The sequence below is a fragment of the Tenrec ecaudatus genome, chromosome 7 (assembly GCF_050624435.1).
Source record: "Tenrec ecaudatus isolate mTenEca1 chromosome 7, mTenEca1.hap1, whole genome shotgun sequence".
Classification (NCBI taxonomy): Eukaryota; Metazoa; Chordata; class Mammalia; order Afrosoricida; family Tenrecidae; genus Tenrec; species Tenrec ecaudatus.
The window spans coordinates 117,871,124-117,931,615 of NC_134536.1; the positions used below are offsets into that span (position 1 = coordinate 117,871,124).

At 49.2% G+C, this 60,492-nt stretch overlaps 1 protein-coding gene across 2 annotated transcripts; it reads left to right on the top strand.

The window, feature by feature from the left end:
- Nucleotides 1–9,337: 9,337 nt before the first annotated feature.
- GCLC (glutamate-cysteine ligase catalytic subunit) lies at nt 9,338–56,563 on the top strand. 2 transcript variants are annotated; one of them, XM_075554967.1, is made up of 16 exons: nt 9,338–9,907; nt 32,463–32,575; nt 33,547–33,729; nt 38,080–38,193; nt 40,311–40,369; nt 40,458–40,591; nt 46,958–47,032; nt 47,486–47,602; nt 49,111–49,249; nt 49,707–49,819; nt 50,277–50,369; nt 50,617–50,721; nt 53,281–53,362; nt 53,442–53,548; nt 53,643–53,763; nt 54,963–56,563. In XM_075554967.1, the coding sequence occupies exons 1-16, from the start codon at nt 9,758–9,760 to the stop codon at nt 55,175–55,177; spliced, it is 1,920 nt and encodes a 639-aa protein (XP_075411082.1). In that variant the 5' UTR covers nt 9,338–9,757; the 3' UTR covers nt 55,178–56,563. The 2 variants fall into 2 exon arrangements, with proteins under 2 accessions (XP_075411082.1, XP_075411083.1); XM_075554968.1 differs by having other exon boundaries at nt 53,445–53,548.
- Nucleotides 56,564–60,492: the final 3,929 nt, after the last annotated feature.

Genomic DNA, 60,492 nt, shown 5'->3' on the forward strand with positions numbered 1-60,492 from the left:
ATCTGCACTCCCCTAATTCACAATGATATGATTTTTTGTTCTTTGATGCCTGGTACCTGATCCCTTTGACACCTCGTGATCACATAGGCTGGTGTACTTCTTCCATGTGGGCTTTGTTGCTTCTCAGCTGGATGACCACTTGTTTACCTTTAAGCCTTTAAGACCCTAGACGCTATATCTTTTGATAGCCAGGCACCACATTTGCTTATGTTCACATTTGTCTTCAGCAATGGTGTTGGGAAGGTAAGCACCATGTAAAACCAGTTTAAAAGAACAAAGCATTTTTGCATTGAGGGAGTACTTGAATGGAGGCCCAATGTCCATGTGCTACCTTAATACTAAACCTATAGATATATGCATATAGATCTATTTCCCCATCCTCATATATAAATATATTTACATATGTACATGCCTGTCTTTAGACCTGTATAAATGCTCTTTGCCTCCTAGTTCTTTCCTCTATTTCTTTTTACTTTCTTCTTGTCCCACTATGACGCTCAGCCTTCATTTGGGTTTCGGTAATTCCTCTCGGTTACATTGCCCTTGATCAATCCCTACTAGGCCTCTTATACTCTCCATGCCACTGATTTTGGATCACTTGTGGTTCCCTTGACACTGGTTTGGTTAACACCACTTCCTTTCCCCACTTCCCCCTCTCTCACGTCCCCCCGAACCATCGGTCCCATTGTTTTCTCCTCCAGATTGTTTGTCCAGACTATCTTATCTAGTTAGACCTACAGAGATAATAATATGCACAGAAAACAAGACAGAGCAAAACAAAGTGACAATAAAACCCCAAAATTGTTGACAACAACAAAAAAACCAATGACACACACAAAAAAGTCTGTAAATAGTTCAAGTCTATTTGTTGACCTTTGGGAGTGTTTTCTGATGGGTGCCATGCCCTGGCCCCAAAGTCTATTTTGGGTACTCCATCAGGACTTCCTTGCTCTGTTCCCCGTGCTGTTCTGTTGCACCCCCTTATTGTTTTGCCATTGTGTGGTGGGGTCAGATTGGGTGCAATTCTCATACTGTGTCTCCTGTGTTGTCCCCTGTAGGGCTATGGGTCAGTGAGAGATGTTGTATCTCGTAGTGGGGCCGGCCCTATGGTCTTCTCTGTGCATTGCCTGCTTCGAGAGGGGATATCGTCCTCCAGGCTTGGTGGACCAAGATATGCTCCACTCTCTTCCTCCCCCTTCATTTGCTCTCATGTGCTCTGATTAGATATGTCCCTTTCCCTGAGCTGTAGCTTCAGTGCTGTCCTCTGATGTAAATTCTTGTGGGGGGAGGGGCGGCTGTCCATGTAGTTAGGATTGGGGTCGGCCCTTTAGACCTCTTTACTGGTTTCCTGCTTTATGCCGGCATGTTGCATTCACGTCTTGGAGCACTGGGTTGAAGTCTGGTCCCTCTTTCCCTGAGGTGCTATAAACAATACCCTACCCTTGCGTGGGTTAGTGGCCTGTTCACCGGCTATCCATTTCTCTTTTCTTCCCCGCTCATGTACCCCTTGATTTGGACCTCACCCAGCAATGTTTGTATACAGTAGCTATGCCCTATGTCCCTTCTGCATTTTTTTTAAAGCTTACCTCAGCAGACTCGTGTGTACTTGTCCTTTTTGTGCTTGGCTTACTTTGGTTAGCATAATTTCCTCTAGTTTTTCCCATGCGGTGATATGCTTCATGCGTTCATTACTGCTTTTTAGCAACGCGTAGTACTCCATTGTGTGTGTGCACCACAGTTTTTTAATCCATTTGTCTGTTGATGGAAATCTGGGTTGCTTCCAACTCCTTGCGATTGTGAACTGTGCTGTGATGAACATTGGAGCACAGATGTTTCACTGTGGTTTGTTTCTCCACTCTCCTGGGTCTATGCCCAGTAGGGGGATTGCTGGGTCGTATGGTAGCTCAATTTCCATCTGTTTTAGATATCACCAGATCGATTTCCATAGTGACTGTACATACCAAGTAAGCTATTTTCTCCAGTTCACTTTTATCGATGAAAAATGTTTCAAACTGAGATCTTGCTTTCTGATGAAAAATGTTTTGAGTTCATCACAAAACTCAAAAACACATTTTAAAACTTTTCCTCTGGACAACCATCTCATTTCAATGTGAGATAGCAGAGCATTATTCTGCGCATCCAACTTGCACAGTTGTGAAAGCAGTCGACTGTTGAAAGGGCTCGCCTTTACAAAATTGACAGAACTTATGACGCTTTTCATTACTTCTTGTAACTCTTGCAGCAGCGTCTTTGTTGAAAATATTTGACAATAAATCAAACAGTGAGTTCCAATGACTTTTCGTGACTCATTCAGCACCAAACATTGAAATCCAGGTCCAGCATAGCTGGAGCATCATCTGTGCAAACACTACAAACCTTTTCCCAAGAGATCTTATGCTCTTTCAGAAATGAATCAACTGTGTCAAATACATCATGTGCAGTAGTTGTCGTTTCAAGAGGTTTGCTGAAAAGAAACTCATCTTTAAAGTCGCCATCATTAATATACCTCATGTAAACCAGTAACTGTGAACAGTTTGCAACGTCTGTAGATTCATCAAGCTGGATGCTTAATATTGGAAGTGCAGCGGATTTAATTTCCTGGATTACCTGATCAAGAATAGACATATCATCTATTCTTTTGCAGACAGTGTACTTAGATAAGAACATTTCACTCAATTTTGTAACAAATTAATCTCTGATCATAACTCAAGCAATGTCTTTGGCTGCTGGCAACAGTAAATCCTCTGCAATGGTGTGAGGTTTCATAGCTCTGGTGATTCTGAGTGTCACCAAATATGAAGCGTCAATGGCTGCTATGTTTTGTTTGTGGTTCTTGCCACCAGTGTCAAGTCTGGCTTTCTCGAGTCCATCAGCTTTGCTTCTAAAACAGATGGTATCCTTGCCGGCAAAGCTCAGATTCTTGCTATCAAAATGGCGTTTTAGTTTGTTTGGCTTCATAGATTGGACTGATAGGACTTCACAACAAATAACACATTGTGGTTTCTCAATTCCTGCTGTAATTATTGAGGCCAAACCATACTGTAAAAAATCCTCACTATATTTGCTTTTCTTCACTTTCTTTTCTACATGATCCATTGTCATGAGATGGTTTGCTAATGAAGATAATATATAACAATAGTTTTCATAATACAAAAGATGATACATGGCATAGTTCAGTCAATACTGTTCATTAAAGTTTCCTATGATTTACCATTCTGTTCGGTTTTTTTTTACATACCTGTTACTATCACAAGGGGGAAATATTCCCATCAAACACAGCTGAATATAAAAAGACTGATCAGCATCCCGATTAAGTTGCCACGGCACAGATTTTTTTTGCAGTAGTTGATGATTTTACAGTACATGATTTTACATTTACCCATAATTATAATTCATGAAATGTTGTTTTACCTCCAATACTGCTGCTTTCAACGCAGTAGCTGCTTTTTTAAAACAAAAGTTTTGTAATTAATTTTTTTCACAGTAGCTGCTTTTAACAGAGTAGCTTCTTTCAATACAGCAGCTGCTTTCTACACAGTAGTTGCTCTCTATACATGTGTGACTATCTGCATAAGTACATTATGGATCCAACCCTGACACATACACCTGTATTTGTATAGGGTGTATGTGATGGGGTTGGCGCGATGTCATCACACTGGGTATTTATATGTGGGCGTACCCAGTTCCTAAGACCACCATAAATGTGTTTTCCAATGGTCTTAGGCGACCCCTGTGAAAGGGTCGTTTGACCCCTGAATGGGTCATAACCCACAGATTGAGAACCACTGCCTTAGAACTTGCTCCCAAAGATATCATTTCTCTGCCACACCTCTTATCTTACTCCCATCTTCCATCAACACACTCAAGCTTCTCCATCTTTTAAAAAAGCCTTCACTGGACTGGACTGTCATTTTACAAGTCTACCTGAGAACACATGTATTTATCAGTAAAAAAGAAAAACAAACTCATGAGAACGAAATATGGAATTTTGAAAAACAAGTTTAAAAATGGATCTTTGCTTTTATGACTTGAAAAGACACTAGCATATTTAAAGACCATGTTAGAAATACTGCTGCTTAAGAAACAATTGCTAATTTTTGCAAAAGAAGTATAATTCTGTCATCAAAAGATGCTGTTGGGGTTTATCCTGAAAGATAAACTTCATTCTTCTGGGCTCTCATTTAGACAGGTGAAGAGACAGGAGCCCTGAATGATAAACACAACTTTGTTTTAATTGACCTACCAGGTTACCTTGGGAGCAGGGATGGGTAGGTCTTTGGAGCTCTAGTGGTGTAGTTAGTTGTGTGTATTCTGGATCCCATCAGATCACGTCTCCTTAGAGCTTGCTCCCAAAGGTATCATTTCTCTGCTACATCTCTTATTTTATCCCCATCTTCCATCAGCACGCTTTGAACCCACCAGCCTCTCTGAGAGAGACTTGGCTTTCCACTCCCGAAAAGAGTTAGTCTGGGAAACCCATGGGCAGGGCAGTTCCACTCTGCCCTGCAGGGTGACTATGAGTCAGAATTGGCAGTGAGTTTGAGTTTGGTTCTTAGTTCTGGTATTCTCTCCGAAGGGTTAGGAACCATAAAATCCCAAGTATAATTTGGATTACACTGATGCATCTTTCGATTGTTCCATAGAGATTGCAAAGATGTCACTGCATTTCTTCCTACCAGTTGCTGTTGAGTCACAGGTCACCAGGCCTTTCAGGGCACTCCTAAATGGATTCCAGCTGCCAAAATTTCACTTATTACTAGTGCTTAGCCAATTCAGCCAGGAGCTCCTGTATTTCTAGAAACTCTCCCTTTCCCTGACTTGAGACTGTTTTTCTTCCGTGCATTTCATGCATTCCACCACCATCCTGTCATGCTGTATAAGGCTGAAGGAGTTTCAGTGGAACTTCCAGACCAAACTAAAACGGACTAGACTGTACAATCCCGACTGCTGCCACTTGGGGTGGGCTCTGCAGCTGCGAATAAGGCAAACCGGAGAACACTGGGGACAGGGTGTGTCCCAGGAGGAGGAAGAGGGCTGAGTGGACGAAATGTCAAGTCCCAAGAAGCATTCCACAGAAGGTAGCCATCAGCTTCACCCAGAAAGGTGTGTAGAAATCACACGGCCAGTCAAATCTGACTACTTGTTATTCAGTTTACAGAAACCTCAGTTGCCTCATCGAGGAAACTTAGCAACCACCAGAACGGTGCTACAGATGGCAGATGACAGGAAGCACCTGACGGTCGTAAAGCGGGTGCACATGGAGTGCAGCTGTACGGAGACTTCCCCTACAGGCAGCCCAGGAAGGACTCAGGGAGCAACAATGGCGGGGCAGCGAAAAGGTCAAGTCTAGAGGTGCCCTCTTGAGGACCACTCCCACACCACCGCTCCATCCCGCCCCCCAGCCCTTCCTCATTTGACTGTTGCGAGGCCCGTCCTGGGTCTCCGCTGGGTCGCCCATTCCAGGAATAAAGAGGGCCGCGTGACCACTGGGACCTGGCTCCTTTTTCTTCTCCCTCCTGGGAGGCCCGAAAACCATCCTATCTGAAATGGCTGCTTCAACACCCGCTGAATGAGCCCAAGGTCCAGAGGGATGACGCAGACTTTGCCCCAAGGTAGATGGCCAGCGCTGACCTCCAGCGCGGAGCCCGCACAAAGTGCTGAGTCACGAGGAGGCGGCCCCGCCGGCCCGGGAGGCGGGCTCGACGCGGTCACGTGGTGGGGGCTGTATCACAACAACGGCGCGGCGTGCAGCGCCCCGGCCGGCGCGGCTTCCTCCCGCGGCCCGCTCAGCGAGCATGCTCAGCTCGGGCGCGCGAACTCGCGGCGACCCCAGCTGTCGCGCTCCTCTGTCCGGGTTTTCCGGGCGGCCCTGGAGGCGGGGCTTGAGGCGGGGCCTAGGGCGGTATTGAGTGCCCAGGTGCGAGGCTGCGGTCCCTGGACCCCCTCTGGGCCAGCGGGAATTGGGGCAGTTCATAGCGAGTCTTCAGCTGGATGCGGAAGAAATGACCGCCAGAGCATCCTTTATCCGTGACTTTAAGCAGAGCTCATTGTGCAAGATCTGAGCACCTTCTTACACCTTTGTTAATTATTTAGCCCTTATTGGGCTGCTTGCCAAAAGAAAAAAAAAACGCACTCCTGGGAGTCGACTCCCAGTCGGTGCAATTTTGCAGAATGAAATCCAGGAAATAGACGACAAATTCCAAACCCCTACAGCTGGAGAGGAAATGTCGGTTGCTGAAGGACTTGTGTTGCACCTTGTTACAGTTGTTATTTTCCTTGTGGCAAAAATTGCTGAGCCGAGACGCCATGGCTTAAATTTGGCGTGACTACTGGGAGAGTACACAATTTGGAGTTCACGGAATCCATGGCTGCTGGTTCGGAACTGAGGGGTCGAGAGGGAAAGGCTCTGTCTGTAATCTGGGGCAGAATCACTCCAAGTGTTATTTACTTGTTCACCAAGTTCAGTACCATGTAGGGCATAAATCTCCAAATGTATTTGGCTTATCACCCCGAAATTAAAAACTTGTGTACTATAGCCCACCATCCAGGATAAATTAAGTATCTGCTGCCTGCTTGGATCATACCTGGCGGTATCACCTACTTTTGGAAATATTCCTGGGGCCTGTCTCTTACAGAAACGCCCAAATGCTGAAGTCTCCTCAGTAAAATGAAGCTGAGATATTTTTAAGAGCCCAGACTTAAGGTATTGTTATGGAAATACTTACAGGTGTGCAAAGGGATGTGCACTTAGTAAAATATAAAATTCTACACTACCGACGCTGTTGAATAAGACAGCATTTGAGGACCTCAATGATGTTTAATTTCCCAGTAGCCACCTTCAAACACTAAAAACAATCAGATGGATTGGTTTAAATAACATATTACTTAACCCAATGTATTTTAAATATGCAGGCAACCAATGTCAAAATTATGCATTAGCTATTTACATTCTTTTGCATACTAAGGCTTCAAAATCTTTGTGTGTATACAATACTCACAGCGAGTCTCAATGTGGACATTAGGTTTTCCTTGATTTCATAAAATCGGCAGTTGTAAACGTGGATTCACATACCCAAATTGTTCCAGACTTGGCAGTTTTTCAGTATAACTGAATGAAATGCCAGTCTTTAAATTTATGAAAATGAAATAAAACATTCAGCTTCTCAGTCAAGTTAGCCACATCACATGTGCTCCATAGCTGTGCGTGGCTGCTAGCTATTATGTTAAAACGCTGCAGATCTATGTAAGCATGAAGCGCAATGACTGGAATAACAGAATTGTCCTTTGGGATGTTTCACTTGCTTGTCTAACAATGACTGTCACTGTTCCCCATGGGAAAGCTAGCATGTATTAAGCTCCTCCTGCATACCGTGCAGGACGTCTTGTTAGTGTAGTGGGTTACAAGCTGGGGTGTGAATCTCAAGCAGTTCAAAGCCACCAGCTTGCCCCCGGGAAAAAGATGAGGCTTTCTATTTCTGTAAAAACGTAATGGTCTTGGAAACCTACAGGGGCACATCAAGTGTGCCCTATGGGGTTGCTATGAGAAACAATCAGCTTGATGGCGGTGACTGGTTTGTTTTGGTTTACCGAGCAGTGCTCTAGAACTAAAGGCATCGCAGGCATAAATCATATCCACCCCAGAGAGAGTCACTATTTAGTTTGGAGATGGGCTTTAAATAATCCCATCACAGTATACAAAGCATGTCCATGCAAATGCGACAGGGGTACCACACACACACACACACACACACACACAGAGTCCATTCTGACTCATAAGGTAAATGAGACTTAAAGGAGGAAGGCAAACAAAATGGTGTGTGTCGAGGCAGAAAGCACAGCTTTGGTGAGACGGGTACAAAGTACTGGGGCAGTAGCTGAGGCTATTGAGGTCATCTGTGGGCAAATTAGAAAGGACTTCATGTGCCAGGCCGGGAGGCTTGACTTTGAGTCTGAGGACTGGGAAGTGAAATGTTTCCTGATCATCAAACTCCATTCCCATCTCACTGGGTGCACACACTTACATACCACTCCCCTCCCCCCGGCCCCCACCGTGGAAATCATAGCCAGTCACCCAAAGACCCCAAGCCCTGGGAAAGGCACACTCAAACACCTCTGAGAGTGGGGGAAGTGTGCTTCCATGTCAGACATTCATGCAGCGATTAGCATGTGCCTCTGAAAGGCCAAGCCTCTCTTGTGAGGAAACATCAGACACAGTGTCTAGCTCGGAGCGTGCAGGATCCAATGCCTGTCAGCATTCTGACACTTCTTACCTGACAATGATTTAGGGGCGAGGTACCACCTTCTTTCCTTTCTACACCAAGATAAGCCCAACACGAGTTATTCCACACCAAGATGAGCCCAACACTGTCTTACTCCCATGGTAAGATTGCACAAGTCATCCTATCATTTTCATCATCAAATGGGTGAAATTTTTGGTTTGAATGGTGGATACGATGTTGGGAATGACTGCTTCCATCCAGGTATGTTGACAAAGTCCCTTTTGTTTCAATGGTTGGTATAGGACAGCGGTTCTCAACCTGGGTGTGTGTGTGTGTGAATGACCCTTTCACAGGGGTCACCTAATACATCCTGCATTCCAGATATTTACATTACAGTCCATAACAGTAGCAAACTTACAGGTATGAAGTAGCAATGAAGATAATGTTGTGGGTGAGGGGTCCCCACAGCATGAGGAGCTGTGTGAAAGGGTCTCGGCATTAGGAAGGTTGAGCACCACTGGTCTGGGATATGTGCCATCCAGGAAGCACAATGCGTGAAATAATAAAACAAGACTCAAATCCCTTGAAGACAAATGGATACTGCTTAGTAATAACTGGATTCGTTCACTGAGTATCTAGTTCATGTGCATGCACATCATACACATCCTTCTGATATAAAGATATGATTAATCTATTTTCATAGAGGTGGGGAAACAACTTGCCCCAGGGCTTGAGTCAGGGCATCAGAGCCTAGAGTTCAGCAGGGGCATCATCAGACTCCCAAGGTAATATTTTTCTCATTATGCATTTGTAAATGTAAAGCCCTTCTCAGCTAAAAATTACCTTGGCTAATTCTGGATTAATTCAGATTATTCCTTTTCCCCCGATCCCGAGTTTTCACTTTGGGGACTTAGCAAAACCGGATTTCTAGATATCGAATTTGCTTCAATGGAGTCCGACCGCATCCTCGGACCACGCCCTCACCCCGTCTGCGCACGCCTTCTTCGAGGTCCCAGCGGCCTCTCAGCCACGCCTCCTCTCCTGCACCGCCTCCTTTCCCCGCCTCTTGCCCGTGGCCTATAAAACCCGGAGCTCCGGATCGCGCCGGGAGCGGAGCGTTCGCGGGCTGGAGGACTGGGCATGCTCCGCGGCGGCGCAGGTTTGGGTCACAAGTAGGAAGAAGGCAGTGCACAGCCCCCGGCCCCGAGGAGCCGGAGCCGACCCGTCCCCGTCGCCGCCGGGGCCGGCAGGGAGCGGGGGCGGACGAGGGGAGAGGCCGCCAGGCCCGGAGCCTCCCGACTGCGCTCGGGTCTTCCGCGCGGCGCGGCGCGCCGGGTCGCTAGGTCCGTCACCTGGGTGGCCGGGAGCCGGCGCGGACGGGACCGTGGGCGCCCGAGTGCGGCCCGAGGGCGCCCCCACGGGGCGGAGCGAAGCCTCTCCCGCAGCCTCCTGCGCGTGGCTGAGTGTCCGGCGAGCGGCGAGCGCCCCGCGCCCGCGTCCAGAACGAGCGGCCGCGGTCGGAGGCGGCGGGGGCGGCCATGGGGCTGCTGGCCCAAGGCTCGCCACTGAGCTGGGAGGAGACCAAGCGCCACGCGGACCACGTGCGGCGGCACGGGATCCTGCAGTTCCTGCACATCTACCACGCCGTCAAGGACCGGCACAAGGACGTGCTCAAATGGGGCGACGAGGTGAGCGCCCGCGGCCCCCGCCCCGCGCGGAGCCCCGCCAGCCCGGCCCGCGCCTCTTTGTTCGGCGAGGCGGGGCGCTGGGCCCGGCCCTGCCCGCGGCCCGCAGGGCTGCCCCGGGGGTCTCCCCGGCGTCGGGTCCGCCGCCCTGCCCTGGCCACTCCGCGGGGCGCGAGCGGGGGCCAGCGCTGGGCTTGGGCACGGAGCCGCCGGCCCGTTCATTCATGCGTCTGGGGCTGGGGCGCATGAGGGTTGGACGCTGGGCGGCGTGAGCAGGCGAAAGTGACATGGGGTTCTGGGCGTACTTCTCAGGCTGGTTCTTCCCCATCCACCTTCGTGTCCCCAAACTTGCCTTTGCCATGAATGCCGAAGGGACCGAAGGACCATTGCTATTTAGGAGTCAGATGCTCAGGACGTTCCCTTCTGCCCCCCTTTGTAAACCTCTTAAAGATTTTATATCCCTGCACACACACTTTATGAGGTAGACATTGAAGCCCCGTGGCGATTTGCCTGTAGGAGTGGGTAGAAGGAGGAACTTAACTGGTTCTAAATGGAAGAGCTTAAAAATCAAAAAAGCAAACCCACTGCCATCGAGGGAAGCCTGGCTTACGGTGGCCCTTTATAGATTATCAAGACAAAATCTTTATCCTAGCAAACAGCCCCCTCTGCCCCAAGCTGAACGGTGCCGGGTGGATTTGAACTGGCAAACTGTCGGGAACCACTCCTCGCCCCCAAGGCTCCTTAGAAAGCGTGTATAGTACAGCTAATTAAGTGACTTACTTGAGTCTGTCTGTTTCATCTTTTTGCTGTAGCTTGCTTGCCACCGTGGTAAGTAAATGATTAACCCTGTCAGCAATTAGCACTCTGATCAAGGTGTGTTGCATCTGGGCAGAATACCTTGACAAATGCTTTCGTTCAAAGGTAATTCTGCCTCCTTCAACTGAAGCAAGTGTGCCGTTTTCAATTAAAAAGTATCCTCACTGGGAAATCACATTCCTATCGTAAGGGGCTGTCCCACTCTTTGGACAGAAACGGATCGTGTGAGAATTCCCCCGCTGTAGTTGATACTTAAGTTCACTCTTTCTTCGCGGATCTCAAGTTCTCTATACTCCTGGTGTGCTGGCTGACACGCACGAACATCCAAGTGCCAGGAGGGCAGGAATATCTGTGCATCTACCTTTTATTCTTTTAATAACTTCCTCCCTCTTCCCTCCCTCCTTGGAAACCACTAATCCATATTTGCCTGTTTCAGATAGTGAGACCTTCCAGTGTTGGTTCGCTTGCGCCTTGCATACTTCACCTAGTATAGTATTTTCAAAGTTCATCTATGCCGTAGCATGCAGCAGAACTTCATTTTTGTTTCTCCATTGGTCTGTTGGTTGACACCTGAGACAGTTCCTCCTTTTGGCTATTGCGAACAGTGCTACTGTAAATACTGTACAGTTACCAGTGCCTTTGTTTTTTCAAGCCTCTTGGGTATATACCAAACAATGGAATTTTCTAGCTGTTGAGTAAACCGAAGTGTGTAACAGGTGAGGAGGAGGGCAAACTTTGCCAGGTCAGGTTGTTAATAGACTTCGCCCTTCCCTCCCTCAAAGGGCGATGGAGAAGCGGGCCAGTATAACGCAGACTTACCTTATGTTTTTAAAGGGGAAACTGGACCTCGCATTCCAGCCAAGTCTTAAGGCTTCTTAGAAGTATCTTATTGGTCATACCTGTCCGGAAGTAGACTTGAGTTGTTCAGGACTGATGAGTTAGCCCAGTGGTTCTCAACCTTCCTAATGCCGCGACCCTTTAATAGTGTTCCTCATTTTGTGACGAACCCCCAAACATAAAATTATTTTCCTTGCTACTTCACCACTGTAACTTTGCTACTGTTATGTGGTTGTTCGACCCCTTAACGGCTGTCTTAACCGGAGGCGCACTGCCCTTACATTAAAACGTGTTAAGAGGTTCTCTGAAAACTCATCAGTGCCTTGAAAATGCAGCTGCAGATTTCTTGTTACAATACTTGGTGTCATAAAGGAAATCCCAAACTAGAAATTGATTTCCTAAATTGATTCTCCTACTTACTTAGCAGCATTTTCTGTTTATTTGATGGCCTATAGGGAATTTTTTTTTTTTGTCTTTCTAACATGTTCCTGCCACCTTGAGGTTTTTCCATCAACAAATCCTCGAAAGTGAGGTCATTGCTTTAAGCTAAATGGCAGGTTGAAAAGGTATTTTGGATTTTTCAAACAAACCAAAAACTGGAGTATAGAATTTTCAAGAAAAATAAAAACAACCAAACTCACCATCATCTAGCCACTTCTGATTCACAGTGACTCCATAGGACAGAGTAGAATGGCCTCTTTGAGTGTTCAAGACATTTGATCTTTACAGAAACAGACTCATGTTACTCCCACAAATCGACTACTAGGCTCAAACCACTAGACCTTGTGGCTGGTTAGTGCCTCACTTGGTAGCACACTGCCACCAGGGCTCCCTGAACTCGACCGACCAGTTGGAAATAATCCCCTGACACATGGAAAAGAATTCAGATTGTGAGTACTGCCCTGCTGTTTACAAAAACAGCCCCATTCTTCTTACTTTCCTGAACAGCCCTGCTGTCCCCCCCCCCCACACCCCCAGCACCCCACACACACCCAAGTTCTCTTGTCCACTTTTGGCCTATGAGCTGCAGGTTGTCTTTCTCTGTGTGGTCCATCTCTAGCTGAGAGAGGGTGGGACTTTCTCTTAGGGCTCTCCCAAGTATCTGCTACTGCCTTCAGCTTCTCTAGCATCTTGTCGGAGTAATTACCCATTTCCATTATGGAGCAGAAGTTTTCAAACTGCAGCTTCGGATCCAGTAGTTCATTGGGAAATACGTGAGAGCAGTGTTCACCAAAGTGGGTGGGCCTGCTCCCTGGGGGTTGCTGAACCAATCCAGGGTGGGAGGGGGGCTGCAAAAGCAGACACTTGCATGTTATCCCGAATGATAGGGCATAATATGAACATTTTTTCATTGCCAGAGGGGTGCTGAGTAATTTTTTGGGGGGGGAGGGGGGGAGAGGTAGGCCCAAGTAATTTGGGGAATCTATGTAAAGGATTCCAGTCAGGATTTTTTTAAAGGCTGAATTGGAATAGAATGAGGAGCAATAGCGTCGGAAGAGTATTAGAACAAACTTTGGGGGTATTTATTTGAGCTTGGTGTGAATTAAATCTCAGGCAAATGTTTGGCTCCTGTGTGTCACAGGCTGAACGAGTTGGAAAGCCACAACCTGATCTACTATGGAAGGCCTTCCTTGATGGGGGAGGTAAGCCGTGTGCAAAGAGGGAGAGAAATGACTCCAGGGCTCACACTAGTCTCTAATCGTGGGCCCTCGCTGCTGCATGCACAGAACAGACGTCTGGAGACCCGCCTGGAAGGTCGGACTGAAGCAAGCACGTTTGTTAGTGTGCTGAAACCTTGGGAAATGCCGAGAAAGGTGGACAACGAGATAAAAATAGCGAAGGGTGTGGTGGGTGAGGTGGCCCCAGGAGATGAAAGATGACCTTGGCCAGGCCCCAGTGCTTTAGATGCCATGTGTTGCACTGTGCTAGCGTCGTAAGGAAAGACCGCTCTTCCTGCGAAGTGCTACTTTTATATCTTGAGGGCTGTGAGCTTGACTGGAGAAGAAAGAATAAGTCTTGGGTCTGTGGCTGCAGGCCTCCATGGGAGGAGACAGACCCCTGCCACCTAGTCTCTAGAACAGCATTTTATGTTCTTGCACCAGAAAGAACTCTGGATTTGAAGTATGACCTCTGTTCGACTCCGCCGTCTGCCAAACTGGCCGTGTGATCTTGAACCACACTGGCCATGTGATCTTGAACCACACTGGCTTCAATTTGGACGGCGGGGAGGGGGTGGGTCTTACTCTCTGATGAAATCCAACTTTCCTAGTGCAAGACCCTAAGGGAAGAGCGTGCGTTTTTCACAGCATAAACTGCCCCTTCTGTGAAATTCACCTGATGACGATTCTCATAGTCAGATGAGAAAAGAAAAGGCTGCCACTGAACTCCCTGATGGACAGTAGATCGCATTATGAAATAGCAGGCGTACGCTGTGGGGTTGGGACTCAGAAGTCTCTTTCTGGGAGGACCTTGAATTGAGTCCCAGTCAGTGGACAATTAATTGCCTGTTCCCCCTTAACAAGACAAGTCCTAATCCTGCTCACTGTTCTGTTTCTGTGGGAAAACACAAGTTCTGACTCCTGGGTGCCAGAAAAATAGCTCATTTTGCCCCCAGGCAGCAGGGGAGCAGGTGAGGGATATTCCCAGGTGCTCTTTTACCTACAAAACATTCTGTTTCTATTTAAAAAAAAAAAAAGGAGAGGTGGAGCACTCTGGATTCACAACTCACACAGCTTTTTCAGGTACAGGTATTGTTGATAACGCAAGATGTGTGCGTTCTAGGGCAGATCTAAGGGATCTTTGGTGCTGATGTCTTAACGGGGACTCCTAGTGACGTGGCTGTTCCAGTACCCACCCCACCGGGTCGCTGACCAAGGGGAAAAGATGCAGCAGTCTGCTGCTGCGAGGACTCAGCCTCAGAAAGCTGCTGGAGCAGGGGACTCGCTCCTGTAGGGTCCATGTGACTCTGGGTCCCTGCCCCCGGCCCCATCACAGAATTATGTACTCCAGGGTGAGCGCCTTGCCAGGCCTTTTCAACTAATTAGTGGCAGAGACGCTGTCGGCATTGAAATCTGTCGGACTCTGGGTCTGTTTCTACAAGGGAGTATAGTAGGTTTGGGATTATTTACAACATGTGAGATGTTAAAACTGTACAGGTTATAGAGATAGCAGAAGAGAATGGTTAAAGGTAGGCTTCTTCTTAAAGGAGCCCTATAGTTGAGAAAAAACGTTAGACTCTTGCAGTGGCTCTCAAAGGGAAGGGAAGGGGTTAAATTGCCCTGTAGTCACCAGAAAAGCCCATGTGCACTCGGGGAGGCCCACGGACAGGGTCTTTAATACCTGAGGATGTACTTGGGCGCAAAACTGCCATGGTATTTAGTAAGGCTTGATTTTTCACTCGTTGAGTTACAGTAGGTTAAGAATGCTTAAGTGGCTCAGAAAATAAACACATAGCTTGTTAATAAGCTTGTGTCCTCTAGCAAAAATATATACTCTTGCACTGTAAATCTAGACTAAATGAAAGCATCTGCATTTGAATTTAATTAAGGCTTCAGTGTAACTCAGGACAAATTGCTTAATCTCACTGAACCTCGGTTTTGTGATCTATAAACTGGATAATGATACCTTCCTTATTACAGTGATTCAGATGATATGAAACGATGTTAGTGATATAGCTTGCATGGTACCTGACCTTTAGCTAGAATCTCAGAAGTGTTCAGAATGTTTACTTGGGAACTATCTCTGTCTCTAGTAGACCCACTGCCATCTAGTCCGTTCTGACTCGGGGTGACTCTGTAGGGTCTCTAAGGCTATACATCTTTACAGGAGCAGGTTTCTCCTGTGGCTCAGCTGGTGGGTTTGAACCATTACCCTGAGGTTAGCAGTACCAAGTTTACTTGGCGGCGCCTCCATGAAGGGACCTTTTGGAAGAGCTCCTTAGAAACATTCCACGAATGTGGGATTTTATGACCCGCGTTCCAAAATGTGCACCTTCAAGGATAGTTATGTTTTGCTGGGTTAGTGCATTTCTAGAGTGTATTTTTAAAGTCTAAAATGGGTTACTAAGACGCAGTATGTGTTGCTGGCTGCTTAAAATATTAAGCATGAATTATTTCTTGAGAGGTTTCTTTTGAGAGTCCTTATAAAGAGGTTTCTTAAAATTCATTGTGTATTCTGGATGCTAAAACACGTCTCTCGCTTTCCACTGTCACTGTGGACATTGAATGCTTCACCAGCCTTCAGGGATCTTTGTCTAAAAGTACAGTGAGATCAAGAAAGTACAAAGAAGAGAGACATGACCGGAGCTTTTTTGTTTTGTTTTTTGCAGATGGGTTAGCATACGCAGACACTCCTTCCCTCACGTCCTTCCCAGCACTTGAGGATCATTTTCTTTGTGGACATTTTAATAGGTCTGTGACTTTATTGGAGGAGTTCTGGTGGCACAGGGCTCACAGGGCGTGGCCACTAGCCGCAGGTGGGCGCTTTGGACCCAGCAGCTGCTAGACAGGGGCAAGATGCCACTCTGCTTCCGCAAAGATTTGCAGCCTCGGAAAGGCGATGGGGTGGTTCTGTTTGGTATTGTAAAGCCACTAGGGGTTGGAGTCACCTCAACACAGGTGCACTTTGGTGTGGGCCAGTTTTATTTCATTGACCTTTAAATCTTCATTCCCCCCAAAAAAAAAAATTGTAGTTACATCTTTTCCGTGTGTTCTTTGTAGTCTCTGTAGCTTTTTGAGTAGAGCTTGCTCACATCAGTCAGGCTGCTTGTTTTCTGAGCTTTGAGAACTCCAACTGTAAACCTGGATCAGACTCCAGGAGGCTTCAGAGGTCCACGGGCAAATTCCATGATCTTTTAGTTCAATTTCTCCACGAGCTTTTTAAAGTTGTTCCCCCCAGTATATGCTTGACCAAGTATTTTCTCCCAGTGGGCAGCTTGTCTTTTCATTTGAAAGTCGTGTCATTTGAAGACTAGAAGCTCTTAATTTCTGTGGTGAGTTTGTGTTTCACTGATGATGCTTTCCGTGGCTTAACAGGCTATTGCCCACCGCAGAGTCACAGAAGTTTCCTCCTGCTAACAGGCCCCTCGAAACGCGGATGGGAACGTTGCGGGACCTTTTAATTCCACCTTTCCACGAACTTTTTGAAGCTTCTTCCCATGTTCTCCAAAAGTTCTATAATTCTAAGTTTTACAATTAGGTAGCTGATCCGTGTTGAGTTAAATTCTGCATGGATTGTGCATGTTACTCCTCATTATCTGTTCTTTCTCCATGGCCAAAGGCTTTGCCAAGCATTATTGCTGTTAGTGGCTGGCAAGCTTGTCCCCACTGAGAGCTGCCCCGCGTGTGTCTGCGCAGGACTGTGCTTACCCCAGGGGTTCAAGGCTGTGACCGTTCAGGGCAGAAAACCAGGCTGTCTTCCGAGGCAGCCTTTTGACTAGTAGTCAAGCGCTTCACCATTTCTGCCACCCAGAGGCTCCTCCTTGCTTTGTTCCCCGTTGAGCCAGTCCATGCTTTTTTGGACAAATGGGAGGAAGGTGGGGTTTTCTACGCCCATCAAACCCCACTGGGGCAGTTGCTCCCTGTCCTAGAGAGTCGCTGGCAGTCGGCAGTGAGTTTCTCATATAGGTGTGGTTTTGTTTTTGGATGTCTTTGTTATTCTACTGATCTCTTTGTCTTTTGACAGCAATGATGTTATAATAACGTGTAGGATTAAGTGGTGTTGACTTTCCAACTTTCTTATTTCTCAGGTGACTGTACTCTTCAGTGACTGTTGATGTTAGATGCCATTGAGCCCATTCAGGCTGTGCACACAGCAGAGGCAGCGCTGCCCAGTCCTGGGCTTGTGCATCATAGTTCTGTTTGAGCCCGTTGTTGCAGTCACCTTGTTGGCGGTCTTCCTCTTTTACTCACCCTCTGTTTTACCACGTCCAATGGGCATAGGTCCGTGTGGGTTCGTACCCCACTCCTGGTACCATAATGGGTTAGAGAAACAAATCCAGAGACACTCGTATGTGTATAAGAAAGAGCCTTATAAAAAAGGGCAATTGTATATTAAGAAAACAGCCCAGTCCAGATCAAGTCCATCAGTCCGATATTAGCACGTATGTCCAATACCAGTCTATAAATCCCTTTTCAGACTCGTGTAATGCATGCACTGATGATGAGTGCAGGAAGATCGCAGGCCAGTGGGTGGAAAGTCTTGTGGATTCTGTGGCAGGTGAAGCGTCTTAGTGCTGGCGAGGGTCTCTATGTGGATCCTCCAGCTCTAAGGCTCTGGCTGCCATCAGCATTGCTCCATGTGGCTTGTCAACAGGAGTGTCTCACAGGGAGTAGGTGAGTGTTCCACCTCCAGTGAGCTATTTATCTCCTTAGTGCTTCCAGATGAGGTCATCAAGCTGTGACCTGATGGACAGGCTAGACTCCACCCATTCCCAAGTTGACAGGAGATGATATAACTGCCTCACCAAGTATGATGTCCATCTCCAGGGACTGGGCCCTTCTGATAACTGTCCAAAGTACACAAGGCCAAGTACGTGAGGCCATCCTCACTTCTAAGGAGCATTCTGGGTACATTTCCTTCAAGACACACTTATTTTTTTCTTCTGTTGGCCTGTGGTACTTTCAGTCTTCTTCAGCAAGACCATAATTCATAGGCGTCGATCCTTCTCCCAGACTACCATATTTCTTGTCCAGTTTTCACATGTGTTTGAGGCAATGGGAAGTACCATGGATTGGGTCAGGTGCACCTTAGTCCCCAAAGTGGCATCTTTTCTTCCTTAATGCTTTAAAGATTTCATCTGCAGCAGATTTATCCAGAGTGCTGCTTCCACGAGCATTGATGGTGGATCCAAAAAAACAAAAAAAAAATGAGTCCTTGATGACAACGTTGATCTTTCCCCTATTTATCGTGATGTGATCTGCTGGGCCAGATATGCGGATTTTGGTTTTCTTTACATTGAGTTGTAACTGTAGCCTTTGCTCTTCGTCAGTAGGTGCTCCAAGTCCATTCCACATTAAGCAAGAGAGGTGATGTTACTGGCGTCTTCAGGGTTGTTAATGGGCCTCCTTGCGATCTTGATGCCACGTGTCTCTTCCTGTCGTCTTCTCAGATGAGTTCCTCAGCCTACAGGTAGAAGGAGTACGGTGCAAAGATAGAGCCCTGATGCACATGTTCCCCGATGTTTAAACCTTCGCTCTGTTCAAACAACTGAAGAGTATCTATGTACAGATTCCTAGTGGGCACAATTAAGTTTTAGCCATTCCCATTCTTTTTGCTATTCATAACTTATTTCAGCTCAGCCCTGTTACACGATCTTGTTCAGAAGACACATTATTTATTCAGCGCTGTTCTTTGACTGTGAGCTTTGTTTGCAGGCTGGCTATATTAGATTATTACAAGACACCTGCCTGCAACCAAGAATTAGCCAGATATTAAAAGTTGGCATCTTTTTTGTTGTTATTTTGCTGTAGAGTATGATGCTCATCACTCAATATTACTGTTACTAATCTGGGAAAGTCAAGAAATATGTGTAAGAAATGGTGGGACCCATATTCTTGCCTAGTCATTTTGAGTTTTACCTCCCCCCTCCCCCTTGAACTATTAGACTGCACTAACCGCTGAAAAAAGTTAATTCAGTCATAAAACCATAGATGCTAGGTTTCTAGAAACCTTTGTCTTTAACTTCCTAAGGCAAATCTTTTTTTAGCCTCTAAAACTTTCCTGTAAAGAAAGAGCAAGGTGGCATTACATGTGAAGACTTTATTGTGACCAGACTCTAGGGCTCTCTGTCGATGACAGCTGCGCTTTTAGCCAAGAGATGCTTATTGGCTGCCCCTGTGCATTTCACATCCTGCCTCCGCCTTGGGGTTGAAGAGGCACTGTAGCTGTGAGAAGCTCTCTGCCCTCCAAGGGCTCAACTAGGACTGCGCTTAGCCAGGGGACCTAGGACTAAAGGGAATAATGACAAGGCAAGGCAACACCTGCTGCCATTGAGTCAACTCTGCCTCCTCACCCCGGAGGGCAGAGTAGGACTGCCCCATTGAGTTTCCAAAGCTGTGAATCTTTGGAAAGGCAGCAGGAAAGCCTCCTCTTTCAGAGCAGCTGGCGGGTTGGAGCTGTGGACATGGTGGCTAGCTGCCTGTAGTAGTTATATAATTGTTTGTCAATATGAGAGGACTAAGAGTGTAGGGGTGGAATCTAGCCTGTCAATCAGGTCACAGGCAATGAGACCTCTGTGTGTGCATGACCTTCTCCTGAGGATTATGGAAACTCTGGTATTCCTCCTTGGAGTCAGGAGACACTCTCTCTGCTCACTCCCTGGAAGACATTGGAGCTGACAAGACACATGGAACGACTCTAGTGCCCTGAGCTGGAGGAGCCATGTAGAGACCCCTGCCAGCGCTGAGATGCTTACAACACCACTGGATCCACAAGACTTCCCACCCACTGACCAGTGATCTTCCTGCATTTGGCATCATTGCATGTGTTTTATGATTCTGAAGAGGTCTTAATAGATTGGTATCAGACATATGGGCTAATATTGGACTTAGGGACTTGATCTGACTGGGTTGGGATGTTTTCTCTTACACACATATGAGCATCTAGGAATTTGTTTCTCTAGTCTACCTGGACTAGCACACAGCCCAGCATGTAATCCACGGGGCCTCCAGGACTACTAAGCAAGGAAAGGAGGGCAACAGATGTGAGATGATGACAGTGCCTGGAGTGGAGAGGGGTTGCTGCTGAGTGGCTGGGACTTTAGACCAAAGGGAGTGGCTAGAGGTTGGGGCTAGACACACAGATGGGGTTCAGGTTGTGGAAGGTCATTTTTATTATAGTAGGCTGTGTGGGGAGACCTAGCAGAGTAAGACCAGGAATGGGAAAATGAGAATTCCTGGAGATCCCTTCCATTTAAAAAAGAAACCAAAAAGCCATGGTTATCTAGTCACTTTGTGCTCATAGTGATCTTGTAGAACCACCCCCATAAACTGTCATCTTTAAGTCTTGTGGGTTCTAATTGTCAACCTTTCACTTGGCCGCCAGGCACTGAACATTGTGCCATTGGGGCTCCGCGAGCCCTCCCAGCCCGGGGGAGCCCACTGCCATTTTTCATCCCACTTTGGAAGGGACAGCCTTCCGTGCTGCTGTCAGATTGGCAGTTCAAACCCACCTGCTGCGCCAGAGCAGGGCAAAGATGACTGGTAATCTTCAGAAACCTAGGGACCAGTTCTACCCTGTCCTGTAGGGTTTGAAGACCCCAACACTCGTCCAGTAGAATTACCAGGTCGACAGTGAGGCATGGAAGAGCTGGTTTGGCGGTAAAGGTGGTACCTGCAACTAAGGGAAGAGAGTGATGTGCCTCAGGGGAGGAAATGCTGACAGACCCTCGGACCCTCGGGAATATAGAGCTGAGGAGGGGATTCAGCATAGATCCTGAGAAGGAGCTCTGTGGAAGATAGCCTGTCATGTGGAGAAGATTAGTGATAGACTAGAAGAACAGGGAAGGTGAGGACCAGGCTTGTGTAAGCACAAGTTTATGTGCAGGTAATCATCTTCAAGAACCCTACTGGCAGAGTAGCTACGCGTTGAGCTGCTAACTGCAAAGTCAACAGTTCAAAACCACTACTGGCTCACTCTAGGAGAAGAGGAGAATTTCCCCACCGCTAAGAGTTGCTGATTCAGAAACGCAGAAGATACGGGAGCATGAACAAACCTTAGGGGTCTCATCCAAAGAATGTGCTTTTTGACATGACCTTCACAGTGAGCTGGAGCACTTGGTTTATGCCCGGAAACCGCAGAAGGGTCTCCTGCTCCAAGGTTCTGCTGTCCCGGATGCTCTTTAGAGAGCTTTGTGGAGCTTTACACAGTATGGGTCTAGTATGGTCAGGCTTGGGTGAGTTAAGCTTGCTTTCATAGTAAGATCTCGAAGAACCCCCAAGACAGATGTTTCTGATTGCATAAAGGTTCACGCAGACCCAATGTTGCTTCTCTGCTTTTACTCCCTTTGCCCAGACCTTTAAAAAAAAAGGTTCCTTTGGACTCAACTAATTCTAATCTGTACTGGTTGTGATTTGGCAGGGGGGAAAGGGGCCAGAGACACCATGTAAGAGTTGGCCTAGAGCTCTGCCCCTTTTGGCTCAGCCAAGGGAGCTGCGGGGCTGGCGGGCATGGAGCTCTGTCTGCCGGGAAAGGCAGGCTTCTCCCGTACTCATGCAGGTCTTCGTGCATGCAAGATACCTCGATGATAACAGCTCTCCAGAGTTTCCTGATGGTTTGAAAGGAACTTGCCTGACTCACAAGAATTTTAAGTCAGTTTCACTTTTACTTTTCTCCCTTTACAGCCACTCGGACCAGTGTTTACTTCAGATGGGAGAGGAATCTGGGGGCTTGTAAGGCCCTTCTCACTCTCCACTCGCTTTACATATTGGTTTGCTCTTTTGTTTGTGGAATATTATATGCACAGAGAAAAACGGTCTATGGAGTCACACAGCCCCTTTCGTCCAATCAGGGACAAGCCTCCCCTGTTTCCCTGTGCGGTTCTTTTCTTCCTTGCTTACCCTTTGCCCACCTTCCCTCTCCCCCTCTCTGGCCCCTGGCCTCATCCTAGTACGTAAAGTCTTACCGGTTGGCGTGAAAGCATTTTCATTGTTTCCCTTTATGTGTCATAGAGCATCTGTCTTTATGAGATCAGCTGACTTTGCTGAGCGCAGTGCCCTCCCATTTTGTCCATCTTGTGAGGAGTTTCACGGACTCAGCATTGTTTTTAAAGATCCATGTAATATATTCCATTGCGGGACTCTACCAGGTTTGTTTGTTTGTTTGTCCATTCCTCTGCAGACAAGGTTCTTGATTGTTTCCATTACAGACATTGCTGCAATAAATCTGGGCATGCATACGCTGGTTCCTGTTTTGTTCTTTATTTCTTCAGGGCATACACCACGTAGAGAAAGCTCAGGATCATGAAGTCTATGTATTTGAATTTGTTTAAGGAAGCGCCATGCCGATGTCCATAGTGCACAATTCCGCAGTCTCGGATCCTCTCCAGCATTTTTTAAAATTTTGCTAAGATTGTTGGTACACGGTGGCGTATCTCGTTTTAATTTGTAAGTCTCAAGAGCATTTCGCCATATGATTATTGTTTTTTATTGGTTGGGGGTTCTTAGAGATATTATAACAATCCACAAATCAGCTACATCAAATGAACGTGTACAGCTGCTGCCGTCATCATTTTCAAACGTTTTCTGTCTACTGGAGCTCCTTGATATCAGCTCCTCTTTATTTCCTCCCTCCCCTATCTTACCAGCCTCTGAACCATTGAGAAATTATATATTATAATTATCTATATCATACCCCGTCCGATGTATCCTTCACCCATGGTTCTGTTATTGCCCCCTCAAGGGGGTTGTACATCCATCCTTGCTATCAGTCCCCCTCCCCCTTCCTATACCCACATGGAACCGTTGCTCCCGGTACTGTTTCTGAGGGCTCTATCTATCTTGGATTCCGTGTGCTGAAAGCTCTTATCTGTACCAGTGTGCTTAAGCTGGTCTCGCAGGATTTGTGAAGTTGAACTAGCGCCACGATAGTGTGCGTGTGTGTGGGGGGAGCATCAAAGAACTAGTCACGTTGCGTGTTTCATCGGTGCTGCACTGAACTCGATGAGGTCCCCTTCCTGCGTCCCTTCTGTGAGGGAGTTTCCGTTTATCAATAGAGAGGCTTTGGGTCCCCACTCTGACCTCTCCTTCTCAGCGATCTGATTGTTTTGATCATGTGATACGGATCCCATCAACGCCTCATGGTTGCATAGCCTGTCGGACATTGTCCAACACGAAAGTGTTGTTTGAAAGCTCGTTTTTACGTTTGCTCCAAGAGGGACAAGCCCCGGACGAACTCTTTTTGATGTGCTTCATCTCCTTGTACACTCGTTTGTACAGTTGATGTTTATTACCTGGTGGTACATCGATTAAAGCACTTTGCTGCTAACCAGAAAGGTGGCGGTGTGACCCTGTCAACTCCTCCATGGGAGAAAGTAAGGCAGTCTACTTCCATAAAGTTCGACACCTTTGAAGCTCCTACAGGGTGTCTGCATCAGAATTGACTCTGGCAATAGAGTCTCGGAAAGCCAAACTGGGACAGACCTGCTCTGCCTCGAGGGCCACTCTGAGTGGGAATCGACTGGTGGCAGCGAGTGTGGTTTCTGATCTGCCATCTAGCCGACTGTGCTCGCCAACGACCATTGGGCCCTATTGCTCTGTGAATCTGTATTGAGGGATCATGATGGCTGGCTCTACTATTCAAACAAACTAGGAAGGGAACAAAGTCTCCAAAGCACAAAGTTCGTGCACTTTACTCCAAACAGTTTGTCTTGGTCCCTTCCCAGGGATCATTGATTTTATACACAATTCCTGTGAGCTTGGTCATGTCGTTTCTTGACACGAGGTGGACTGTGAGAAGCCAACCAAAGCAGGACTCAGAAGCATCAGGAGAGGACCCGAGGAAAGTAGATTGGCGCCCTCCTTGGCCTGGTGCCTGCTTCTGAGGGCCGTGCTGGGTTCCAGTGGTAGTCACAGGAGAAAGAAAGAAAGAACTGCTAATGATGTCTGAAGCCTTGTAAGACGAGGGGAAGCTTAGGCCCCTCCTCGTGACAGCAGTTTCAGGAAGATTTCCATCAGATTCCTGGAAGTTTTCGCAGGCCATTTGCTTATAAGGAACGAAGATAAGTCTCAAGTAAAACGACTTTCCTGGCTGTTTTGAATACGCAGTGTGCGTATGGGTGAGGGAGAAAGAACAAAGGGTACTGCTCCTAAGGGATTCTGGAAGGAACAACTGCTCTTCCCTCCAGGACTATCATGCGCCTGACCAGTGGGTGGACTTGCCGTGCTGAGGGAAAGGGAGGGCCTGCCGGCAGTCAGTCTAATGGCGCGGGCACCATTGCCATCGCAGAGGCACTGTGGGTGACGCCCCATGGTGGTAAGGCCAGGAAAGGTGTTACGGTGCTGGGGGAGGCTCCGCAAAGGTCTCCCTGGGAGAGGTGACTCTTGGCTTGAGATTCACCAGAGCCAGCTGGTGAGGACCAAGGTGAAATCTTTCCAGGCTGAAAGAACAAAAGGCCAAAGGCCATGGGAGAACAGTTATTGGAGGGGCCCTGGAACAAAGGCCTATGGGGAGGCAACATGGGGGGGGGTCACGAAGGACGAGGTCTGGGAGTCAGTGACTGCTGAGTGTGAGTCAGTTACAAATGTCAAGAAAGGACTGGGAGGGGAAGGATGGTCACCTCATCTGCTGGTGGCAGGAACTTGCCCATCCACCCACAACCTTGGAGCCAGAGTCGAGGTGCCCCAGGGGTTTCTCAGGCTGTGAATCTTGGTGGAAGCAGACTCCCCTCTAGGTCGGCAGCCTGGTGCTTCATCGGCTTTTAAGACTAAAAGCACCCAAAACAAATGCTGTATGGAACCATGTGTCTATGAGTAGCACTTCCACTTCAACATGCCCTGACATTTGTGCGCTGCTGTTTCAGTGTGCTTTGAATGTGATCACACTCCACCGGGTTTGTGAGCAGCACCTAGGCCCCTCCCTCGCCGGGGGCACCACCTTGGGGTGGTGTCTCAGACTTTGCGAATGGCGTGTTATGTCATATCCTACCCAGGAGCTCGGTTAGGGCTCGCCCTCCATTTTACAAAGAAAAAACTGAAGCCCCGGCTTTAGTTACCAGGATCCAAGCTGATGGACTCCAAAGTGTGTGCTCCGAGCTAGTCCGCCACCCACCGCCTCCCAAAGAGGCAGGGGACAAAGCGCTCTGTGGCCACCGAGGGTTAAACTCAACCATAGCTGAGTGAGACTGGGGAAGAGAACTCGGAAGGGGGGCCGGGGCGGGGGGGGCAAAGCAGGGAGTAGACTTTATATATATATACATGTATGTATGTGTACACACACACGGAATGTATCTTAGAGCCAGAAATACAAGTTTAAGTAGTTTACATCAGATGGCCAGAAATTCCGTTTCTAGTGTGTGTTAGTCCAGGTAGACTTGAGAAACAAATTCATATACATATGAATGTCTAAGAAAGAGCTTTATATTAAAGAGCACCTGACTATTGAAAAAACATCTCAGCCCAGTCCAGATCAAGTCCATAAATCATTAGCTTGTATGTCCGATACCAATCTATAAAGCCCTCTTCAGACTCATGAAACACATGCAATAATGCCAAATGCAGGAAGTTCACAGGCCAGTGGGTGGGAAGTCTTGTGGGTCCAGTGGCTTGTAAGCATCTCAGCGCTGGCAGGGGTCTCCACGTGATTCCTCCAGCTCAGGGCACTAGAGTAGTTACATGTGCTGCAATGTCTCCCAGGTAGTGTGCGGAGAGTCTCCCGTCTCCAAGGAGGAATACAGGAATTCCCAGAATCCTCGGGAGAAAGCCATGCCCTCACAGAGGCCTCATTGGCTGTGACCTGATAGATAAGCTAGATTCCACCCCTTCACTCTCAATCCTCTCAGATTGACAAATGATTATATAACTACCACAAAGTGTAATGCAAACACTCTTTCCACACCAGCACCACTGACTATGCCTATGAAATCCCCTAGCTTACAGAACAAATGCCAACTAAGGTTGGCAAAGCACTGACTGCCCCTCCTTTCCAGCTAATAGCCTGCTGGAAAAGGACAGAGGCAGGACAAGGCAAGCCCCAAGCCCTGGCGGCGAACACCAGGCTGACCTCATCCCAGGGCAGCAGGAAGCAGGCCAGAATCAGAGCCTGAGATCTGGAGCTTTGATTTCTCTTTCTGAGATCCTGATCCTTTTACATGGATTTCAACCATAGCTTCCCGGGGAAGTTACTTACATTAATTAGCAAGAATGGAGATCTTGTAGACCCTACTCAGCAGGTTAGATTTACTCTTGTCGGAGTCTGCTCTCACATCACATCCCATCCCATGGCCCAGTTCCTGAGCGGGAGCCCTGCTGCCAGTCATGGTGTTACACAGGAGTATCTGTGCTCAGGGCCTGTGGAGGTACAGCACCATTCAACCGTCCCTTACAGCTTAGAATGCCTCGGCTTTAGCGCCACTTTAGTCTCTTTAGAAATCACTCCCATGCCCTCTTTGTTGGATGGCTTAGCCTGACACCAGTTCCTAAGGACCACAGCCTCAGTTTTCACATCTTTTTCATGGGTAGTACTTGAGCTTAGACAAGCCACTATAGAAGCATAGCATGCATGGGTGTGGGCTTGCTGGGGGCCAGCCGTGAAAGGTGCTCTGTCTGCCGACACACCTCCCACGCCTGTCCCTAGGCCCTGTGTACCCTGAACCCTCTGCAAGTTTTCAGGACCGTCTTCAACCCTTTCAGCTCAAGCCACTGCTGGGCAGTTGGCTCAAAGCAGCCTCTGTCTGCAGGTCAGGATGCCCTCGTCAGCTGCATGGGGTCTAGGACCCATGGGGATGACAAGGGGGCTTCACAACGTTTGTGGGGTAATTCTACTATCCTTTGGTTCCATTTTTCCGTGAACTTTGGGAAGGCTCACACCGCCCACCCCCACCCCCCACTTTGTATGTGAGTGCCTTTGTTATGCCCAGTGATGCCACAGCTGTTCTCCCTGTCACAACTACTCAGTGTGCCACCACTGAGAAAACTAGTACACTTAGTAAGAAAACCTAAACTGTGCCTGCAATATAGCGGTCTGGTTTACTAGAAATCACAGCCAAGATAACTCCAGAGGCCCAGAAGGTAAATTCCACACCACCTACAGGCTGCTAAGAAAGCAGAGCTCTGCAGCCATCCTGTGTGTGCCAGTCCCATGAACTAGTGTCTTCAAACTTCTCAGCTGTGCTTTTGCCTGGCCCTCAGTGCAGTGTGGACCAATACAGCTTCCCGAAATCATAAAAATGTTTAGTCTGCACTGTCCCAGGCATGTGTCCACTAGTAACATGTGGCTAGTGGGCCTAGGGAGCTCATTTTAAATCTTTTAATGAAATTGAAATAGCCACATGTGCCTAGTTGCAACCATCACGGACATCATGGCTGATTCTCCTTCGTGCAGGGTGTCATACCCCACCCTCCCACCTTGGGGTGGGTATAGGTACTGTCTAGTCGTCTCCAGCTCTTAGTGACCCTGTAGAACCAAGTAGAACCGCACCTTAGTTTCCAAGCTGACACACCTTTACAAAAGCAGACAGCCTTGTCTTTCTCCCTCTGAGTGGCTGGTGGATTGGAATCCTCAATCTTGCAATTAACCCATCGCTTAATGCACTGTGCCACCAGCCTTCCTTTCTTTGACCTAGAGTGCCTTGTACTCTGTGGCATGATCTCTGGTGGTCAGCCCAGCTGATCTGAATCACTCATCTGCCAGAGGGGTGCTATCACTGATAACAAAAGGTCCCATGCTCCTGCGTGCCCAGAGATGCACCGGACCTTCTCTGGAAGGTGGTGGCATTTATGCTGGCGGAGCAGTAAGCCAACACCGGGCCAGGAATCAGCGTAGGCAGTGCTTCCTCGGAGAAGCCTTCTGGACTTTAGACTGGTTTGGGTCTTCCTGTTCATTTGCATAGCTCTGTTTGGTCACTTTAGCCGCTCGCCCAGATAATTGAGCTGCACTGTGTGACTGGCTGTCACTTCAGCAACAGTACTGAGCTGTACCGAGTACAGAACCAGAATCATGCCTGCCTGAATCTTCACAGGGTCTCCAGCACAGGGCAAAGGGATGGAAGGACAAAGTGCTGAGGGAGCAGGACCATGTATGTTGGCTCTGATTAGTCATTAACTCTAATTGGAGTCTTGTGGCCCTCACAATGGTGGAGGGATTGTTCATGTAAGGTGAGAGATAACTGGGTCTCTGAGAAACAACAGCTGGCTCCAACCGGAAAGTTGAGACTATTTCCTGGGTCAGTGGGAGAGTCAAGGGTGGGATGGAAGTGCTGCCCTGAACCTGGAATGGACCACGTCTCCTGAATCTGAGAGCCACCATGGGTTGGGTTTGGGATTGGTTTTGGGTATTTCAAAGAATACCGTCTCCTGGCTACTTTGGGATTACTAATCATAAGTCTGTGGTTCAAAGCCACCAGCTGTTCCATGGAAGAAAGTTGAGATTCTCTGGTCCTGTAAAGATTTTCAGCCTCAGAAACCCTATACAGACTCGCTGTAAATTGTAGTTGTCGTCAATAGCAGTGGGGTTTTCTTTGTTTGTTTGTTTGTTTGGTGTGAAATCCTGAAATGGGATCCACCTTTCCTGTGTGTGCCACTGCTTTCAAGATAGCATGTTCATTACGCACTTGGGTTGTTCACTCTGGAGCTCATTCTCACTGCGCGTTGTGTATAAGCTTGCAGAATTGTGTGCGCGCGCGGTGGATGCGGAGAGCTGCTACTGTAGCCGTGGTTGCGGCACCTGTGTGACCGTCGGAAACATGGAGTTTCATCCTGGGAACCAGGGGTGTGGCTCATAAGAGCCCCGCATGTTCTGCTTCATTTTTCCTCTCACATTCTGTTACGTTCACCCATTAGCTACAAAGGGAAGTTGAAGCTAGGGACAAAGATCCCATTTCTGTAATAAAAGCAATCACAATGGCTTTAGCTGTTTAAAGAGCCCTGGTGGTGCTGTGGCCTAAACATTGGGCCGCTCATTGACAGGTCATCAGTTCAAGCCCCCCAGCCTGGCCTCAGTGAAAGACCACAGCCTTGGAAACCCCAAGGAGCAGTGCTGTTCTTGTAAGACCACCATGAGCTGGGATAGCCCAGTGGTTCTCCACCTTCCTCAGGCCGCGGCCCTTCATACAGTTCTTCATGTTGTGGTGACCCCCCCCCCCCAACCATAAAATTATTTTTGTCGCTACTTCATAGCTGCAATTTTGCTACTGTTATGAATCGGATGACCCCTGTGAAAGGGTCATTCTACCTCCCTAAGGGGTCGCGACCCACAGGTTGAGAATCGCTGGAAAATAGACTCCGTGGCAGCAGGTAGGAATTGCTATAAAAGTTGTTGCTCATTTTGATAATAGGTGCATGATGGGAACTGAGTAAGCGGGAAGCATCTTCTCTTCTTCCAGGAAGCTTGTCATGTGGCAGGAATAGACACCTCCTGGGCCCTGTGAGCGAAGGAGGAAGGGCGATCTGGGATGCTTCCTGCAGCATTGTTGTCCAAGACGTGGGCTGCTTCATTGCTGCAATCGGTAACTCACCTTTCCTACAACACAGTGCCAGTCTGTGCCATGAAACTGGGACATGATTGATGGGAGAGGTTTGCAGCCAGCATGACATGGCCTTTCTTTGCCTCTTGTAGCTGATGGTTACTTCACAGACTGCCATCTCTTGTAGCTCCTCACCTACAGACCCCTCGGGTGCTCTGGGCCTGTGTCATCACACTGATCTGTGAGGAGCGTACTCAGATGTACTTTGCATATTGGACTTGGGAATGAGGAGCCATCAGTAAAAAGTACATGACACACCTATGCCCATTTAAAGGATACATTTGCTTCACCTGTTTACTTGCAGTCAACCTTTTCTTTATCTCGGTCCCAAGGCCTAATGGAGTTCTGTGTTCGCTCAGGCTCTAGCCTTTTTCAAGAGTCGCGGGTCTGGGGATGCTGCCCCATAGCCAGGACTGAGGTGGGGAGCAGCTCCAGAGTCTGGGTTCTGATCACTTACCATTTGAGTGACTGATTATACAGCTGCAGATCTCACGCTTCTGGTTTATGTGATGGAACCCAGCAGCCTTCACCTTTTCTGGAACTGAGAAACAAACCACGAAGCTGGACGGGGAACTGAGACTCCGAAAGCAGTTCATTGGGAGTTTGCGTTGTTGCTGTTGCTGCATTCCCCTTGATTAGCAGCTCCAGTTATTGTTGCTCCGTTCACCCTTTGTAATCCTGTGTCTTGGCTGAAGGATGGGTTGGACTCTGGAACAGTATGGTGTCTGTGATGGGGAGCTGGCCCAAATGCCTTCCACAGCCAGGCAGGGCCACGCAAGCACACTGAAGTGCCAGCACCGTGCAGATCTGGGCTGCATGGCAGCCACAGTAGGCCAAGAGTACCCACGCCCTCCACAAGAGTGGCCTTCCTCTGCCCCACTGGACCTGGGCTTGTGCTGGCTGCTCGCAGGACATCTGCTTGTCTGTTTTTGGAGCTAGGCATCTGGATTTCCATGTGGAATGTCAGAGAGAGAGTGGGGACACTGTTGCTACACACACACACACACACACACACACACGCACATGCACACTTTTCCTTTTTATATGGATGCAGACCAAACAAATGCATCCGTGAGGCGGCAGGTTGCCACCTGTTGGCCACAGCACCTGCCTTGGTAGCTTGTGCAGAGTTCTACGCAGTGTGTCTGCAGAGACCTTATCGCGCCGCACGCACGTGTGGCTGTTTCGAGTTACCCGTGGAGAACCGGACTCCATTCCTTATCATTGGCACATGTGCCGTTTATTTCCGTCACAAATAGTGACTCATGCTCTGCATTTATGACCTCAGACTTGTCATTTAAGGCCGTTGGCGGTTCCGTGGCAGAATTCCAGCGTCCGTGCAGGAGACCCTGGTGTCATTTCCAGCCAGGCCACCGCAGGTGCTGCCCACCACCCACCCATCCACGGAGGCTTTCAAGGTGTTAGGATGCCCACAGGCCTCAGTGGAGCGTCTGGGCCTAAGACAGACTCGGAAGAAAGGACCGCCAAGCTCCTGAGCATCAGCCAGTGAAAGAGAGCCCTTTGGCTCATGACCCTGCTCCTCAACCACTGTGGAGTTGATGCAGAACTGGGGCGACGTTTTCTTGTGTGCCTGGAGTTGGGGGCAGTGGGGGGGGCGGACTGACAGTCACACGCTCACAGTTTTAAAGCATGTCATTTCAGGAAGAGCAAGAGATTCTGGTTCTAGCCTGTCACCTTGTATTTTCAACTCCTGATTTTTATCTGTGTTCCACTCTGCATTTTCACGGGCGCACTAACATGTCTGCATTCTGAGTGCTACATTTTCAGGGCAAGGACGTTGTCCTCACTTATTCTTGAGACCCCGAAACTGAACTGGTAACAGCTCAGCTAAGGCCACCCTCCTGTGGGGGTGATTCCTTGTCATTGTCATGGGCCTGGATTGGGGGTGGGGGTCTGTTGCTGAGTTATTCAAGGGCTGTTCAAGGGGGCGCTGGCTACTTGGTGGTTTCCAAGCCCCGGTCCCAGTAACTGCTTTCTTACAGCCAGGCTGAGCCATGCGTGGAATCCGTTTAAAATGCTAGACGCGCTACGCTCTGAAACACTTCTCTTTAGTTGCATGAGGAGACCTGGTGCCACCGGGGCTAAAGCATTCCGCTGTTAACTGAAAGGTGGGTGTTGGAAACCACCCGTGACTCCGTGGGGAAGGTTTGAGGGGCAGTTTTCCTCTGTGCCCATGGGTTGCCGTGAGTATCGAATCAACTCAGGGGCAGTGGGGGTGGTGCCCACTGGTGGTCTGGCCCATCCGAGGCCTGCCCGCTGAAGAGCTAGCTGCCTGACATGTAAGTGGTCCCAACCTACTATTGAAACTATTAGCTTATAAACACAATGGGTTGTTGGGTCCTATTTGGATACTGAAAAGATGTAGCGTTGTTTTCAGTCTAGTGAAGATGGAAAGTACGTGAGAACGGACATCGTGGGCTTATGTTCTTAGCTCAAAAGGTGGTATGCGATTGGGTTGTTGGGTTGCTGAGTCTGATTCCTTGAGCTCAGACAATGCCACTATTGACTAGCCACTGTCTCCAGGTTGTCACAGTGTGCAAACGAGCTATTGTGCATGTGAGGGTAAGCAAATGTTGCTGCTTCAAGCCTCTCCACCCCTGGCTCCTTTCCAACCATCACATTTCCCTTTATTTTAAAGGTCACGCTGAGCACGGGTCTGTCTGGGAGAATGTTAATCTCTCTCTCTCTCCCCCCTTTCTTTTTCAATAGGTGGAGTATATGTTGGTCTCTTTTGATCATGAGAATAAAAAAGTCCAGCTGGTCCTGTCCGGAGAGGAAGTTCTTCAAACTCTACAAGAAAAAGGGGAAAGGTCAAACCCAAAGTAAGCCAAAACACGGACGGTGCTTTTAGTGTTTTTTGAACCTTCGATTTACTAAACGACTCTTTTCTGAGATTACAAGAAGCAAGATAGTAGAGCAGTTAAGAGTACACGCTGTGATTTCGAGCAGCCTGGGTACAAATCTTGATTCCCCCTCTCTGTAGCTGGGTAACCTTGGGCAAGCTCCTTGGAAACTGGGCTTCAGTGTCAGGACCCACCTCACGCGGCTGCTATTAAGTACATTGATCTGTTAAAGCCCTGTGAAAAGCGGGCTCAATATAAAGCCTGTTCGCTGCGGTTGAGCATTTTTTAAAGAGAAGCCAAATCGTTATGGAGATGGGAAACCCTGGGGCCAGATATGACTCGCCAGCAGCTTTGGTTTCACTGCCACCTTTGTAAGTGCTTCCTCTTCGTTTAAAGAGCGGGCGCGGGCTCTCCAGTTCACTCTCCCCGGACCTGGCCACTCGCTCATGGAGTTTGCACCCCAGGAACTAAACTGAAAGAGCGCTACGGTCTCATTTCCTTACCTGCAGAGTCGACTGGCTTCTCTTGGACAGGGCACGCCACGCCGTGCATTTTCGATCATGCAGAAGTGTGCTAGCCCCAGAAGGAGACTTGGTGGTGGAGTGGGTTGCTTTGTTGGGCTGCTAACCCCAAGGTCAGCAGTTTAAACCTACCAGCCGCTCCACGGGTTAACGATGAGGCTTTCTGCTGGCATATAGATTTACAGAGACCCACAGAGGCAGTTCTGCCGTGCCCTGTAGGGTCACTATGAGTCAGCCCCGACCAGATGGTCGTGAGTGTGGTTTTGGGGTGGGGTGGACTCAGTACTTTCTAACTCAAACAGTGTTGAAGAGCTATGGTCAGTCGAAAGGTTCGTTTTTACCTAGTGGTTTCTGAGTATTTTAAGCAACTTTTAAAACTCATTTGAACAGAAAGTAGCAGAACCAAACGAAAACTTTTCTCTTCTATAGCCACCCGACCCTTTGGAGACCAGAGTATGGGAGTTACATGATCGAGGGGACCCCGGGCCAGCCGTACGGTGGGACCATGTCAGAGTTCAACACGGTGGAGGACAACATGAGGAAACGCCGGGAGGAGGCTACTTCTCTGTTAGAAGCAAATCAGGCCCTCTGCACGATAACTTCATTTCCCAGGTTAGCCCCTTAGAGTAAAAGGGCCCAGCAGACATCTAGGAGCCGTGGGATTTCCCCCTGCGATTTTTGTACTTGACTCACGGTCCGACCTTTCTCTGTGGCTTATGGTAGCAGCCTCAACAGTGACTGGCAGGCAAAAATCCCGAGCGGGCTCCAGGAAGCGGGCGAGTGGTGGCAGCCTGGAGCAAGGTGGCGAGAGCATTCTCTTGGGCTCCTGTGAGAGCCGGGGTCCGGCAAGCATTCCTGACCGTGGGGAGCAGCTGCGTCTAACAGTCCTCACGGGCTCTTGCCACTGGTGGTAAAGGCTGCTCCCTCACACTTTCCAAAGGACCATGTCCCCACTGGTGGTGTGGCACATCAGAGGCTCACTCGCTGAAGAGCTGACTGACATATAAGTCTTCCCAACCTACTGTTGGAACCATTGGCTTATAAACACGATAAGTTGTTGGGTCCTTTTGGATGCCGTGCTGAAAAGAAGATGTGGAATATGTTTTCAGTCTAGTGAAGATGGAAATTACGTGAGAGCAAACCTCATGGGATTATGTTCCCAGCTCAAAATGTAATATGCAAGTAGTTACAGGTATTACACCTACAATCCTGACATAAGAACATAGTTCTACAAAGTAGCAAGTATGGCTTATCCATGTGCAATATCTCTCAGGTGCGTATGGTAAGTGTATGCTTAACTTTCCGGGTTTCAGGGTTTGGTGTCCGTGGCCGGGAGCACCTGAGCGGTTGTTTTCTGGGTTGATTTGGTTTTTGTTGTTGTTTTTAACTGTTTGTGTACCTCCCCCCTCCCCCATGGGGTTTTCAATGACCATAGACATTCAGAATCGCACCACTGATCTTTGCGGGATTTTCTTTCTTAAATCATCCCTGTAGCAGCTACAGTTGAGGCACTGTCCAAGCTGCCGTCCTTTGGTTCAGAGAGCGCCCGCCTCGTCCGGCTTCCTTGTGCTGCAGTGTTCTTGTACTCTCGCTCTCACCACACGTGTGGTATGCGTGTGTCGCTGATTCGGGTGACCGCAGTACAGTCACCAAGCGTGTGGACCACTGTTAGCTTCTGTGAGGTCTCTGTTGCGTGTGTGCCACCCCCTCCGAAGGGAAAACTGAACGGCTGGGTGAGGGCAGACAGATTTGCTTTGAAGGCAAGTTGTGTTCACGGCTGAAGGAGGGGTGGGGACACGGTGGCTCTATGCCGTCTACTCAGATTCCCAGACCAGTGCCGGCCAGCCGTGAGCGAGAGCAGAGAGGGTGGGCCTCCACAGAGCCATGGGGGAGACAGAGGCTTGCTCGGTGCCCTGCGTCAGTGATGGTAGAAGGGAGGCAGTGTCCCCAGGAAGAGATGCAGAGTGAAGAAGCTCACTGAGGGCGCCAGGGTGCTGCCGAGGAAGGTTGGGACGGTGTCTACCAGCCGTGGGGACGGGGAACAGCACGTGCACACGTCCTGAGATGAGCCAGGGGAGCCGGGAGCCTGCTGCTGGGCACTGGAGGGAAAGCTGGCTGATGCGGCCAGGCGCTGGGAAGGCGTGGTGGAAGGTGGGCCGGGGAGCTTGTTACCCTAAAGGTAGTAGGAAGAAGCCATTAGAGTGCCAAAGGAGTCGCCAGCCTTTGTGTGCTGCGAGGGACTAGACCAGGTGCCGGCACCCACTAGGGGACCGGAGGATGCTGATCCTGGGAGGATGGTGCGCAGCAGAGGGACAGAGCCGTAGCTGTGAGTCAGAGGTCTGGGGCAGTCAGGGAGCTTGGCCAGGGAGGAGATGACACGTGTGGTTGGTGTATGTAACTGGGGTCGGGGGGAAGCCAAGGCCAAGAGGCTGCAGGCATTACTCGACACCTTTCAGTGAAGCGGAAATGCAGTGGTACATTTCCCTAATACTACAGGGTTAGACACTTAGCGGACTTTCTAAAGTGTGGCGGAGCCGGCACGGTTTTATCGTAGAATTCGAAGGTGAAGACTGGGTGGTGTCAGCGGCAGCGGGCCCCGGGGGGAGCCTCAGTGCTCTTGAAGGCATGGGTGCTTCCACGGTAGAACGCCTGTCCTCCCTGCGGAGACCCGGTCTCCAGGCTCGGGCAGTGTGTGTGTTGCTCTGATGTTGACAGACCAGGTCTCAGCGGAGCTTCCGGCTCAGATGGACAAGGGAAAAACAGACCGGACGTTTGAAAAAGTCTGCCAGTGAGAAAACCCTGTCTCGTTGTAGCCTGATGCGAAACTGCTCATTCTGCTGGGTTGAGACGAGTCTAGGGCCCCCTTGATGGCAGCAGGCAGCATGTCTCCTGCGGGCCCCCCCTTCCTTGGAAGGATGGGCTGGCGGGGCCCTTCTGAAAAGCCAGCCACTGAAAACCTGGGGGAGCGCTCTGCCTCTCCGTGAATTAAAGTCGACTCAACAGCACCTGAATTTGTGTGTGCCTCTTCGCGTAACTGAGAAAGGCTGCATAGGGCATAGGTGGTCTGTCGAAAGTCAGCTTGCTTTCAGGAAGACATGGTGAAAGGAGAGATGAGAAAGAAAGTTTTAAAATCTGATATTTTTTAAAAGCTTAACCATAAACTGTAGTATGGAACAGTACTCTTGGACTTGGAACAGAGTAACTAGTCGTCGTTACCTTCGCCCACAGCATAGTAACAGCAGAGTTTGGCTGCAGTGTGGGTGGGGTCCGGGAAGGGAGTGCTCTGGGATTGTAAACGCACAGACAGTGGCCTCTCCTCTCCCCCCTCCCCCCCAAAGATGCAAAACTCTGCATTCTTAAAACGGTATGCTTTTTTGGCTATTTAAATTCATCAAAATTACATAAAGTTACAAATTCACTTCCTTGCCACACCAGCCCCCATTTCGAGCACTCAGCAGCCACATGTGGCTAATGGCCCCCATTTTGGAAGTTGCCAGCATGCACAGACATTCCCATCACGGCAGACCATTCTACTGAAAAGCGCTCGTTGGGGAAACAACCCTGTAGGAGCCCCGGTGGCATAGTGGTTACTTGCGCTAAGTGCAAGGTCAGCAGTTCAAAACCGCCACCACCTACTGGGAGAAAAGGGAGCTTTCTACTCTTGTAAAGAGTCCAGTCTCTAAAACTCGCAGGGGCAATCCTGCCCTGTCCTGTAGGGCACCTATGGGTCGGCATCGACTCCGTGGCAGCAAGTTTGGTTTTTCGAATCTGAAGACCAAGTCGAGCAACCGCTCTCCTTTGAGTCTGGTCATCTGGGGATCCCCATGTGTCTAAGTTTGCCAGTCCCCTAGATAATGTTCCCTCAGAATTGCTGGCTCACAGTAGGTGTACATTTAACTGAGACTTCTCAGGCGTCTCCTGTCGAAGTTCGTGATCTTCTCATGGGACACCGAGGTCAGTTGGTGTGGCGTTGCCCGCAAACACAGTGTTCTGAGTCCAACCTCGATAAGTAGCAACGGGAGTCTTCAAAGCTTGTGATCCATTTATGGTGCACCTATTGTGGCTCTTCCTATTGGGAGGAAAGAAAAGGGAAGAAAATGAAAGATACTTTGGAAACACTTGTTCAGTGAGTAGTGGACACGTGAGCATCCACCTCCGTGACTCTGAGACCAAAAGAACTAGATGGTACCCAGTTGCCGCCACCCACTGCTCTGAAAAGGATCACATGGTAAGGTCATGGACAGAGAGAGGAAAGGGTGGAACAAAACTCACTCAGAGAAAAAAGGGAGCTTACTGGTCTGACAGAGACTGGTGTGCCCCCAGACTGTGCCTCTTAGTCACCCTCCAGGTCTGGAAATGAACGCACCCCCACGGGCCCAGGCGTCAGTCAGTGCAAGTGCACTGGAATTGGAGCTTAACACTAGGCATAACTGTGGCACTTCATGTTCCTGGGCTGGGATTAAAACTCCTCCTTAGGCCAGTGGGGTTGGGTCTCCTCGGATTCACCTAGAGAGAAACTCCTTCATCTTGACTCAACCTGCAGAAATACATTCTCTTGAGGCCTCTCACAGGCAGCGGAGGTGGGGATCATGGACAGAGGTCCACAATTGTCCAGGCATCTAGAGAGAGTACTGGAGGCTTCTTAAGCTGTGGGGAAGGAGACCGGCCCTGGGAGACAACCGCTGTGGCCACGGGAAGTAGCTGCCAGCACTGGAAGAGTGTGCTGCCCACACTGCGGGACGGACGCTTTCTGATACAGTCAGTAAAGGGCTGGAGTCACCAGAGGATCTTGGTGAGCGGAATCTCAGGAGCAAAGGGAGTGGTTACAAAGGGGACTGGGGTGCACATTTGGGCGCTAGACCCCCTGAGAAGGGAAGTAATAGAAATGAGGTGCAGTGATGGTGGGGCACGCTCAATTCCTGAAAGCAAATCCCATCTATTTAGTTCTGCAATTTGTTGTAGATTAGGCTGCCCTGGGTTCACGCTGCCGGAGTGCAAACCCAACCCGGTGGAAGGCGGAGCTTCTAAGTCCCTCTTCTTTCCAGATGAAGCGATCAACAAACACCCCCGCTTCAGGTAAGTGTGGCCGCAGGTGCATGTGTGCCTTTCCTGTCCAGGAGTCCTTGCTGAGCCTTGACTGCATCCTGGTCCCTATTGAGCCAGAGAAGGCACAGGGCCCCTCCGGGCCCCACATCTCCTTAGTCATTGTTTCTTCCACCCAGGTTTCACCTGTCCATTTCGAGCCATTAACTTGACCATTGTCCTGCCCTTGAAGGAGCAAATTCTTTCTGGTCTGAGTTCTGCTTATATCTTTCCGGGCAAGCTTTCCCTAAGTTATCTCTGCCTTATTTCTCTTCTCTAAGTCTGCTCCCATATGGATTTAGACAGCCTTGGAAATCCTACGTAGGGTCCCTATATGAGTCAGAATAAACTCCATGGCAATGGATTTTTAAGTCGCCATTTGTATCTATCATATACACTTCCTACTCCACATACCTTCATCATAAGGTAAATATGTGTAGGACATGCCACGTAGGGGATGCTCATTACCTTCCTTAACTGGTAGGGCTGTTGGCTTGGAGCTGAATGCTTAAGCTTTACAGTGTTTCAGGCACTTAACCAGTGTGATCTTGGCTTTGTACCTTGGGTACTCACCTGCCATCCTACACTTAGGCTCCTGACCTAGGTTAGGGACCATGGCCATCTCCGTGAGCATACTCTTAGTACCGATGCACACCTGCAATGTGCAGAGTCTTAGGGGGGACAGAGGTCTAGAAACAGAGTTCCCAACTTCAATGATGTAGTATGGTAAGGGGAAAACTAAGATAAACCGTTGTTTAGAAAAGATAGATATGGTGCGTGTCAGCTGTTGGGAAAGATAGATGGTGGTGAGTATCAGATTGTGTTGCCAGAGACCCTCTTACAGAGAAAGGCGGGCCTGGGAAGACCCTGGCTGAGGGGGCTTCACCAGAGCAGCGGCATGTAAGCCGCGTCCAGAGCCACGCTGTCCAATTGAAACAATGCAAGCCACAAGAGTGCCTTACATTTTTTAGTAAACACGTTAAAAAAGGCAAGGGGCTTCTCCCTCCACCCACTTTTCTGTTGTCCATCCCCCAGGGAGGGGGTTATATGTAGATCCTTGTAATTGGTTCCCCCTTTCTACTCCTCCCCTTCCCTCCTTCCTCCTGGTATCACCACTCTTAGCACTGGTCCTGTCGGACAGTGTAAGATATAAAATGATAATTTATAAATGATCAAGGCTTCATGATAGGGGGCAGGGGGAGTGTGGAGGAAGAGAGGGGGGGGGGAGAAAAATGAGCTGATTCCAGGAGCCTAAGCAGAAAGCGAGTGTTTTGAGAATGATGAGGGCAACGAATGTATGGGTGTGCTCTACACAATTGACGTATGTATGGATTGTGATAAGAGTTGTAGGAGCCCCAATAAGTGATTTTTTAAAAAGGCAAAGGAACGGAAATATTATATGAGGGGGCTTCAAAGAGTTTATGGAGCAATGGAATGGAAAGATGGAATTTTTCCAACAACTTTTCAAAGCCTCTTGTATTTTATTTAGCCTAGTATGTAGAAGAGATTGTTGTCTCAGCATGTAATTAATATTTCTAAGTTAGTAACAAGGAACTCTATTTGTACATCCAGCTTTCAAGTCCTAGTGTGTAGTTCACACTTAGAGCACGTTTAAAGTAGAACTAACCAGTCACAGGCCAGGTGCTTACTGGCCACACTGTAGCTGGTCGCATCTGACCTTGGCAGCACAGGTGTGGAGGACGCTAGGCATTCAGGCTAAAGGTTGTGGGGAGGGGGACACCGGTAGTGGGGCTGCAGAGACACGGGGGATAGTGGTGGCTAGGGGGCTTGAAATCTTTGGCGTTAGCATGGGAAGTGTCCGAAACCGAGAGTGTGGCCAGACTGCGGACCCCTGGACTGTGTTGAATTAGCACGGTTTGAGCAGGGCAGAGATGGGTAACTCTCAAGCAAGGGGCAAGGTAAGTAGTTGTAATGGAACACCTTTTATTTTAAACAACACCCCCCCCCGCAAAGTATCTTGCTTAATACATTTTTTAAAGGTAAATTACTTTGAGATAATTTTCATTCCAAGTGCTTGTATGTGATTAAACATTCCTTTCACACGATGGCTGTTAGGTGACCAACTGATGGCATTTGCTTATCTGTTTTAGTACCCTCACAAGAAATATTCGCCACAGGAGAGGAGAGAAGGTCGTCATCAATGTGCCAAGTAAGTCCGCAGTGAGCTAGCGGGTGGGGTGGATCCCTAGACTGCCAACCAGACCCTTCTTTTTGTCTTTTCTCCTGGAATAACACAGTATTTAAGGACAAGAACACGCCATCTCCATTCATAGAAGCCTTTCCTGAGGACGAGGAGGCAGCAAGGGCGTCGAAGCCGGATCACATTTACCTGGATGCCATGGGGTTTGGAATGGGCAATTGCTGTCTTCAGGTACTGGGAGGCAGAGTGCCCTCCTCATTAGATATGCATTTCCCTGTGAGAAGTCTCATTTTAACCAGGTTGAATATGGTACCTGGAATGCCCTTCTAAAATCAATGAAGTTCTTCAATACATTCATTAGAAGCTGTCTCTGAACTCAGAACCTTTCAGAAAGGTTTATCATCGCTGACATAAAAAGCTTTCTCCTTTCTGTTTTCTGCGTGCCGGATGTTTGCCGCCACCTAGTGACGGTCTCTGGTCAGGGAGAAAGATGAGGCTCTACTCTCCCAGACTGACGGCCTCGGAAACACATAGGGTGTTTGTGAATGGTCACTGAGGGTTCGAGGGTCACTGCAAGGCCATATGGACTCGGTGGCAGCGAGTTTGAGGGACGGTCCAGCTTTGAGGTTATAAACATCACTCAGACCCGGTAGAACTGCTGGACTCGGGTGCTGACGGTGTGCGCCAATGATCCCATGATCCGAAGGACTTCCTCGGACTTTAAACTTGTACATTCCTGCAGGGACAGCCAGTGATTGTAGAGGAACGAATACCACCAGCCAGTGTTTGCTTTTCCCTGGCTAAGTTACACAGGACGTAGGATGACTGTTTGTCTATTTGCGTGCTTTGCATCCCTCTTGATCCGATTAAATTAGTGATGTCTCCAGGCAGGCTGGCCTCGGGCGAAGATTGTACCCTGGTTCCCTGCAGGCCTGTAGGAAATCACGGAAGGCCCAGCGGCAGGGCACAGCTGGCCTGCTTTCTGCCCTCTGTCCTCTGTTACCACTCGTGTGTGTGGGCAGCCCCACTCACCTAGGTCCTTGTGTTTCTCATCCGTTAAAAGTTTATTTTTAAGATCCCTTCTAAGCCAATATTTATCCCATTACTCTTACTAACAGAAGTACGGCTTTTCACTGTTTAACTTGATTAGAATCATGTTAGGAATAGAAGGACTTACACGAAATAGAATTTTTTTTAGGTAAACATTCATGTGAGGTTATATAAATGGATAACCTGGAAAAAAGAGAGCCTTGGTGATGGAAGGAAAAAGAAACCTGTTGCTCAAGGAGATTCCTGTTGTTCCAATGACCCAGGCTGACGGTGTCTGGAGTGGCACAGGGGGAGGGCCCCTCTGGATCCGGATCCGGCCTGATCTCTCCAGAAGCACCAGTAGTCCCATGCTCCCAGCCTCAGTGTGCACACCTTCCTGCAAACATGCCTTGTTCCATTTATTTCTAAAGCCAATAATCATGTGCCACTGAGCGTCCACAGTGGGCCCCGCGGCCCGGACTGCGGCGTGATTTGCGTGCTGGGCCAACACTGCATCATCATTGGGTCTTTTCTTTCTTTTAAGCCTCGGGACAAGCTCTCTGCCTCAGCAGTGACCCCTCCGCGTGCTGAGAGGGAGTTGCCCTGGTGTTTGGCACTCAGCCCATCACCTCTCCCGCAGCTTCTCTGCATCTGACTTGCTCACATTCTCACCTTCTCATTCGCCTTGGCACTTTGAGTGGAGCCAGGCCCGCAGCAGCCTGGAGCGCTGTTTCCTTGTTGAGGCACGCCATGATTGTTGGGTGAGAACACAAGCAACAGCATTCACTGGTTTCCACCCCTTTTGTCTTCGTGTCCAAATCAATACCTGTCCTTTCCCTCTCGTTGCTGCTGTCGCGAGCAGTGTGTTTGCTGCACTAGGGAGCAAGGATACACTGCACTCCGCAGTGAAATTTTCAAAGGAAAGTTAGAAGAGAGAGAATGCTCCAACACTCCAGGGTCACGTGATAACTCGAGACTGGACACCTGAGAGTTAAGCATAAACTGTTCCTGTGGCGAACTTTCTAGATCAAAAGTGGAGGACAAGACATAAGCCGGTAACATCAGCACAAGGCCATTGTATAGCTGAAGCACAGACCCTTTGTACACAAGAGACCAAAGATACACATGTTCAATACTACGTGCCTTCCTCTGATGGCGAGTGCCGGTGGTGCTGTCAGGTAATTACAGGGTCAGTAGTTCAAACCCACCAGCTGGTCCACTAGAGGAAAATGAGGCTCTCTGCCCCTGTGAAGAGTTACAGCCTTGGAAACTATGTAGGGGTCCCTGAGGATCAGAAGTGACTCTGGCTGTGGGCATTATAACCTCATGGGACCAGGAGCCCAAATGGACATTAGGCTCGTGATCAATCAAAAGTCAATGCCAGGGTTTTGCAGGCCGAGTATGTTAAAGTAGCATGGCCATGAGTAAGTCTTTCCCCACTCTTTGTGACTTAACATCCATGGGATAAAATGCCTGGCTTCAAGCAATGAGAGTCCAGTAAATGTCCTTACAAGAGTGACACTTTGTAAAAATAAGAGACATTTGACGTTTAGCTGCGTATCTGCTTTCCTGTCTGAAAGACAAATGTTTCTGAAGACAGCCAGTAGCTGGAGAACTTCCCATTGCGTGACTCCAAACGCTATCAGGGACATCAGAGAACCGCTGGCCTTCTGTCGGTTTAACACTGAACCCGAGTGCTGTGCCAGGAGCAGCCTGCGACGCGGAGAGCGCTCCAGGGGGGGTGTGCTTTCCCCTGGAAGACCGCATTTGTGGGACATGGGGGGTGTGTGTAAACATTTGCTTTGTGCAGATACAAGTTTCTCATGCAATTGATGCTTTGCCTGGGCTTAGAATTCATTTTTCCTTTCCTCACCAGTATGCCTTTTGTGTACCCCAGTTTCAGTGTCTTAAAACATCATTGGCACAGCCGTGGGAAAAGCAGGCAAAGGAAGCGAATTCTGCCAGCCGCCACAGAAGTCCCTGCTGTGTCTCTGAGGTGGACCATTGGACACCGCTTATCAATAAAGCAGGAAACAGATTTTTGATAGTCAAATTTATTGGGTTGATAGAAGACTTTAAGTACAAAGTAAGAAACATTGTAACCACATTCATAGACTAAGAGACCTCACAGAATAGTGGTTACACGTTGGACTGGTAACTGAAGCCAGCAGTTCTGAAATACCAGCTGCTTCTTGGAAAAAGTGGAACTCAGTTGATGGTCCCATAAATTTCTGTCTGAAATTCACCAGGGCTGTTCTACCCTGTTCTGTAGGCTCGTCATGAGTCAGAATCAACTCTCTGGCGCTGAGTTTAGTTCGCTATAGAATGACTATTTGGGGACTTTCAGGAGTAAAGAGCTAATTCATGACATATTATAATAGATATTTTTCCCCATAAGAAACTTATGTGGCCTCAAAACTGGTTTCTATGAAAACTTTAGATATTCAGATTTCTAAAAGCTATATTCCCCCAGCATTCTCTTCCCTCCCCTCCCAAAAAAGTTTCCTAGTGACACTGCGTCTCTTCTGCGATGTGCCAAAGTGGAGCTAAAATCGTGCATATGTTCCTACTTCTGTAAGGTGTTCCAACTGCCATCAAGCCGATCCCAACTCACAGCAACCCTGTAGGACAGGGCAGAACTACTCCATAGGGCTTCTGAGCCTAAATAGTTATGGGGGAAATAGTGGCTCAGCTGCTAAACGAGCACTCCCGCCACCCCCCCCCCCACGCCCTGATCTGCAGTGCTCTTCTGTTTGACTTGATAATCTTTGTATCTGTTATGTAGCCATATCGAGCAGGACTCAGAAGGGAAGGTCGAATAATGGCTGTCCATGCTGATGTCAGATGGATCTTGGCTGAAAGCAGAAAAACAGATGTTTGCCTAAGTGTTTTATCAGCCATGCAGAGGCCTTGCACTGTGTGTGTCATAACACGGGACTATGAATGAAGGGAATTCCACAGCACGGATTGTGCTCCTTTGAAACCTATACATAGACCAAGAGCCAGTCGTTGGAGCAGAACAAGGTGCTGCTGCCTACTTTAAAGTCAGGAGAGGTATATGTCGATTGTCTCATTTCACAATACTTACTCAGTTTGTCAGTCGGTATGTTGAGCAACTAATCCAGGAAGTTTGACTGTATGCAGAAGAACACATCAGGATTGGAGGAAGCCTCGTTTAATTAATTACCTGCAACCTGCAATGGCACAACTTTGCTACGGACAGTGAAGAGCACTTACTGATGAAGATCAGAGACAGAAGCCTTCAGTGTGATTTACAGCTTAACACCTAAAGAACAAAAAATCCTCACAGCAGAATCAATAAGCCACGTCAACCTACGCAGAAACTAATGGTGCGGTCAGAGATTTCATTTTACCTGGATACCTATCAGTCCATGGAAGCGGCAGTCAAGCGAGCAAGCTGCCGCTCGTCAGGCCTCTGATGGGAACGAGAGCACCAGTAAAGCACACCCACCCTAGAGCCATCGGCCAATTCAGATCAAAGGGCAGCGTTCGCCCGAGAGCAGAGGAGGATTGGCAACGGGAAACCCAGGGAGGAAGTGGGATAAGTGATGGAACATTGAGGGAATTGGCAATGAATGGAATGAAACGAAATGTGTATGAACCGGTGGCAGGAAAACTGACGACCTGTTCTGTAAACTTTCACCTAATTCACAATTTTTAAAAAGTGTTTTAATATCACATTTGGCCAATCTGCTACAAAAGACCTCTTTTAAAGATGTCACTTTGAGGACCTGGTGTGCCTGACCCATTCTTTGATACCTTCGATCCCCTTGTTGTATGTGAAAGCGACACAGGGCCTCCGGAAGACCAAGGACGAGCTGATGCCTTTCAACAGTGTGGGCGAAGAATATGAAAACTGTCACGGACTGCCAGAAGAACAGACATTTGCCCCAGAAGTGCAGTCAGAATGCTCCTTGGAAGCAAGGATGATCACACTTCATCGCACACATTTTGGACTTCTTATCAGTCGGGGCCAGTCCCTGGAAAAGGGCATCCTGCTCGGTAGAAGGGCGTCCAAAAAGAAGACGCCTCAGTGAAACGGTGTGACACGGTGGCTGCAAGAGTGGGCTCACACATAGCCATTGTAAGGATGACCTCGACCCGGCCGTCTGCCCTTCCCTGGCCCTAAGGCCACTGTGAGTTGGAGCCAACCCAGTGGCACCTAAGAGCAGCAGTGCTCTCACCCTGGGCAGCACAGCAGCTAAGCCTTGACCCCTCGCTTTCTTTTCAACAGCAGACAAGGATGGAGGGCTGACACTTTGTCCGCCGGAGACCAGTTTCACAAGTCTGACAACCGACGGGGGTTGTGACATGCAGTGAACGTGCAACAGTGGTTACTTCAGTTCTTAGCATCACTTTTTCTTGCACAAACACTAACTTCACACTCTCAGGACTGAGTATTGGTAGCAGGAGAAATGCAAACGTCCCAATTAGAAGTTTATATTACAATGTATTACCTTATACCCTAATTTGTACATTCACTCTTCTTGCGCCCCCCCCCCTTTGAAGCAAGATTCTTTCAGGGGACTTGTGTTGGTCACTCGTGTGATCTTTTGCTCCGCCGAACTGAAGGGTTGTAGTGTCTCTTCTTGGGAGACCTCAGCTTGAGCACACCATCTGAGCCTCACTCATTGCCACCGCGTTGATTCCAGCTCATAGTCATCCTATGGGACAGAGTAGACTGCCCCTGTGGGTTCCCAAGGCTGTCAGTCTTTACGGGAGCAGAGAAGCCCCCCTCATCTTTCTCCCTCAGAACAGCTGGGGCGGTCGGACTGCTGACCTTGAGGTTAGCAGCCCATGACCTATTACACCAGGACTGAGCCTACTCCCCAAGCATCTTCCAACTCTGGTTTGCCTTCTGGCCACCTGTCCTGGGATAGCCAAACGTGTATGGCCCTTCTTTTCCTGTTTCCTGGTTTTGTAAGACCCCCCAAACCATGGTTACTCTTTCTCAAACCCTGTCTTCCTGCACGTCCTAGAACCCCCAAGCCCAAACTTCAGTCGTCCTCTCACTGGCCATATGCACTGGGTGGGCACCGAAGCTGCCCCCTTTGACTGCAGGTGCCTTTGCTGCTCGCTCGCCGTCCCCACCTATTCCCTGCCTTTAGTGTTGCCCCCTTCCAAGCTCTTCTCCCATTGTCAACAGGGAAGCCACCTGTAGCATCCCCAGATTCCTTCTGTACTAAAATCTGAAGCCCCCTTGAACTAACCAGTGAAAGAAGCAGATAGAAGAGGGATGACTCTACCTTGCCACGCTTTACCACATACCTTTGTGTCTGTGTTCCTGCTGGGCTTCTTAACTTCCCATAGCTTGGATGGGAATGGTTGTTGATATTAGTTGCCCGGATATATCGGACCAGGTTCAATACCATTTTCTATTAAGGCTCACCCCCAACCGTTTGAGCGAGGCTCCTGTGTTGACCTTTCATACAATCACCGTGAACACCCCTCCCTTCCCATCTTCCTTCTCAGACCCCACAGCTGAGGGAGGGAGCGCGTGGTTTTGTCGTCCTTGCCGTCGCCAGTGACCTAACTCTTCTTAAACAGGTGACCTTCCAAGCCTGCAGCATATCTGAAGCCAGATACCTTTACGATCAGTTGGCCACAATCTGCCCAATCGTCGTAAGTAGGAATGACATCGTGTTTCAAAGACTTTTTATTATAAAATGAACCCTGCATGTGCTAAAAATGTCCGCTGACTCTGCTGCGCACCTTGGTTGAGTCGTCACGGAAAAAGAACTAGCTGATTCTGGGCTCCTGACGTAAGACTGGGCCCCGGGCCAGCTCCGTGTTGCCAGAACAATATAGAGGTATCATGTCCAGTTTGAAGTTGGCTCTCCCCCCTGCCCTGCCCTGCAGTCCTTACGCTGTGGAGAGGACTTTTGTGGGAGAAGCAAACCACACACAGCATCTGGTCAGTTTCTCCTGTCTGTCACTAGACAGGGCAGGTGGAGTGGAATCCTGGGGGCCGCATGAACCCCAGGACGTTTAGCCTGCTCCCTAACTGCCCGGAGCTGTCGGCCAGCGGTGGGCGACCCTTTGCGCCTGCCGGTGCTGACTTGTGTTTGCTTCCAGATGGCCCTGAGCGCAGCGTCTCCTTTCTACCGAGGCCACGTGTCAGACATCGACTGTCGCTGGGGCGTGATCTCTGCGTCGGTGGACGATCGGACTCGGGAGGAGAGAGGACTGGAGGTAGGATGCTTACCCCTGCGGAGCGTCCGCAAGTCCCGCAGGTCAAACAGCTGCTGCGACTGCTGTGAAGGTGAAGCCACTTGGTGTGAGGTTTTGTGACCCCCACCAACTGACTGGGGAGGTGCGGGGGGTGGGGTGCAAACAAGGTACGGAGGCCTCGTAAGGTGACCAGGCATCCCGCGGTGTAGTTAAAATGACCCGATTTTTTGAAAGAACGCATGACAAGCTAGGGTATATGGTTTTCGGCTGCCATGTGGCTATTTCGCCAGGATCTGAGTTTTATCAATGGTGTCCCGCTTTACCAACATTAAAATCTGGTCACCTTACTCTAGGGAGGGGATCTGTTCGATTTGTTCTTCCGCTGGCTCTCACTGAGGCAGGAAGAGCGGGTATCCCACCCCCAGTGGGAGGAGGAGCCATGCTTGCCCACGTTCCTTCTGTGAAGTGGCAGCAAGGGGACCACGAGACAGGACCGCCAAGTGCCTCAGGCTGGAGACTGGCTTCCAGGGAAGGAAGGGGTCCTTTGGGCCTTTGTCAGACCTAGGAGCTTTGTGACAACTGAGTAGGGCAGAGGTCCAGAGAGCACTGTTTGGTGTCGGAACAGAGTACAGGGAATGGAGGGTAGAGGCTCATCGGACTTGACCTCTGGCTGATTCTCCTTTCCTCTTTGTGAAGCCCAGTGACGTCAGATGGGGGCCCACAACTTGCCTCAGCAAGTACTTGCAGTTTTGAAATTGCCTGTGAGTTTTACTCAAGTGGGCCGGTCTCACGTAGGAAGAAGCTCACAGGTGATAAACCTGTTTGGGGGCCCGGGCAGCTGTTGCTGGTTCGGATGTGACTGTGTGGGAAACGTGGCTCAGCTGGGCTGGGGAAGGATTTATGAATGATGGCTGAAATCTATACCTGCTTTCCGTCTGTGCCTTTTTTTTTTTAGCTTTTGGAAATGGTTCTGATTTGGAAATGGTTCTGACTGTTTTCACCAAAAGGCATCTTTGACACTACTGTGGTATTTTGTCATTAACGGATTTTGCTATAGAAAATGTCTGCTATCCAAGACCCTTTCCCCCTCCCGCCCCCCATACACAGGGGTAGGTTTCTTCCATTGCCCGCATGCTGAACTGCCCTGCATCCCCACCTACGGGGGGTCTTTGAGAACACACGCCCAGGCACCCACCCGCTCGTCCCAGTCGATGAATACCTGTAGGAAGGGGCCTGGCCTTGGGCCCCTTATGCAGTGATGTGAGCACAGTGCTATGTGGCCAACCAGGGCTGTGCTGCTGTTGCTCTGTCTCCACGTAATTATCCTAAGTAGAAATAAACTGCCAAGGATAAGTCCTCTTGAGAGCTTTGGTTTATGTTAATGATTTCTCCCCTAACTTTTAACCTTGCCGTTTATTTTCCTAATGTAATCTGTGTCTTAGGTCATGGTTGGACATTTTTGGTTATCGTTTGTAAAAATATATAGCATTTTAATATAACTATTTAGGGCATTCCTTTTTTTTTTTAAGCCGCTGAAGAACAACAGGTATAGGATCAGTAAATCCCGCTACGACTCAATTGACAGTTACCTGTCCAAGTGTGGGGAGAAATACAATGACATCGACTTGACGATCGATAAAGAGATCTACGAACAGCTACGGCGGGAAGGTGGGTACCGGCCCTACCATCTAGATTTGCTTTACTGCTGTAGCCTTCACGGCTCCTGTCCACTCATCAGTTGCTGACTCCTGGTCTAGCTTCCGCCGGTAGTGTGTGAAGTCTCTAGCTTGTCTTAGGAGACTGCTTGTTCCTAAAGCTCCAAATTCCAAATACGTGTGAGAGCTTCTTGACTTTCCGCGACAGGAACTTGCTTTGAGGGTCTGAATGTAGGTCCGCACCAGTGTGCCAGCGGGCCTCGTGTAAGTAGTGAGGGAAACGCACATGCCCCGGTGTCCGGGGCACAAAGTCCTGGGTGAGGCAAGAGCACCGAGCAAACCAGCTGTGGCCCACCTGTCTGGATGCCCCTTGTTGAAGCCTCCTGAGCTCTGTCTTGCTTCCTTACTGGGCTTGCAGGGCTTTGGCATCTCCCGCGGCGGAGTGAGTCTCGTGTGGTTTGTCCTTGCAGGGATTGACCATCTCCTGGCCCAGCATGTTGCTCACCTCTTTATTAGAGACCCACTGACTCTGTTTGAGGAGAAGATACACCTGGATGATGCCAACGAGTCGGACCATTTTGAGGTACCCCCGTCTTTCGAATGCATTGTGCCTCGTAAACCAAGGCCTGATGAAGGGACCGTGGCAGGAAGCTCCCAGGGCTTTCATTCCCATGTGCAGAAGAGGAGAGACGTTAACAGTTGCTTTCAAGTGGCCTCACTGTACGCTTCTTGCAGGTCGTTTCTCGGGTGTAACACTTCGTTTCTGTTTTGCCTTTTATTTGCCAAGTGATGTCCGTTCCAAGCATGTGCCCCACAACATCACACGAGCCATTGCGTCAGTGCTGCCGGCACACCACCTGGCTTTTGTTAAAAGCTTGCTGTCATGTCCTCCAAGACAGCGCAACTGTACCTCTCTGTAGTTGTGAATTGAAGAGCGCGTGGTGTGGGCCTTGAACAGCCTTCCCAGTTCAATGCCAGACCATCTTCCTGTTTCCTGGAGGTGTGGACCATTGATTGCATCTCTGCTCTCTCCGTTGTAGAATATTCAGTCCACAAACTGGCAGACGATGAGGTTTAAGCCCCCTCCTCCAAACTCGGATATTGGGTGGAGAGTAGAATTCCGGCCCATGGAGGTAAGATACAGACATCGGCCGGAGCTGGCCCAGAAGAAGCCCCTCCTCTGGTCACAGGGCTCTCGACTGCAGTGGGAGACAGGAAAAGCCAAGGAGACGCAGGTTGAAAGCAAGTCCAAAAGCCATGCAGGGTTGAGCTCTGTGAATAGATGTGGGTGGAGAGCTGCTGGGCGGCTCAGGAAAGAGAGGCCGAGGGGCCTGAGTCGGGGAAGGGCCCGGCTGAGCTGTCACATCTCTGCCCGTCTAGGTCCAGCTGACAGACTTTGAGAACTCGGCATATGTGGTGTTTGTGGTACTGCTCACCAGAGTGATCCTGTCTTACAAGCTGGACTTTCTCATCCCGCTGTCAAAGGTAAGGTGTGGTCCATCGTCGCGGTGCCCGGGGCCTGCGACCCTTTCTAGGAGCATCTGTCCCGTTTGAGCAGATGGAACGCTTTCAAATGGTGTGCTCCACCCGCCACCTAACCGATGCAGTCTTGATTTTCAGCCTAAGCTGTAGAGTGGCCAGGTGGAGGCGCCTGGGGCCGGGGTTGATAACGGGAGATGGTTGCTCAGTCCGCTCCTGAGAGTTTTAGGGTTGGATTTGAACAGCCACTTATTTCTAGAGGCTTTGTGTTCACGGTGATCAGAGTGGGTCTCCCAGACAATAGGGAACTTGGGCGGCGGAGGGAGGGGTTTGGCTGCTGGAAGGAATGCAAGACATGCTCTCCCCATTGGACACCAGTGTTGTTCTCTGGATGAAGTAGGTGATTTGGGGCGATCAGAGCCTCAGTTGGGAGTTGCTGAGCCCCTGGCTCCGCAGAGGTGGGGGAAAGGAGCTTTTTGGGGTCGTTTTCCTGGCGAAGGAGCCAGGGTGTGAGAGCAGATCTTGTACTAAGTATCCTCAGTGCTCGCCAGTCCCACTAATGGACACCGAGTCAGCAAATGCCAAACCACGGGATCTGACCTCCGCTGTGCATTTAATTTGTGGCCTGGCACTGTGCACATACCGGCAGTCGGGAGGTGAGACTGTCTACCCCTGTGGAGAGCTGCAGCCTCGGCCACCAGGAGGCACCATCTGCCCCTTCAGTGGAGTCGCCGAGTCAGGAAGAGCAGCCGGCAGAGTGCTGTGGTTGCGGGTACGCTGTACCAGTGAGGACACGGTTTCACTCCCGCTACACAGCAAAGCGGATTCAGCACGCGGGAAAGCCTTCCTTTCCTGAAAGCAGGCCGCCGGCCAGGCCCTTCCCATCAGAGCCCTGCAGAAAGCTCTCCAAGAGCAATGCAACCTCTGGGAAGAAAACGGTTTTCCCAAATAGCTTTTAGATGAAAGAAGGCGTAAGAGAGAACAGGCAAGTGAGGTGTTGGGAAAATGACACCGGAGGGGAAAACCACAGCTAAGTGGTCTTATCTGAAAACAAAAGATGGAAAATAAATGAACCTAAACAGTTAGATAAACAATTTGATAATTGTGAGCAATAATAAAAAGTACTTTAAAAATTTCACTTGGGCTCTTCCATCTCTTATCACAATCCATACATTCCTCCAGTGGGTCCAGCACATTTGCACATATGCCGTCATCATTTTCAAAGCATTTTCTTCCCACTTGAGCCCCTGATATCCGCTTCCCATCTCTTCCCCCTCCCTTCCCTGCCTGCCCTCCCTCAGGAACCCTTGGTAGCTTACAGATTATTTTTTCCATAGCTTTAGAATGTACTTTTTAAAAGCAGAAATTTTTTTTTGAGTATTTTGTTTGTTTTTTAAACGTTTTATTAGGGGCTCATACAACTCTTATCACAATCCGTACATATACATACATCAATTGTATAAAGCACATCTATACATTCCCCGCCCCAATCATTCTGAAAACATTTGCTCTCCACTTAAGCTCTTTGCATCAGGTCCTCTTTTTTTTCCCCTCCCTCCCCGCTCCCCCCTCCCTCATGTGCCCTTTGTAATTTATACATCGTTATTTTGTAAAAGCAGAAATTTTAGGAAGGCTAAGAAGGGCAAACAAATGTTATCAAAAATGAAAGGGGTGTTTGGAACCATGGTGGCGTTCTAGATGATTATTGGAAGTGCTCCTAAAAATGCCCATTTTTATAAGGGTCTGTAAAAAATAATTAATGCATTTGAGGGAAAGACTAAGTTCCTGAGATGTGGCGCCACGTAACTGACTTCAACTTGAACCTCTCCTGATCCCTACAGGTTTCGTATGTTGAGGTGTTCCACCTAAGATTTCATTACGGGGGGCGGGGGGAGGCGAGGGATTACAGTGGAAAGGCTTAATAGGTCCACTGGGAGAGCCTTAAAATTCACTGGCAAAATGAATTAGCCAAAAAGTAAAGATTGTTGTGTTGGTCAGTTGGCATGGCCAGCGGCACCCTGCATAGACCACTAGCTTGGCCGCTCTCTGCCCACGGAGGACCATGAGCCTGGCCCCACCGTCTGCCAACCTCATCCCTCACCCAGCAGCCTGTTGCCTCTCTCCTCTCCCTTCCCTCACCAAAGCGAGGCAGGGGGACCCCAGGGGCATGATGGGACGAGCACTGGTGACAGGTCCGACGTCAGGAGAGCTGGGTTCTAGCTCTGCTCCGTGGTTCTTTTTCCCGGCACCTTTGGTCACCGTGCTGTGGCCAGGCACATCCCTTCCCTCCAAGCACCAGAGACCTCCTGCATGACACAATCACAGAAGTGCTCTGGAAGGGAGGCGTTCGTCACAAGAATATGTCTTTGTTCGTAAGCTTCTCTTAGAATGCCCCCCTTGTCACTAAGAAGGCCCCACGTGAGAGTGAACAGTCTGTCCTGGCGACCAGACATTAGAAGGAAGTGGGATTGTCAGGGGAGGCCTGACGGCAGAAGGACAGGCACTGCCCCTTCTGTGTGTGGTCGAGGACACGTTGACGTAGCCGGGGTTACTCTGCTCCCTCAGGTGGACGAAAACATGAAAGTTGCGCAGAAACGAGATGCTGTCTTGCGGGGATTGTTCTACTTCAGGAAGGACATTTGCAAAGGTATGGCGTGCTCTTGGGTTTCTAGGCTTAGTGCGTGCCGCAAGCCGAGGCCCTTTCAGCAACTCTCCTTGTCCTTCAGCAGGCGGCAACGCGGTGGTGGACGGCTGTGGCAAGGCCCAGGGCAGCCCTGAGCTGGCCCAGGAGGAGTACACCCTAATGAGCATCGACACCATCATCAACGGGAAGGTAGGGGCCTGCCCCCTCCCGCTCCCCCTCCCCACAGCTCCCCTCCCAGTCACCCTCCCCTGGCAGGGAGCGAATCACTGCTGCTTCTTTGCAGGAAGGGGTGTTTCCTGGGCTGATCCCAATTCTGAACTCCTACCTTGAAAACATGGAAGTGGATGTGGACACGCGATGCAGCATTCTGAACTACCTGAAGCTCATTAAGAAGAGGGCGTCGGGTACGCTCCCCTCCCCCCTTTCTTTTCTAGCTCATGGTGATGGGCGGGATCTCACGACACGCAGGTTTCTTGAAGCCCGCATTTACAGGATGCTGTTTCACTGACGCCCGTTTTGTCCTGTTTTAACATGTCTGTGATTGGACACACTCTGTCATCTTTGGCCGCTGCAGTTAGATTAGTAAGCAGGCCTCTTCTCCTCCGCCTCCTCGCTGGCTGATAAAGTGAAAGGCGCGTCTAGAATCGATGGCATCTTCGACCATGAAATCCGGTGTCGGGGTTACCTGTCATCCATGTTGCCCTGGGTCTGCTGTGTCGCGTCTTGGGCTTTTTTTAACCGTGGATGAAGTCCTTTTCTAGGGCAGTAATCACTGCTATGGACTGTCCTGCCTTTCTCACCCAGGGGCTGTTCTAGAAACCTCCACTCTCTCTGGGTCCTCAGATGACATTCAGTCTCTAGCGCAGGGCTTGCGCAAGGCGACCGCTCACGGCTGCAGTAGCCACAGTGACAGCAGCTGCTGGTGGTTCTCTTGACGCGCCTAAAAACGTCCTGGAGTCCCAGCGAATGGCTGTAGACCCACCACCCACTAAACCCGGGCTGGGGAACCATTTTTAGGCCAAGAGCCATGTGGACATTTCTCACATCAACCCCCCGGGCCAGACTGGTCAATCCTTTAATTAACTCACCCCTCGTGTGACCGCTGGACCAGCTGCTCTTTGGTGAGGTGAGTGAAGTTGGCTGGGCCGGATGATTTGGCGGACCTCACGTGGCCCCTGGGCTAGGCTATATCTGCCCCAAGCCTGCTCCAGATGGTGGAGCTGCAGGTTTCCCTCCATCCGCTCAGCATCTTCGTTGTCTTTATTTTTTCTGCCTGCTTGTTCGAGAGCTCTCTGGGGAACTCAGCCCCACAGCCCTCCTGACACCTCCTCACACACCAGCTTCTGTCGTCACAGTGGCTACAGGCCACATGGGCGCACCTATGCGCGCGGGCATGGCCACCGTGTGTCAGCGCGGCACCTGGCTGTACGTGTTCCCCCTGCCTGCCTGCAGCCTGACGCCGGCTTCACTGATAGGTCACACGGACCCTGCTGTAGAGTTGTGTTTCTCCTGGCCCACTCAGTGTCGCTTTCTTTCAGACAAGCGAGCCCTCTGTTAGCTTCCCCGGTCCTAATTTATACCCCCTCCCTGCCTTTCTTTCCAGGAGAGCTGATGACAGTTGCCAGGTGGATGCGGGAGTTTGTCGCAAACCATCCTGACTACAAGCAAGACAGTCTCATCACCGACGAAATGAACTACAGCCTTATGATGAAGTGCAACCAAATTGCAACTGAATTGTGTGAATGCCCAGAGTTACTTGGATCATCATTTAGGAAAGTAAAATATAGCGGGAATAAAACAGACTCTTCTTCCAACTAGACGTTCTGCGGGAAGGGAGACGCGCTGCGGTGTCGTGACTGCCGCCCGGGAGGGGGTGAAGACCAAGTCGCTGGGGGCTCGGAAGCTCCCTTCAGTAGACCAATCTAGAGTTTATACAGTGTACATGTACATAGTAAAGTATTTTTATGATTCAGGAAGTATTTTAATAACATTGTATCTAAAGGCATTGTGAACTAGCATGTACATTTTCTAAGTCTCACCTCTGGAGGAACTCCTTGCTGCCGAAGCAGCTTCATAAACGTAGTGTACTGACCGTTGTACTATACTTTGCATTCCAGAGCTGGGAGGTTTACTGTAAATGTTGTTCTAAAGACCTCCAGGGACCTGATTCGTGGAGGCTTACCCCTTCACTGTTAAAAACACAGATTCTTGTCCACTCTCTTTGAGTCCTCTCCGTTGTTTGCATAACAAACACTCAAGCCCATTAACGTGTCTCAAGGAAAATGTTGGCTTTCTAACCCCTTATCTGTGATGTTGCTTCTACAGCGGGTCACCTTGTCCCCAAGCTTTCACCGCCAGTCAGGAGAACGTGTCTGTTGAAATGTGCTGGTCCAACACACTCTGTAGGAAGAAAGGAGATGGTCCGTCACCTGAGTTCTGATGACTGGCAGTGACGTTTCTGTTTTTAACCCACAGAGGGGAGAGAATTCCTTCTCCTGCTGTGTTGCAGGCTCCATGCAGTCACACTGCTGTTGTCTAGGGGGCTTCAGAACACTGGGGGGGAATCCCATGGTCTTTCTGCTCCATGTTTCTACCAACTCTTTTGAAGCCCCTCATAGGTGAGTCGGAACGGACTCGATGGCAGTGAGTTTGGGCACTGACATTTATTTGCCAAATGCACGCCGTCACTGCTGTTAATTTCCCCTCCGTTTCCAGGAAGTTTATTGGCAGGGTTCTTTCTAAAAGCCATTCGCCCCAAATCTTAGCTGAGGAGGGCATATTCTACAAAACTCAGAAATCAATCATGAAATGTGCTAAGTTTTGTGAATCAGGACCCTAAGGGTTCAGTTGTAAATAATTTTACGTTTCAAATAATTGTCACAACTCTGTGTTGAAGTCCCCCCACCCCACCCCCACCCCCCATTACAATTCTCCAGTGCTTCAGAAATGACTGTGTTTTGTAGATTTGCACACCTTGGCAAGCATACGTGTTCAGACTGTAGCGCTAATCGAAGGAGATGCAGTGAGGCTGTTCCAGGTAACCGTGGCGATGTGTAGACTCCAGGTTGGGCAGCGTCTCCTAGGTGCATTTCCAGCACTCGAGAATGCCCGCTCCTTGCCGGCCCTTGGCTTGTGTAAACCAGGCGCTCGGGAGGCTGACAGGCTGTCGGTGCTGTGAGGAAATAAAGGCATCGGCATTGTGAAGTCTCCGACGTGGATGGATTCTGTAACGGAAAGAATTTAGAGGTGGTGGTGGTGTGTTGTGTTTTGTTTCTTTAAAACGGTTTTGTCTGGTCTTGCTGTGGGGTGGTTTGCTTTTAACTAGCCCCGCTCGCCCGTGCAGTGAGTGAGTCTCTTCCTCCTCATCCGCCCCTCACCTCAGCCCTTTTGGAAAGGAGCTGCTGAGGAAGGCACCTGGTCTCTTAGTCATCGACCACACCTGGCGGGCGGGCGGGCGGGGCGGGGCTGAAGGGGACTGAAAGCCACCCTGCGAGGGTGCTGGGCCATGGTGTGCACACGGCAGCCCAAGCTGGAGACACAGAGTCAGCAAGCCCCGCAGGAAGCTAGTTTCAAAGCAGGCCTTGTGACTCACACACACACACACACACCCCACCCCCCGGGTCTCGTTGGAAGTGTGTGCTGGCACGGTGGGCCTGCCTTCCGGACATAGGCCCCCTGCTGGCTTTGCCCCCGAGCTCCCCAGGGATGGGCCACACTGAGAAACGAGCCTTTTCTCATTTGTCTGCCCCTCAGTTAATCGAATCCATCTTAAGGCTGGTGGAAGTTACTAAATGGACCCCTATCTCAAATATGTAAAAAGAACCTCTATTTCGTGTTAAAGAGATGGAGACATGGAATAAGGAAGACCGAAGAAGAATCAACGTATTTGAATGGCGGCCGTGCTGGAGGACGTGGGAATTGCTACAAGGACAAATGGATTTGTCTTAATAGTAAGGCCAGAGTGCTCTAAACAAGGATGGCAAGACTTAGCCCGACATACATTGGCGGCTATATTGTCAGGAGAGACCAGTCCCTGCAGAAGGAAGTGCTTGGTGGAGGCCATTGTTTTGAACTAAGTCCGAGAAGACTTAAAAAAATTATCATGTTTCGGAAGCAGAGAGTTATGTAATGTGTCTGTGTAATACCACCAAGTACCTTTTTCCTACTTCGGGCCTGGGGAAGGAGGTACGGGAAGACATTGAGAGGATTCGCCTGTGAGAAATTGTGAGCAGGCATCCTTTGCTCGCCCTCCTGCTGGGGGTGAACGGAGCCCTCTGAAAAGCAGGAGGAAGGGACTTCACAGCCAGTGAGAGTCAAGAGTTGAGTGCCTTTTCAGGGCCCTGAGATCTCATGTTCTCTCCGCCATGGTCAATTTTCACGAGTATTTTTGCTTCCTATTGGCTGAGTGTGCCTTCATTTTCTTCTTATCACTTTCATTAAGTGTTCATCATTGTCCCATGATAGTCTGCTTGTTGTTTTCTTTCATTTTCCTCTTGCTATGACTAAACGTCCATTCTGATGGTTAGTTGAGGAGAAAGGCCCGTGGGATGAGTAAATCCTAAGGGAAGTTTACAACTACATTGAATGGTAAGTTGGAAGAGCTGTCCTTCATTCCTGACCTTGGGAAGAAGGATTCTGTGGCCTGCCCCTGCTAAAGGTGACCTAGAGTAGCAGCTGTCCTCACCCTGGGATTCTGTGTCCCTCAGTCCCTCCCTCCTGAGTCTGCAGGACGACTTCCCTTCGAACGGACCACAGTTCTCACAGACGAGAGGAGAGGGCTGGATGTAAACCCAGAAGGCCTGGAGCTCTGGCTTGGAGCATGCTTTCAGAAGTGTTACACTCAGAAGTAAAGATGACAAAGGAATCTATTTAAAATGGTCCCTACTGGCCAAGATTTGACTCTCTGAACATTCACAAGCATGCTGGTGCTAATATGATGGTTATTTAGAACATGTTGGAAAGGTCAACTTCCATGATTTTCCAAAGAGATGAGTTATATAAGATGTACAAATGGACTTGTGATGTCAAAAGAATATTGGGTAGCAAATGTTATGTTTAGATCATTAGCCATCTCAAGAGGAGTGTATTCTACCCAACTTTTCCCCAATAATGAAATCTTACATAGATGTAGTATAATGTCCAGCTCCCCAAAATTGATGGTAGACATGGATATATCACTGTTAAATAAACCATAGAAATTATTTTTGTTTTCACATGAAGGCTTGTAGCCACTCATGTGGGCGTGCACACGTATGTATGTTTATGCTTTCATCCTATGTACAGAGCTACCACTACCAAGCTGAAGAACTCTTTCAAAACCATGGAAGGACTCCATATTGTCTCTGTATTTGTACCTATCACCCATGAGTCCACTCTCCTAACCCTTCAGGGACCCTTGTCCCCTGGCAACCCCTTGCTTATCTGTTCCCTATAGTTGGGTCATTTTTCAAGAGTTATACGACGGGTACATAGATAGACATACATGCTATATAGATGTGTGAAGGAGAATGCATAGCCATACATATATACATACAGTTTTAATGGAATATTTATGTATGTGTCCTGAAAATATATACCTGAAAAGAGCAGAACATACAGTGGGTAAAGTTATGAAATCTTAGACATAACCAAACATCTTTAGGTTGTGAGTCACTCACTGGGCATTGGGGTTCAGAACTATGGTCTTGGGGGACACCAAGGTCAGCTGGCATAACACAGTCCCCAAAGACAATGTTCCGTAGCCAACTTTGGAGGTTAGCAAATGGTGTCTGAAAATGTTCAAACAGCCATCTAAGGTGCAACTATTGGTCTCTCGTCTGGAACAAAGAGCAAAGGACATTGAAGACATATAGAAACAATACCATGGCCTAATGGACCAAGTAAACATCACCATCCACAACCCCGGGGACCAGAGGGACTAGATGGTGCCTGACTCTCACTATAGACCACTATGAAGGGGATTATGGGGGAAGGTTCCGGATAGGATGGGAGAACATGTGGAACAAACCTCATGACCGTAGGAGACCAGGCTTGTTGACTAGAAAGAGACTGGTGCATCGCCAAGACTGTGGCCCTTTGTCACCCTTCGGGGTTGGAAGTGAACTCACCTGTTGGCTCTATTTTCTCCCATAGAGCACCTGGTGGTTTCAAACTGGACCCTGTGTATAATCACTATGCCACCAGGACTAAGAAGAAAGATTGAACCTGTTACACGGGTCGGGGGTGGTATAGGGAGTGGTCAGGGGCAGGTGTGTCTGATGAGGTGACATTTGAGCAGAGATCTCACGTGAGGTGAATGAAGGCGAGAGCCAGGTGGAAGTCGGAAAGATAAGCATTCTGAGCGTGAGCAGAGTAGGTGGAAGGCCCTGAAGCAGGAGGTGCTTGCTGTGCTGGAGGCCTGACTAGACCAGTTATCCAGGGAGAGGAGATGAGGGCAGACGTATAGTCAGGACCAGATCATGTGAGCCTTACAAGCTATTGCCTTTACGAGTGATGGGAAGCCACTGAAGGGTTCTGAGCAGGGGATTGACAAGGTGACGGTGGCAACTGCACAGAACGCCCCCTAGGAGGATGGGGATGGGGATAAGAGTAGACGTGGGAATACAAACTGAGATACTTTGGCAAGAGATCCAGGAGAGAGATGGTCCTGAGATTAACGTGGTGGCAGAGAAAGTGGTGAGGATTCTGGGGAATGCTCTAAGGGAGAGCCAATGAGAGCTGAACTGGTGTGGGATGCTGAGGTAGACGGGTTCAGGGTTGCGTGGGGGCTGGGGGAGTGAAGGAAGGCTTCCAGGTGTTCGGAACAACAGTCGTCACCGAGATGGAAGAGTAGAGACGGAGTGAGCGTGGCCAGGCCTTTGGGGATTCTGATTTAGAATGCTGCTTGAAATGCCTGCTAGACTTGCGAGCGGAGTTATTGAGTCTGGGATTTGGGACAAGGGAGGCTGGTGTACTCCATCTGGGAGCTGTCAGAGACTTCATTGGACAAAACACACAAAAAACACAACTCGGTGCCATCAAACTGATCCCAAGCCACAGTGACACTAGGGGACATGGGAGAACTGCCTTACCCCAAACCTCTAGGTATCAACGTGAGTGTCCCTGGACTCTGACACTCATCTCCTAACGCAGCC

Coding starts and splice junctions, on each gene's coding strand:
- GCLC (XM_075554967.1), top strand. CDS start 9,758: ATGGGGCTGCTGGCCCAAGGCTCGCCACTGAGCTGGGAGGAGACCAAG. Junction 9,908..32,462: donor TGCTCAAATGGGGCGACGAG/GTGAGCGCCCGC, acceptor CTTTTTCAATAG/GTGGAGTATATGTTGGTCTC. Junction 50,722..53,280: donor TTCTCATCCCGCTGTCAAAG/GTAAGGTGTGGT, acceptor CTGCTCCCTCAG/GTGGACGAAAACATGAAAGT.